At 41.0% G+C, this 62,685-nt stretch overlaps 1 protein-coding gene across 1 annotated transcript; it reads left to right on the top strand.

Annotated features, from left to right (window-relative positions):
* Positions 1-2,866: 2,866 nt before the first annotated feature.
* hgfb (hepatocyte growth factor b) lies at positions 2,867-23,605 on the top strand. The gene is made up of 18 exons (XM_085915183.1): positions 2,867-3,011; positions 5,382-5,541; positions 5,976-6,088; positions 6,408-6,522; positions 8,333-8,475; positions 9,596-9,716; positions 10,521-10,639; positions 12,905-13,070; positions 13,839-13,966; positions 14,758-14,851; positions 18,529-18,659; positions 19,213-19,242; positions 19,843-19,948; positions 20,162-20,236; positions 20,308-20,454; positions 20,527-20,633; positions 20,844-20,986; positions 21,632-23,605. Exons 1-18 carry the CDS (start codon positions 2,963-2,965, stop codon positions 21,815-21,817), a joined length of 2,133 nt encoding a protein of 710 aa, XP_085771309.1. The 5' UTR covers positions 2,867-2,962; the 3' UTR covers positions 21,818-23,605.
* Positions 23,606-62,685: the final 39,080 nt, after the last annotated feature.

Here is a 62,685-nt window from a genome sequence, read left to right as displayed (position 1 = left end):
CATATGTGGCCCTTGAACACAAAACATGTGCCCACCCATGTGTTATATTAATGGAAAATGCTTTGTTGAATAATAAAACAAGTCTGATAAGGAAATTTATTTGAGCACATCCAATCACGTTGCTGTCAGCGACTTACCGTTTGACCATCACTTATTCACCAGTACTATTGTCCTCAGGTCATTCATTCAGTTTTCAAATTCCCAGTCTGAGGCAATTTCAAGTTTACAAATGTGTTTCCAGCTCTTATTCTAAACAACCCCAAAGAGAAATGACGGAAGCTTTACGAGGAAAATAAACTAACAGCAAAACAATAGAGGCAAACATTTCCTTTTCTCTATACCATTCCATAAAATGCGCATGTAAACATGACCAATTTATTCGTTTATTTATTTCATAAATGATACTTCCAGTTCCCAGTGTAGTTTTGAGGGCAGCTGTACGCAGAGTGGGCATCACAATGACGATGCACGTGACGCCGTGCTGATGGTGCGGGGGCCAAAGGATGTGCTTTTTAAACAGTTATGGCTTTGCAGGGATACACAAAATCCACTAATTGTTCCTCCCACATTCTGCCCTCTCCGTTTACGTCGACGCCCATAAACACAAAAGCAAGGCGGACAAAAGGCTGAAATTTCGACGTCTTGGCCATGACTGAAAGTATAACATGAAAAAAAGTTATTCCCATGACAACATTGTTGAATTTTAAACGCTACCTAAGTGATGGATAGCTTTTTTTTTTCCTGCTGGTTATCTGTGATTGATGACGCAAGGATCACAAGTGACACTTTGACAATCGGTTCACAAAAGTGAGCTATAACCGGAATGAAAATCCATTTTTTGACAAATAGTTTAATTTTGAAATATTTTGCCTCTTGTAAAACAAAAGGAAATACAATGTGACACAAGTTATGTCCCAAAATACTTGTGGGGGAAGAGTGTGTGTGTATGTGTTTGATTCATCTTACCGTAACTGTCAGCAGACCTCAATTACGAGCAGCGGCCTCAATCTCGCGCCCGGACAACAGGAAGAGTGTGTTTGTTTTAAGCGACAGGATCTCTTAACACGGCGTATCTGTGTTTACTGCATCTGCGTCTACTGTCATCACGAACCTAAAACCAAACACACACACACACAATAAAGCACAAGAAAAGGTTCATTAGCAGGAGTCCTTTTATACTCTAACACTTACAATCAGTAAAAGGCCCCTGCTGTCCCAAAGTTACAAAATATAGGCTGCTACAGTAGATTCCTGTGATACTGCTGCCTGACTATATAGTACTGACCATTTTTTTAATTTTAGAAATCTTTGATTTGTCTCTTCGGGTAATGTGTATCCTTTTTTTTCCCCATAGGCGATAAACACAAAGAACTCAAAGTTACATTTTCTCGCTTGCTCAGGTCTGGTCTATAGCATGAAACGCAAAAGCATCTCCACAAAATCTGTAAACTCATCTGTTACTTTAAATATTGCTGACATAGATTGTGGGTCGCCTACTATGTCTCATTTATAAAGGTTTGTCAGGTGCAAAAAGCAATTTAAAGATTTATTTGATTCATCTTTCCTAAGTATTTTTAGAATTCAAACAATTGATCACATCAGGAGATGCACTGAGTGAAGAAATAGACTGTCATGTTAGCTTGTTGCCCTGCGATTGACTGGCAACCGGTTCAGGGTGTCCCCTGCCTACTGCCCAATGACCTAGGCTCCAGCATGCCCGCGACTCCCATGGGGACAAAGCGGTACAGAAAATCGATGGATGGATGTTAGCTTGTCGCATTAACCATTTGCCTGTGTGTTGCTGGAGTGTTTTTTTTTTACAGTCCGACATTACGTGATTAATTTCCTCCCACTCTTATTTGGCAGTGAGTTGATCGAGTAAGACTCAGTGAATTACTCCAAGGAATATGTATGATAACATTGCACCAAACCTGTTTTACTGTTTGTTCTTGTCCTGCATGGAATAAAAATTGAGACATAAGGAGACACTGTAGTGAAAGTGTGTGACTCATGCACACTTGTTTATTACGGCCAGCGACTACTTTCAGTAAGCAGCAGAAAATTAGTCACTTGAACAAGGAGGAACTTGCGCGAGAAGTCTCCACCTACATATCCATCCATCCATCCATCCATCCATCCATCCATCCATCCATCCATCCATCCATCCATCCATCCATCCATTCCATCCATTCCATCTATCCCTCACTTTGATATTGTAATTATATGATGGGCACTTAGCCTGTGAGTTCACAGAAGCTATGGAAACTCTGGGTGCAATGTCTGGGGGACATACTGAGGTCATTTCCTATCTCACACTGTCATCACTGGAGGTAGAGATGGCACTTATCAGGCATTAGGATGTTTTCATCCAGGATGCACCCCCCATCACCCCCACTATAACCACCTTACTTCTTATCAAGACCAACTGAAAGACAATCTGTAGTGTAAACACATTTGGGAAGTTGACAGTCCTTAACATGCTGATTTTATTCAATTGTGGCAAAAAATATTGTGCCCCACAAATTCCACCCATAAAATGTGAAATTGTGAGTCCTTATAGTGCTTATTTGTCATTGAGTTATTTTCATTTTGAGCAAGAATTTTTGTGTTACAGTAAATCAGTTAAGTATGTGGGAAAATTGTTGTTGCTTTCAAAAATAATTGTTATGTGATGATGGGGACTGGTGTTTTGTAACTGCAATATGACTTTTTCCAGTTATGGATTAAGAAGGTCGAAATAAGAAGTTAATGTGGTGGGCGCGAGAGATAGAGGGAGGGGTGATGATAAGGAGGAGGAGGGGGTGGAGGAGCCGAGGAAGAAATACTTGGGGGAGAGGAGACGCATCCTCTGCGCAGTGGTGGAAGCAACATCTTCCTGTGAGCGTCGGACTCCTCTTGTACTTTGAGCTCTTTTCTTTCTCATTGCTGAGTTTTTTGTTTGTTTCATGAAACGTGGATTGTGATGTGGATTTACAAGCTACTGCTGACTCTCTCCGTGCTGTCCTACTCAGGTAAGTTTGACCGTGGGTTGCTTTTTCTTGCAGTGGCGCACGACCAAGGGAAATTATTTAGTTATCCTCCAGCCGAGCTGATTTGAACAATTCCGATGCATTTGTGCAGATAGATTTTTTTTTTCCTTGCAGTAGTGGTCCACAAATGCCCCACGTGACTGCTTCAAGAGGAATGTCAATTTGTACCTTGCGCACGTTAAATGCGTCTCCGTAGACGCACAAGAAGCCACTTGCGTGCACGTTCGTGATTGCGTGAGTGGGTGAACCTAAGTTATGACTAGTCTTGACCGCTTTGTGTCATTGATTTGCATGCGTCATCATTACTATGCGCATGCACGCGCGCGTCCATGCATGTGTTCGTAGAAACCTCGGATTACATGAGTTACTCTGTTAGTTAAGGATTAATTGAGGACGGGTCTGTCACAATAAAAAGTTTGACAAGCAAACAACTCTTTCATGATTTAAAAAGTTTTTGTTCTTGTAATTTATGGTCATTGTATATTTTTTTTCCAACATTTTCAACATACTGCTACCAAATTGTTTGTCTGTTTTTTCCTGATTTATGCAAACATTCCAACATGACAAGCAACCATGTTGTTGGGCTAAAAATAGAATTCAAATAGATTTATGTTCCACAATGCTATTATATGTATACATACATATTGCCAAGTTAGTATTTTGCGCAAACCGCAGTTTTATTTTTATCAAGTTCATTTTGGTCTCTAAGGAGGACTTGAATTTCCCCAATGCAGCAAATATGATAAAACTTTCCTGCGTTTTGATGAGGTTATGTCAAATGGTCCCTTGGTTATTTGAGCTTAATCTGAGCTGCAGGTGGCAGTAGTGCTCATTGGTGGTCAAGGGGTTGCCGAGGTGGGATCAATCTTCTTTTAACCAGACAAAAAAAAAAAAGTGTTATCTTGAAATGAGTTTCATTAATTCCATGACCATGATCGTATCCCAAGACTCACATATTGCAAATCACATTCTTTAAAATGAATGGGAAAGCAATGAATCTGTTACATCCCCCTATACAAACCCACACATTTTTGCCTCTTTTGATGCATGCATTTTTAATATATAGAAAAAATACACTCAACAATATTGTACTGCATAAAACACACAGTACAAAAATGTGAGCCATAAATTATAGTTATACAAAAAAATACATGCACAAAAAACAACTCTACCTAATGCATTGTCCTCCCTAATTCATGAATGCATTATTGGCACCACTGATATTGTTCTTCAACTTAAAGGATACCATTGATTGATGTTTGCTCGATTTTGTGAACTTTGCTGCTGACATCAGCAGTAGGTGTCCGAAGAACAAGAAAAAAAACATCTGCTAAGCTTGTATCAGAAAAATCCATAAGCCAAGGCACTCGTATTTTAAGACACTGCTTTATATTATAGGCCCTCAGTGTGTGCAGCAATGACACATTGAGTAGTGACACACAAATGAGTTCATTTCAACATAAAAACTTAGTCATCAATGTGTATCTGAATACTTGTTTTTCAATATGTGTACTGAAACTGGCTGGTGACTACGACAGGGTGGATCCCTCTTCAGTTTGCGTCCCTGACATAATGACAAGTTCTTATGGATGAATGAATGAATGAATGAATGAATGGATGGATGAATAGATGAATAGATGAATGGATAATCGATTAATACATAAACAAACAAACAAACACACAAATAAATAAATAAATAAATAAATAAATAAATAACCAGATTGTGACTGTATGTCTACACAGATGTTTATGATTCATATCCACTCATCTATTACGTGAACTGCTTGTCCTCGTATTGGTTTAAAGCTGAGATCAATCGTTGCATTTCGCAAATATAAATCTGGTACGTACACTAAATTGCAACTTGCTACGACAGTTGGATGTGTCATCCACGTCCACTTTTGGTTCTACTGTCTCATCATAATAATATCTTAATGGTCCATTTTGAACACTTGCCGACCAAATATGATGTAAATTTGAGTGGCTTCAAATTAGGAACATTTCACTGTATGACCCTCATCAGTGCAATCTGTCACGACATTAAACATAAGACAACATTTTCCTGCACCTGCAGGATCTGTAACTCACTATCAATATTGACCTCAATTGCTCGTAGTCACGCCCTCCTCATCAAGTTATTCATCCACATCTGTCACCCGTTAATCAGCCTTCCCATTTAAACCCCGCTATCCCTACTGTCCCGAGATGCCGCTTGTTCGCTCACTGCTCCCGGTCTGCCTGACTCTCATTACTGACCCGGCCTGTGTTTTGACCCATCTAGCCCTGTTTGCTGCTTGTCCTGACCACTTGTCTGTTGTCCAATGCATATTTTATGTGGTGTCTTTGTATCAGAGGGCCGAAGAAATGCACTGCAGGACTACCAAAGAACTGATGGCGTGCGCCTGGTTGTCACATCCTCAAGCCCCTCCCTTCCGACCAAAAGCCGGAAGGTCGGCATGGCCAAGTGTGCTCGAACCTGCAGCCGCAACAGAAAACTCCCTTTCACCTGCAGGTAATGCCTACAATGAAATGTTGTTGTACTGAAAGTGCGAACGTTATGGAGAAGCCCTTCAACTTCATACCAAAACGTCAGCCATTTTGAGTCTTTTTGTGCAAGGGTTTGTCAGATATTTGAATACATCTTCTCATGATAGGCCAAATGCGTATGTTGCAAAGTCAAAGGATTTTTGGATTTGTAACCATATCGAAAGTTAATTTTCACACGTCTCCAAGACAGGCCTAAAATAATTTGGCCAGTTCTAAATGATGATAAAAGAACAAAACCATCTCAAGAGGGCCTTGTTTTTCAAATTTTCTCACTCAGGTATTTTTCAAGTTTAGCAGGCCCCTTTTATTGGGGTAATTGAGTCGAATGTCTCCTGTATGCTTCACTTTGCCACTTTTGTTTTCCCTTTCTCACTGTCTCGTTTGTTTTTCTGTGTCCAGAGCGTTCCTCTATGATTACCAAAACGGGAAATGCCAGTGGCTGTCTTTTGACCGCAACTCGCCCGCCGCCCAGATACAACACGACTTGAACGTCCAACTGTATCAAAAGAAAGGTGACGATCCCGCACAAATTTGCTATTGTTGGCTAAAATGGACAAAAACAACAACCCAGAGGTATTTTTAGCCTTGTAAAGACGTCTTCCCTTGAGAGGTAAACAAGGGAAGGGCAAGGACCGAGGTCGTTGTTTATTGTGTCGCAGCACATTATGCTTCATTTTGTGTTATTACGCGACCTTTTGTGTAAACGGTGGAAATTCCTCTCGCCCTACAAACAACTCTAAATACCCAACACATGTGGAAAGTCTTCATGCAAACACATTTGTCTCATTAAAGCAAGACTGTAAATATTCTGTTTCTTTTTTTTTTTTTCAGACTACGTTCGTGAGTGCATCACGGGTACCGGTGAGAGCTACAGGGGTCGAAGGTCGGCGACAGTTACTGGGATCCAGTGCCAGGCTTGGATTTCCCCTATTCCTCACGAACACAAGTAAGAACCATTTAATGTAGATTTATATAGTTGTGTTTGTTTCGGCTTGTTCCTGATGCAATTAGTCAGTAGCCGTAGGCCGCGATGCATTCTTGTGTACACAATATACAGTAAGAGTGTAGGAGCACCCGGGGTGCATTGCTTCATCAAAAGTGCAAACGTCAGTTCTTGCTGCAGGCTTTCTGTTTACCCAAATATGAGCGTCTGTAAACAGGATTATATCTACATAACAGCCTAGGGTGAAGCTGGAGGTTTCTCCCCACCGAGTTACATTTCCAGATAAAGCACCATTTTTCTAATCGGATGCCCTGTAAAAATATAACAAGCCCATTAAAGAAGCTTTTAGTCATGCAAGGAGTAAAACATTGTTTCTCCACTGTGCTATGGTGAAAATCTTTAAAACACAGGTGAGTCATTAAAAGGGATTCTATGCTTGTGTTCAGTATAAAAGCCTAGTTGCAGTGGAGGTAGGTGGTTTAGCCCAAGGGAAAATACCTAAAATAACAAAACCAGGTTCAAACGCATCATCAATTGAGACTGTTGGAGCATTGCATCCAGTGAGCGACTGATAAATAACAAAAATTGGCAATTGTTCCTGTTCGGATACAGAGGATAATAATAACTTTGACTTCAGCTTAACATGGGAGGGCGCTGGACACGCCTATTAGGAAACTAGTATGGCTATTATGAAGTGCATTTTCTGCTTTGAGACCAGAGATGTAGTGGCCATTGGGAAATTTGGGCGAAAATGGATGGATTTTTCTGAACGGCCGTTGTATTTCCAAGATGGTCGAACCACGAGATGGCCACCCCCTTGGGCAATCAACTATAATAGCTTGGTGCAATCGATGTTTATATTATGTCGTGACGGGTGGCGTCCAGACCTCACCAATTTACTTTGGTAGCTTGACAGCAGCCATACTGTTGGTGATGTTTTTGCGGGTGACAGGCGCTGTCGGCACCCTGCGTTGATGATTAAGTTTCGTAACGGGATGTCTAACAGGTGAATATTCGCAGTATGGCCATTCATGTGACTACGTACTCTTACGTCGCTGTATGAGGTAATTGATTGACTCAAACGTTCATGTCGGTACGGTACTAAAACAGTCAAGAAAGATATTTTACTGACCTATCCAGATGGCATTTGGATACGTTTTTCCAAAGAGCCACCAGTTCAGAGATGTCTTTCAGTCATCACTTGGAAAAACCCTACTTGGCTCACAGTGTGGGTCTCTGGAGGCTCAGGCCATGTGCGGTCCTGATGGAGAATGAGTCACAGTCATCATTGGCGATTGTTTACATTTCTCCTTGTTATGGCCTCATGGAACACTTAGAGTAGATTGTTTTCAGTGTTAGGAAGTAACCAATTACAAATACTGCACTTTGGTGCTGTGCTAAAACAGATTTTTTTAGGTATATGTGCTTTTCGCTGTTTTTGTTTTTTGTGTATTAAGCAATTTTAACCAACTAAAATTGTCCGTAAAATTATACGTTTTATGATCGTGTCCAGGCTAAATGGATGGATGGTGTTGGTACTTTATGGTTCTTCCTGTTTTAAGTGACTGTTTGCCACCTCTGATTTTTCAACATGTGATGCATTCTCATTAAGTCACGGCGATGACTGCATCAATTCCGCTCACACTGGGAGGACACTGACCGCTCGGGACTACAATCGCTGTGGTCATGAGTGTATTTGATTTTGTTTTTATTTTCCCAAAAACCACTCTCCACACGCTACCTGCAAAAAGCTTGCAGATGGTCTCTGCACATGTGGCGCGTGTTTGCATAACGGCTTCTCTGCTCCCAACAGATTCACGTCCAGCCGCTTCAACAAGAAGGACCTCAGGGAAAACTACTGTCGAAACCCGGATAACTCCACTGATGGACCGTGGTGCTTCACCACCGACCCGCGCCACAGACACCAGGAGTGTGGAATACCGCAATGCTCTCAGGGTAGGCCACATGCACAAGCACATGTTTAGGAGTGGATACGGTGATGTCAAGCACAATTGAAGTAGAGTTTGGGTTTGAATTACCGAATTTAAAACCCCAATCCTGGCCCTCGTTTGAAACTAATCCTGGTTTAATATGGTAAGCCAGTTTTCAAACGCTCATTTTATCCTGTAGCCATGCCTTAAAATCTTTATGTGGAACCCTGGCTGAACCCCCTCATTCAAAACTATAACCCCCGTCTTGAGACCCTACTTTGTAATTTTAAATCTTGGTTTTGAAATGTTATTGAAATGCTGACTCTTTTGTTGTAACCCTAATCCAAACTTGAAACCCTCATCTGAAACAATTACCCTTGATACCTTAACAAGGCTTGAAACTCACACTTCAAACACTACTTTGCTCTAACCATAACTTTATATATAATACTTAACCTTGTTTAAAACCCAAAACTTGAAACCCTAATTTGAAGCCCTACTTCTATTTTGAAACCCTACTTTGAGGGCAACCATAATTACCATGGCCGGCAATGAAAACAAGTTTGACACCCTTGTTTAATGGGAAACATGCTCGCCTCAGAACGCGCAGCTCGCTTGCGTAAGTATCGCACGCACGCAGTTGATTGTGTAAAAACTCCAACATCTGCCTCTAATGTGCACATGCCGTGTTGTTGATAGTAGACAGCATGTAGCAGTCAGTGTGCAACAAATGGGAGCTTTTCCTACATAAAAGGAATCGGCACCTTCATGCTTAGAAGTTCGTGTGTGTGTGTGTGGGGGGGGGGGGCAGTCAAATCTATGCCATAGAAACTAGAGGTGTTTTATTAAAAACAAGGTTGTGCAACCTAGAAAATACCATAGTGATCTAATATATATGCAATTAAATGTTATTTAGTTTTACTAGAGGCCATAAATTGAAAAAACCTTCGTGCTCAAGAGTCACATTTGAATTTTAAGACAGACAGATGGGCCATTAGCTGAGGTAAATGAGGTTAAAATTGATGGAAAATGATTAAATAAAACAGTTCATTTTAGTGATGAATTAACCGTTTCTCATTTTGTTTCAATTAGTTCTCTAAAGAGTGTTGATTTTTATTGTACGCGTATGTGTCACGCTTGTATAGTGGAGTGCATACATTGTAACGGGGAGGACTACAGAGGACCCATGGACCACACGGAGAGTGGAAAGGAATGTCAACGCTGGGATCTGGAGGAGCCACACAAGCATCTGTACCAACCTAACAGGTGACACACACACTAACACCGTTAATTAAGTTACATGACAAGATTGACTGCTCCTACTTCCGCTGGTTGGGAGCGTCAGATTCTCTGAAAGTCTCCAAAGAAAGAGTTTTGCTAAAGTGCTCTGTAAAGTCACTTAATGCATTGTTGAATTAAGCCAGTTTGCTTTGTACACCTGGGAACTGGTTCAATGTGTGAGTACAAATGCCTGCCACGTCTCCTTTTAGAGTCATGTCACGTGCATGTGCTGCACTCTGCTCAGTGTACTTACATCTCCCAGTTGGGACTCGCGTTGTGTTTTTAGCAGTGATTTGCTGGGAAAATTTTCATTCTGATTAATTGCTCTAACTTCCCGGTAAACCCAGTTCAGATTGTGAAACATAAAGTGTTTCTGAAGGGAGTTCTTAAATTTTACTTCCTGATTTTATGTCATGTTGTTTGTGGAGGCAGGAGGAATACATGAGTAACATCTAGACAGGAGACTAGACAGCAAAACAAATGAAATCATAGTGTTTGCGTAAACTAGGTCATTCCTCCAGTGGACTGATGAAGTTAGCAATGGGTCTTGCAATCGGCTCCCATCTGGCAGATTAATTGATTGATTGATTAAAAACTGATCCTGTAAGAAATCACAATACAGGTTTGATGGAAACACCTCCATGCAATCAAAAAATTTGATGTGAGTGCTTTCTCTCCCTTTTATTTTGTCTATCATTCTTTGACACAGTGTTCTCTATCAAGTCCAATCACTTGACCATTCAGCAATCCAATGATGTCATGCCTTTAGTGACGCATGTTTTGCATTAGGTATCCTGACAAGGGCCTTGATGATAACTACTGCAGGAATCCAGACGGACGCCAGAGGCCCTGGTGCTTCACCACCGACCCAAACACAAGCTGGGAGTACTGCGCTATCAAAGTTTGTGGTAATACAATAATTAGTATTTATTTTACTGAATGTATTGGAGCAGTGATTAAAGTGTGGGATGTGTACTGCTGGTGTTATATGGTCTCACCCACGTGGTACTTCGAAGAAAAAAAATCACCGAATTAAATGTTCAAACGCTGCATAATGATATAATGGCATGCTTTTTTTTTTATATGCGTGTGTATCCTGGTGAAAATGTATACGCATATGCATTTTAGGGGTCACAGCTCATTAGTCTGGAGAGTTAGTTTCAACAATTGATATTGAATTGGGTGGATGTGTCTTCCATAACAGAAAGTAGGAATGTGGGCATTTTGGTTTGAAGCAGCCATTTTGGCCATACCTCAGGGTTCACCCTTGGATCAACTCCCACACAGAATTCTGGAATTTGCCATAATGAGCCCTGAGGGTATTTGGTGAAGGTTTTTTTTTGTTTGTTTGTTTTTGTACCTCTGCCATCTAATATGGCATCAAAGTATGATGTTCATTTTGAGGATTCAACATGAAAGAGGGAATACTAGGGCCTCTTAATCATTTTGCCTCTTACTGCTCCATTTGTGATCTCATTGCGAGATGATAAAACACAATTATGGGAGCAAAAATATGAAAGCGAGACTGTCGTGGTGGAACGTGGTGGGAATATCAACTTGCCAAGCATTGCAGTGAAGTACAGCCATCCTTCTTTCAGCTGGTGATGTTCCTCAAAAGTCAACAAATAAGTCAAATGCACACACTTGGAGAAAAAAAAAACCTTATCGTATTAATAAAAAAGTCAGAAAAAAAATGCTATTATAACAACAAAACCATTCACTTGATTTGGTTTAGTGGGCCACAAATTATGTGGTTGACTTGATTGGAAACCTCTGCCTCATTTTTCACCTATGTTGATGTGTTCAAAAGTGACCCGTTAAACAGCGATGAGTCCTTTGTGAACTCAGTGTAGTGGTGCGCCGTCATCCGCCTTCTTGGCACCGTGTTTACTAGGATGGCACTCGTCCATGCAAAGTAACTCGTGGTTCAGCGTCCCTGGCCTCCCCCTTTTCTACCCCCTCATGTTTTTCCTGCCTTTAAAAAAAAAATCATCACCCGCCTCCTCGCTGTCTGTGATATGGAGGTTTGTTGTAAACGGAGCGAGTTTACGACCTAGTGAGTCTTAATGAAAACAAGGCAGCGAGAGTGAGGGAGCACAGTGTTCTTTTCTCTGTCAACATTTGAAATATATATATATACACGTTATTTTTTTTTTTCTACAAATAAAAGTTGCTTCGAATTAATTTTAAGGACCAATATAAATAACTACTTAATTAATTGGGGATTTATACCAACATGGGCTCACTATATGGAGTACACATTTTAACCTAAAAATGGCAGTACAGTTTATTATGTCAAAAAGCCATAGACAGAGTGCTGTGTATCGTAGTGTACGTGTCTTGGCTAGCTGGGCTATTATAATATAACAGAGATGAGCTTATTCTCCCGGTAAGCTGCAGTAATATTAATCATTCTTCCCAACGGATAAAGAATCTATGCCTCTGAGAATTGTCAAGTTATCTGTCTGTGTTTTGCTGAACAGTTTGTGCTCATTCTGCTTAGGGAGGGCAGAACACATGGAAATATGTCACATCTATCAATCTATCAATATCACACCTCAACATAAAAACGAATGCAAAATTTATGGAGCGTAAACTCGATTTTGCTGATCTCAATAGACAAGAATGTGAATCTCCTGTGATGGGGGAAATCCACAGATAAACTGCAGTTTTGTTTAAGTCGCACGGATGAAAAGTGGAGGAGAATTCATAGTTCCTGGACCCTAAACAATTGTGAGTTTCTGGGATTTTATGTTGATGCAGGTGCAGAATAGCAATAGGTGTTTGGGGATTTCCGGGTGGGCCTATTTTGGTGAATCGTGGACTCATTTAATAATTTGTCTGCACACTTTGCCGCACCCTGGGAACATTCTCTCCTCTTTAATTCTCACGCTCTCCCCCATCTTATCTCTCATCTCGACTTTTGTCAGATAAGCTTTTATTGCGACGCGTATCATTGCTTCTCTGTGCAAATTGCAGTACAATTAGTCACACAAATTCCTTTTTTATGATCTATATCTCTTTAGTGTCCAACATGAAAATATATATTTTTTAATTTGTATCATTTGTCATTTGTTGCGGCACGGTCGCATTCCCAGTTTCCTCCCACATTACAAAAACATGCTAAGATACAAAGTATGATTACTGAAGGCCATGGTGTTTTGCCTCTGCAGAATCGCCTCTAAAAAGAACTGTGGTGGAAACCAGTGAGTGCTACCAGGACAAAGGAGAAGCTTATAGGGGGACAGTGGACATGACCCCCACTGGGCTCACCTGCCAACGCTGGGATTCGCAGTACCCCCACAACCACTCTTTCATTCCGCAGGCGTACACTTGCAAGTGAGTCTCTTCGTCCGTCCGTTTGTTTGTCCGTCCATCCTTCCCTCACTCCTTCACGCACTCCTTCACGCACTCCCTCACGCACTCTGTCACACACTCACTCACTCACTCACTCACTCACTCACTCACTCACTCACTCACTCACTCACTCACTCACTCACTCACTCACTCACTCACTCACTCACTCACTCACTCACTCACTCACTCACTCAGTGCTAATGATAGCCTAAAAGGTCCACATACCCATGCTCGAAAGGCAGATCTTTGATATAAAAAAAGGAGACCACAATGAATCATTTCAAAACTTTTCCACCATTAATGTGATTAATAAACAAATGCAACCCAGGTTTTTTTGAGAGAAGTAAAAATAAACAACTGAGATGATGTGGTCGCACAAGTGTGCATGCTCTCTTATTAGTGGGAATGTGGCTGTGTTCAGAATTAACCAACCACATAGAAATTCATGCTGCATGAAATAACAAAACTGCCACAGTAATTTCTGGAGAGTACCGGCTGATTAGCACATGTGACGATCCCATCTTCATGGCTGGGTTATGGGTTAGGATGGAAAAACGGTAGCCCTAATTGGGTGTTCACACGTGCAACCATATCGTCTACAGGCTATGGGCCGCATTAATGTAGGAAAACATTCTCAAATGACTTTTCTTGGTAAACCTTCCCTTTATTTATGTCATCACAAAAATCTGGCACTCGAACAGGGGTGAGCAGACTTTTTTTATTCTCTGTACATTTCTTGTTGCTTTCCAGGGATTTGAGAGAAAATTATTGCCGGAATCCAGATGGCCAAGAATTCCCATGGTGCTTCACAACGGACCCGAGAGTCCGCACCATGTTCTGCACCAACATCCCTCAATGCGGCTCCCAAAACAAGCCTGGTGAGAGACTGGCTTTGCACTCTAAAATAGCAGCGGCTGGATTCCTTTTCTCACAATAAGAGTTGTGCTTCACCCAACTCAAAGTGCAAATCACATGCACACGATTGGAGATGTATTTTCGCCATGTCCCTGTGGGCAGCTATAGGAGTGTGGGAAGGCCTCGCCACCACGTCTCACATAAACAAAGACTGATGGTGTAAATGGATTAAAGCTGTCTGGTATGATTCTTGTGGATATAAAGTGCGTGCGGGGCTATACGGCCAGAAAATATTCCCGTGAGATCTTCCAGATACAGAAACTGAAATTACTATAGATATTCCAATTTTGTTGTGTACTAAAGTGAGGATGAAGGTTACTTTGAAGGTAGTTTGTGGTAGGATCTGCATTACAGAGTAATCAAGATTTGATGACTTATTAGAAGAAGTGAGAGGCAAAATATTGGGAACACCTCTCATTTTTAATGCCTCACTTTCCTGGTGCATGTTGCGTATGTGTCAATAAGATGTATAATTATTCACAAATAACAAGACACAAAAGAAAAAAAAAAGTTCTGAGTTCTCTTTTTCATTTCTTGGATTTTATCACAAGTCAGCTTTAACAAAAGGGTTCACAAAACCTCATACATAAATGCAATGAGACCATCTAGCATCATGAAGTATTTTAATGCAGACTCTTGATTTCCATTCCACCATTTTGAACAGAAAGGCAATATTTCAAAGTAAATTCACATTTATATAACCGTATTTGAGGCTCGCTGAGCTTCATCCTCTTTCTTTTGTCATTTAATTCAGATTGCTATGAAGGCTTCGGAGAGAAATATCGAGGGGAACGGTCAAGGACGAGATCCAATCTGCCTTGCTCTTCCTGGGAGGAGCACAGCAACAGGTCAGCTTACTGCATTCAACCCAAAAATCCATTTATACAAATCCTTTCACCATTTTGTCACATACTTCTTGGTAGCAAGACACAGACTGTACCATTATTGTTAATGACAGAGGATGTGCTGTTGAGAAAACATGTAAAACTGCTTAAATGTTGTTTTGAGCCTTCTTCTATTTCACCATAGTTTGAATGTGTGAAGTGTTCATAAAAAAATAAAAAAAATCTTATGTAAAGAAAACTGCTTTGAAGCAAGACACTGAGGATAATGGCAGTCTGTCCCCTGAGTAATATCAGCTAGAAATTTTCTTTAAAACTATTTTGGACACTCCACTTGACCTCCTTTCTAACAAATTCAGCTGGATTCATTTTCCTGTATTTATTTTTTCCATAATAAACGTACGACTTTTGGACATCTGGCAGTGCAACATCAAACACAGCATATTTTTGCCAGTTTTTTTTTTTTTTAACAATAGTCATTCCCTTTCTGACACTCCTTGGTACCCTGCTGCTTATTGTTTACAAACACAATGATAAAACTCCATAGCACTTGCATCGTTGCTTTACATAGACATCCGCAGCCAGTCTAGGAGATCATCAAAAAGGGCAGCGACCCAGGAAAAAAAAGCACACAAATCCTGGCTTTAACAGACTGTCTAAAATTAGTTGGCCCTCAGTCTTATTTCTTCATTGTGAGCAATTTAAGCTTCCAACTTTTGTGGTGAATAGTTTGGCAGGGTATATGCAGAAACCTACCAAGACTTAAATTTGATTTTCCAAAAATAAAGGCCTCAGTTGCAATGAAAAATGACACTTCTTCAACATCAAATCCGTAATGCCGAGGTCTTAAATTGCCATGGATCCTTTAATCAACATTGCTATTTTTTCTCAGAAAGACTAAAGAATTTGACGAATTTATAGTTCTGGATATAGAAAAATAATTCCACGGTTGCATCATTGAACTGGACTTTGTCCCAGCTGACTTTGAGGCATGATGTACACAAAGAACTGATCATTAGTCACACACAGAGCGCATATAGACAAGAAATAGATAAATAAATAAATAAATAAATAAATAAATAAATCCAAGCAACCTTAAAAACTGTTTTGGTTTAAGGGACGGAACATCTGTTCCATCCTGTCCCAGTGCACAAAACAAGGTCAATGCTCAGAGGAGTTTGGTGTGGAAGAACACATTTTGGATGAACTACAACATGCACAGTCCAACATGTTGTCAAAAAACGTTCCACATGAGTAGACTGAGTTAGACAACTCTAACGGTCTGATTTACAAAGATCCCAAATTGAGGTCACTAAATTACGATTTAGGGAGATGCCCGCAAATGTAAAGATAATTTAAGTGTTGAAATTGGAAGTGCTAGTGGGAGAGGCACTCTATCTTAGTAGCAATTGCATTGATGAATTGGAGGAAAGCAACCGCATGAAAGCCATGTTTTTTGGGATTTAATTAACCTCAAGCTCATGGAACCAGTTGCACTTGGTGTTTGCCAATCCTGTGTACATAAGCTTTGAAAACATGGGATGGTGCACCCAAAAACTGCTCTGGGAAACCCCGGCGCAAATTTTGACATAAGGCCTACTCTGAAATGACCCAGATGCATGGAAATGCAGAGTGGTAAGGAGTTATATCACTCACTGGTAAAATGGTAATATGGCCCAAACTGCATTGCAGACTAAAAAACATTCAGTGAAAATATTTTTGCTCGTTGCATTTAAAAAATGTTCACATGAGAAGAGCAGATTAGTTTTGCATTCCATATCTCATAATCTGCTTGATTTTTTTTTTTTCTTCAGAAAAAATAAATAAATATATATGTGTTTGAATTAATCTAACCAATGAGGTTGATGCGGTGCTGGGTGCACTCTGTTAATGGATCAGGTTCCTCATCATTTTGCATGAGCAATTAAGTTTTTCCCTTTTGTAATTCAGATCCTTCAGCCATGTTCACAACCAATAAGTGTAACCAGCTGAGTGTCCCAATACTTGAGTCCGTAGAGCACAAAGTGTTTCTTACACATCTTCCATGCAGTAAATATTCATTTGACTATAATACCTCCTTCAGAGCTTCTCAACACCTTTGGAGACGATTCCTCTAGAGATGACCTAAGTATAAATCCTGATAAGGGCAATCCACCTCACTCCTCACCTCTGACCCAGAGTCCCTCCTCCGGGCAGCACTTCAAAGTCATTCCGATGCACTACTTGGCTCCCGCCCAGAGGGGTTCAGAGGTCAAGGTTTAGGGAGTCACCCAAAGCCAATTGGCTGTTAAGCTCATACTTTGAGATACGTGATAAGAGCTCATTTGTCAAACCTTGCCGTGGTGTTCCTGTATGGACGAGCGTGGAGAAATTTTAGTGTGAGGCAGAATCATGTGTCAAAGAGTGTAGGTGGCTGTTTATGTGACTAATTTCTTTGTGCATCACCTCCTTATCTTGTCTCGCAGGACAGAGAGCCTACACAGCTGTGTACTTTCACTGGCCAGATCCTATCTGCATGCATTTGTTCAGCTTTTATAGGAACTCAATCGCCAGGAAGTCTCTCTTTATTACATATCCTCTTTTAGAGCCCGAGCAAAAGGGCGCAAAGGTTGTCTTGACATTCTTTTAATTGTCCTTATTTTTATTCAGGCCAACTAAATGGTCATCTAAGGGCTTTTCCATTCTTGAATACGTTTTTCCTTTTTTAATTTTTAGCAAGCGTATTTGAGAATTCAGCCTTTTTAAATCGTTTCCCTTCAACATGAACATCGATAGACCCGTCGAGTATGGGTAGATTCACAGAAAATATTGTAACAGAGCAATGTCTGGAAACACTTTTCTGTTTTGGTTATTTCAGGGTCGCTTTATTTAATTGGAGAGGTCCTTCAAAAACTAAACTTGTTTAAGAAAAAGTTTTATTGCAGTGTCTAAGTTTGATAAATCACCATAAAACATTTAACTCTAATAACTCCACAAGGTCGGAACAAAAAAAAATATTTCACCTAGCAACCCGACGGTTGGTAGGCATATCCATCAAGACATTCTTGACATTCTTTTAATTGTGTCCTTATTTTTATTCAGGGCAACTAAATGGTCATCTAAGGGCTTTTCCATTCTTGAATACGTTTTTCCTTTTTTAATTTTTAGCAAGCGTATTTGAGAATTCAGCCTTTTTAAATCGTTTCCCTTCAACATGAACATCGATAGACCCGTCGAGTATGGGTAGATTCACAGAAAATATTGTAACAGAGCAATGTCTGGAAACACTTTTCTGTTTTGGTTATTTCAGGGTCGCTTTATTTAATTGGAGAGGTCCTTCAAAAACTAAACTTGTTTAAGAAAAAGTTTTATTTGCAGTGTCTAAGTTTGATAACTCACCATAAAACATTTAACTCTAATAACTCCACAAGGTCGGAACAAAAAAAAATATTTCACCTAGCAACCCGACGGTTGGTAGGCATATCCATCAAGAATAGAGCTGCAAAAAAAGTATCAAGGAACCATGCCCGAAAAGACAAATGTAATTTGCCAAGTTGGGTTGTGATTATTATTTTGTGGCCATTTCCATGGGACTTTCAAAAAATGTATCTGACTGCTTGTTACCAAATGTGAAAAATTTATGAAATGTGTTTAGTTTTTGAGCTCACGATTGATTTGTTATAGAGTCCTTTGGTGTTTTATAGTGGCGAGAGGGGAGTGGCAGTCGCAGGCCTTGAAAAAAACTACTGCAGAAACCCTGATAATGACAAACATGGACCGTGGTGTTACACCAACAATTCTGCCATTCGTTGGGACTACTGCAACGTGAAACCATGTAAGTGTGCACTTGAGAACAATGGGCTCCTTTAACCAATATGTGGTAATTGTTTCCTAAAAGCTGTCATATTAGCACACATTTTAAATAAGCTTAGTCCACCATTGAGTGGTTCTTTTGAATGATACTGTTTGAGTTAAAAATCTACCTTTGGTCTGTTTTCCTATTACTTAACTAACAAGGCTATAAATGAATAACCCACAATAGAGGTGACAGCTAAGTGTGGTAACAATGTCAAGTAAGTAGGATTCATTGTTTGAAGATCTTTTTGCTTGGGTGGGAACTTGTTCTTGGTAGAAAGTAACGCAACTTGTCATGGCCGGCGTATGTACAGACACTGAATACAAACTAGCGATACAATTTTGCTGTGGAGTGGAAAATTCACACAGCCATTGTATGATCCTGTTCGCCACACATGACAAATTGAGGGTCGCTGTTGGCTGTGACATTTGACCCACAGTAAATGCAACCTTCTTGTGAATCCCTTCCCCTCTTATTGGTATTGGTTAATCCTGGCTGACCCCATTTTTTTTGTCTCCTGTGCTCTGTGCAGGTGATGCATCCCAGAACACCATTCCAGTAGGTGAGTGTCTAAAGCACCTCATCAATCTGCCTTTGCCTGATTCAGAGTTAATGACATACCAGAAAAAATGGTCATCCACTTGTTGCAGTTTGCAATATGAAAATGTATGTGTTTGTAAGTACATGTAGGTGTGTTAACCGAAAGTAGCGTAACATTTAACCGGTTTGTGGACCCCAGCTATTTGTGTGGTACAGGGATGGGGCCCAACAGAGAATAGAGAAAATCCATTAACAATCGACACTCGCTATAATTGCCATGTTTACAACTTTTTGTCATCCTACAAGGAAAATGACTACAGTTACAGACGTTGACAGTCACTTACAGTATTTGTGAAAGTCTTCTTCGATTGTGTCTTCATGATATCATTGTAATGACCCCGCTCCCCCAGAGATAAGTCTCATACACCGGGAGTTAGGATAGTAGCATCATTTAATTCTGAACATATGTAATTATTTTTTTTATAATGTTCTTAGTACAAAGTTTTAATGCGATATTCGTCATTTATTCATTTTTAATGTTAACCCCAGCCTTGAATAGCCCCACCAGTAATTGCATTAAAGTGTAACGTCTGCCTGTATTTTTATTTGCACGCGTGCACAGGTGAACTGTCCTCCGTGGGGTGTTTCATCCATAAAAGGGCTCGAATCGTCGGCGGAGGTCCGATGCACGTGTCAGCCGGCAGCTGGATGGTCAGCATACAAAAAGGGTACGGCCAACTCTTTAATAATCCACACATTTTTCCACACTCCTGAAGGGCACGCAGCTCTCCGGGAATTTATTAAACACCATCATTAATATTCCATGCAACTGCTTTGAAAACATCATTTGATGAAACTGTAAATATCACACGCATTAATCTGACGGATATGCTTTGATCAATGTAATTGATTTAATTGATTTCTTTGGGATTCTTTTGCAGATCGACGCACTGGTGTGGGGGTTCGCTGGTACGAGAGGAATGGGTGCTCACAGACAGACAGTGCTTCTCCTCGTGGTACCTTTGTAACTTCAGTTTTTGTTATTATGTTGGTATTTTGCCAATCTAACTCTTCCATTGTACCTCAGCGTTCCTGATCTGAACGAGTATCGGGTATGGCTGGGGGTGACCAATATCGCGGACGCAGCTGATTGGGCCACGAAACAAGAAGTGCGCATAGCACAGGTGATATGCGGTCCCGAAGGTTCCAGTTTGGCTCTGCTAAGACTCTCAAAGTGAGTGACACTTATAGATCATATTATAGGGGCGCACAAAACGCTGACTGTGCTTTTTCTATTTTGTTGCAGGCCTGCACGCCCCGCTGACAACGTGCACACCATTCAGCTGCCAGTGGACGGCTGCTCCATTCCTGAAGGAACACTTTGTAAAATGTACGGATGGGGAGAGACCAAAGGTATTTCTACATGATGGATCCTTTGTGTTTTTATTTTTTATATATATACATATATATGAATTTATAATTGTTTTAACAGTCTTGCTTTCCTTTATTTTTGTCTAACGTATCAAAATAATATCATATCAATTTGTTTCTTTGACAGGTCAACATTTCAGGGTCCACGCACACCTTCATTTGAGCACTAATTTGTGCTTTTGACTTCCTCAGGTACAGGCTATGACGACATCCTGAAGGCAGTCAACCTTCCCATCGTGAGCAACGAGCGATGCGGAGAGCTGCACCGGGGAAGCCTCCACATCACCAACAGCAAAATCTGCGCGGGAGGTCGCAGGAACGAGGGCGTGTGTGAGGTAAAGCCCCCGTTCATGCCCGCTCGGTTCTCTGAGATACGATAATTGTTCCCCGTGTGCATCGAAGCAAATCTTCCCGCTCTCGGTTCCTCGCTTTGCTTTCACAGATCTAAATCTTGAGCAAATATTTTGACTTAATGCTGGGAGTTTCAAATAAAGTAGAGCAGCTGTTCATTGCGCTACATTTCATCAGCGACCCTAAGCCCTAAGCTTTTGTGGTTTCGCGTGTTTTTCGGAGAGTTTTGCTACATCTCTAGCAACCACGACAACAGATTTCGCTTGCTTTCAATACGAGAAAAATAAACTTTGACATTTGGCATTTTAGTATGTCTGTGCAGTGGGAGAAAATCAAGAACACTATGCGCAAGTCAGAAAAGAGCCTCGCGCGTTAACCTTTCAATCAAGACCCAAGTTCCTGTCGCAAAAATCAAGTGGTGTTAAGTCTATCATGAAATGCACAACAATGAAATAATCTTCAATGAGATGGCAAAAGGTCCAAGGGCAAGATCATCATCATCATCTCAGTATTTATACTTTTTGAAACATACTATTAGTTTGTTGCAAGATTTTTGTAAAATCTCAAATGTTTGCCTTTGCTCACTAAAGCTCAGGAAACACATTGACATAATTCATCCACCCCCACAGAGGGATTACGGCGGCCCTTTGGTGTGTCAGGATGGTGAGATCAAGGTCGTGATCGGCGTGAGCGTCCACGGCCGAGGCTGCGCTCGCGCCAATCGGCCCGCCATTTTCATCAACGTGCCCTACTACACACAGTGGATCTACAAAGTATTTAAGTATTACCCTGAGCCGGAACTCAGTGCCGAATAACCTGGCCAGGTGGTTACGCCGGCAACTACTCAGGAGGACTCCTCGGCTTGTAAGTTGTACGCAGATGAGAGGAATGCTTAATGGTGGAGAAGAAATCAAATGGAAGATTTGAACACGCCAGGAACAGATGTCACACTCGCTCTGACAGTAAATGATGGTAATTAACAGGAAAAAATAGTCCATCTGTGATTCAGGTGTTTAGTAGGAAATAAAAACAGCTAATAGCAACGAGATGGCACCCAAATTGCAGCATAAAATGTCCTACTCTGTTTAAATTCTAAATGGAAATTAGAAAGAAATGATATGCTCCCCTTCTGCTGGTTATGAAGGGTCACCGCCCCTTGTGCATCGTCCACACTGGTACTGTAGTGAACACGATAAAGGTGTGTTAAATGTGTGAATACTTTGGATTCCTGGCATTACTTGAAACCTTTAAACACCAAAGTGTGGTGGCTCTACGCTCCCCCCCCCACCAAGTGCATTTGGCGGCCAGGATTGGCCAGCCACGCTAGTACTTTTGTGTACATAGTATTTAATGAGTGTGTTTGTGGCACTCCATGTTGGGTCTTACAGACCTATGGCAGAAAAAAATATATGAATTTCCAAGAAAGTAATCAGCTATTCATTCATATCATGGTGTGTGTCTGTGTGTCCCCATGTGTGTATGTACCTTGATTTCTGGACTATAAGCCTCACCTGATTATAAGCCGCACGAGCAAAACATTTCGTTTTTTTTCCATAAATAAGCCGCACCGTACTAAAAGCCGCATGTGCACGCTAGTTATTTACAAAGAAAGACGGTACACAGAAAGCCTTTTTAAAGTTTTAATAACATACCTTAACATTTCTTTCCAAACACCGCCTGTGATGCGGCAGCAATACCGCAGCAACACGGATGGAACACAGGACTAATAAGGCTGGAATAAAATAAACATAACAGTAAAAGTCACTGAGACGCAGCGGTAACAAAGCAGCAACATGGTAGCACAGCACTAACAGGGCCAGTTAAAAAATACATACCAGTAAACACACCACTCTTCTCCCTAGTGGCCGTGTCACATATCCCTCCGCCCAGCAAAGTGGTGCCGCACAACAGCGGTCTACAGCCTTTTTAAGAGTGTATAAATGATCAAGTCATCACAAAAATCACGAAAAATTCATAGATGCGCCGCACTGGACAACAAGCCGCAGGGTTCAAAACTTGAGTAAAAAGTAGCGGCTTATAGTACGGAAATTACGGTGTGTATATATGTAAATAAAATTGTGTTTGTGTGTCATGTCTAATCAAAGCCACTGACTTATGTCTATGTGCTTGTATAAATACTGTACAGTATACTAAATATTAAGTTTGTTCCTTTGTTCCTTGTTTTCTGCTCTGTTTTTACAATTTAACTTGTATGAGCTTTCAAATATTTTTTTCTGAGGTTATTAGCTTATGTTTTGCAATTGGGGTTGAGCACTTCCAAATGTTTTAGTGCAGAGTTCCTTAATTTTGGGTTTGCAAAACAAACATCCACTTATCCTTTAAAATATAGATTTACTGTAGGTCAGGGATGTCCAACTCCGGTCCTCGAGGGTCAGTTTCCTACATATTTTAGATGGGGCCCTCCTCTAACACGCTTGATTGAAATGATGAGCTCATTGGAAAGCTCTGTAGAAGCTTGAGCCTTCTTTTCTCTGTATAACCCATCCACAAAAATCAACCCTTCCCCCATGCAGTATATTTAATGTGTAATCCTTTTTTTGTGTTATGTGAGGTATTCTATCATGCGTCTCACTTAATAAATCTCTTTGTCATCTAATTCCCTGCAATGAATTTTGAGTGACAACTGAAAGTGGAGGCTATCGTATGCTCTTCCTGCAGTAGATGGCGCCATAGTAGCACAGCGTTTCTTCTGAAAGTCACATGCACGATTGTGATAAATGTTTTGGCCTTCATAAACTTTTTTATACAAATAATTACGTTATTAGGTTTTGAAAAATTAGATGCGACATGACTCTTGACATACTATCTTCACTTCGTGCGCGTGTGTGTGCGCGTCCGCATGTGTTTGTGCGTGGGTGTCTGAGTGGGCGTGGGTGTGGGTGTGTGAAGGTGATGTGCGAGGGGCAGACTAAATGTCAAAATCAATTGATGCTGTATTAAATAAATATTGCAGCTGGCAACAAAACACATTTGAATTTGACAGAGCACACAGACACGCGTTTTGTGTGTGTGCGCGCGTGCGTGTAGTGTGTGTACGCGCGTTGATGTGCGCGCGTGTGTGCGCGCTTGAGTGGGTGCGCATGAGTGTGCGTGCGTGCGTGCGTGCGTGCGTGCGTGCGTGCGTGCGTGCGTGCGTGGATACTTTAGGGGTCCCAAGGGTTGCAGGAAGTGTGGCATGCTTCTGCAGGTCAGCTGGAATGGATGGAGGGGGAACACACGCAGTCATAAAAAGAAGATAGCCAGAAGGACACACACACACGAACCTCACTTTACTCAGTGCACCATGAGATCTACGGTGTGCATGAGTCCAAATGATCCAGAGAACATGGCGGGTGTCAGTGCTGCTCATGTTGGTATGAAAGCACTTGAGAATCTCCTCTGACGCACACCGCAGTAATGTGTGCGTGCGTGCGTGCGCGCGCATGTGTATCAGTGAATGGAAGCATTAGACAGCAGACCAAAGAAATGCTCAGTTCCGCATGAGCTCCAAAGCCTCTAACCTGCTTCTCTATGCCTTATTATGACATACATACATACATACATACATACATACATACATACATACATACATACAGTGGTTTAAAAAAAATTTAAATAAAGTTTATATGCTTGAGTAGACTTTTCCTTAAGTTTTTCCCCACTTTGCTTTTGTTACCACGTTATCAAATTACAATTCCTGAGTTATGGTTATACGTATTTACTCAGCTATAGTTACTATAGGTACAACATCTTACTAGTTACATGTATTTAGTCGTGGTTAAGCTCGTTACATTTAGTCATTTGGTTAAGGTTAGTTGGCAAGTGTGTACAATACTGGCTCCCTTTTACCTTGAGATTAAATGTGATTTGTTAATTATGAACATAGCCACATCCGGTCATAATATGTGTTTGCACACTTGTATTTCAGTTGTCATGTCTCATAATTCCTATACAATTTTTTGTAATTCCACTTTTTGTAGATACACAGTGCACATGCTAGAAATCATCACTGATTGTGTTAATGGATCAGCGAGTCAGCTCGAGATGGAAAATTTGAGCGAGACACTTGAAACCCTTTCTAAAGCCACTGGACTGCTGTTAATGGCATCTGACTTTTGGCACAAGTTCACGGCAACTTTCCTAATCTGGTTAATGGGGCCTTCTAATGTCATTTACCTACTTCAGTCCACTTTCTAGCCGCTATTTAAACCAAGGTTTATTGAGTGCAGGTCTGGACAATAAGGTTGGCGTTTAAGATCTTTCTCATAGCGCCAGTGCATCCTGTAAGTTGATACATTCACATATTGTTTCAATGTAATATGGCATGGCCGCACTCGTAATGTTTTTTGTTGTTGTTGGTCTTGCTGACTTCACCAGCCGTCCTGTGGACCTTAAAGAAAAAAACTGTGCTGCACTCTGTTAACAATATCATCTCCATCACATTGCAATACATCTCATGGGACTTGACTTCATTTTCTCACTACTTTTAAAGTGTATTTGCTGACTATTGTTCCCCCGCTGTTCCAATCCCGGTCACAAAATATGATTTTATTGATGTTGACGTGACTCACCAATTCCGGTTGCTGTAAGCCTCACAATAATAAGGAAAAATAGTGAATGATCCGAGCATGTTTTTGGAATGTGGGACGATTACCCGGGGGAAACCTATGCAGGAACAGGGAGCACATGCAAACTCCACACAGGAAGGTCGAAGCCAAAATTGAACCCTGCACCTCTGGACACCGTGCCGCCAATTGCAAGTATTATATATAAAAAAAAAATTCTAATTGTATTCTCTCACATTTATGCATTTAAGTCGATTTTTTTTTCTTCTTCTAAGGTTATCTTTGTCATTGGGGTGAGTGCTCCAGGCAGAGGTCCCAGGTGTGACTAACACTCTGTTGGCCTCCAGCTCTCCCTCCCCGGCTGACGTTTGTCAAGCTGCAGGTGGTTGTCTCTGGCTGGCTGCATTGCACAGGTGTATTTAGCGTCACGCACAAGCCAAGAGGGGAAAATCAGTGAGCTGGAAAACAGAAGACAAAAAGATATTCACGTTCAATTTCAGACTGGAGCCACAAATGCATTCATGTGGCATGCAGAGGTGGGTCAATAAGATCGTCCATTCACTAGATGATGAATAAATAACTAAAGCTGCTACCCAAGCTCATAAACTATTCTCCACAGAAGGTGGATTAAATAAATATTTTATAAATAAAATATATCTTTCTAGTAGTACTAAGTTCATTTTGTTTTCACTTCTCAATCACTTCACTGCTTCTTTTATCACAAACAAGATATTTTAGGTTACATTACCTGACATGTTTCAGCTTGTACTTCCGCCGTCATCAGAGTGTGACCAGTGACACTCTGATGAAGGCGGAAGTACGAGCCGAAACATGTCAGGTAATCCAACCTAAAATATCTTGTTTGGGAGACTATGTTCCAAACTGCTGTAAATAAAGCCATTTCATGAATCTGCTGTGCATAAAATCAATCGATCCTTCTCCTCCAAAGGCAAGTCATAGATTCTTGTCTGATCATTCCAGAGATAGTATTGGGATAATTTACAAACACCTTTACTGCACTCTATAAAAAGTTTCCTCCAAATATTTTTTTGTCGATGACATTTTAAGTATTGCAACAGTAAAAAATGCGAGAGGAACCTTTTTGTTTTGCAATGAAAGAATTTCTATGAATTCTTCTCATCAGCACTCTCCCAGTTTCTCCAGAAATGTTAATCATATCTGTTTGCATCATGTGGTGAAAATGCTCAAATTTAAAAAAATAAGATGTCTGTCATTATACAAACAACCGTGTTATTAAAAACCTGCTTAGCCAACTGGAAGAAAAGGGGAGGAAGTGAACTACATGGCTCGGTAGAAATCATGAAACTAATTGCGCTGATGTTCAGCTTTAAGGGAGCGTGTTACTTAAAGCAACACAAAATGAAGCTGATATCATACATGATTATTGCATGTTACCTTTAAGTGTGTGGATGACCAGGTAGAATAGCAGCGAACACCGCTAACATGAACTCTTGAGTATCATTGATTAACCTGTTACGGCAGTTAGAGTAGTGCTAAAATAAAATTAGTATCTAAAGACAATACATTCTAATTTCATGGGAAAGTTTTCATTTAGTAATATTGTTTTAAATATGATTTTCAGGTGCCTACATGGTTGGACCAAATGTCTTAAAAAGTAAATTAAGTCAAATTAAACATTTTATTTTTTATTTTTATCAAAAACAGTGCCTGGAATCGTCTTCCAAAAATGCTAATATTGTCATGTGATCAATATTTAGATAAGGTTAATTGACACAAAATAATTCTTCATCTATGATAATCCCCAAAGGTGTTTTTTTTCTTAGAAGATATATCACCTTTCAGTTGACGAAAGCAGAAAGATAATAAAAGAAACTGTTTCCGGTGAGATGAGGCACACAGGCAAAATTGGAAAGGCAGAGTGAGATAAAGTCAATTACAGTGGCAAAGATTAAAGGTGCTCAATATTTTTTACCATGTCTGTGTGCACTCATATAAATTAGACCCCATCTCATTCGAGGAAGCCTGCATGATTTTCACTATGGCAAAGGATTATTTTTTTTTCCATCTAAATCTGTTAATGACACTCAATCTTGTTTTGTATTCATGCTGGAAATCATTTTGGTTGATTGATTTTGTAGCCACAGTCATCGGGCACAGTTATCGTAACATTTCGATTGTTTACTTTTTCATTAAAGTTATTTCTATATATATATATTGATTCAGGCTCCAGCCTTGGTAAAATCGAGTATGAATTTCCACTCAACACAATACTACTACAATAAATTCCCAAAAATAGTCAGTATTACTTGAAATTAAAAAGACTGTATTGTACATGAAAAGTAAAGCAATGTGACTGGTAAATATTATAAGATTTACCAAATAAAACTAAGAAACATATAGTATAAAGCTACCTAAATAACAAAAATAATGTTTCTTAATTACTATAAATGTATTGAACTTAAAAGTAGTACTAAACAACTAAATGGTTCTCGGAGGAGAGGCGGGTCGACTGGTTTCTTCTATATTGCTGTTTGGTTCTGATTTATTTTTTTATTTATTTTTTTTACCACGCAGCTTATTTAGAGCGAGAGGCGGGGTGCACCCTGAACTGGCCCCCAGTCAATCACAGAGCCCCTTTGTTATTAGGCAGGCAAAATCCATGACACTTGCAGTCACTTTGGCAAGCTTAAAACCATTATAAATGGGTTTTGAAGAGAGGCGCATAATGAAATTCTGAAGTGTCAAAAACATGCGTGTCCATGAATATATCAGGGGGAGCGTCATCACATCATTAGCAAAATGCATACAGGAAGAGGGGGGGGTGACCTGGAAACAAGAATGCGGGAAAACGGGGAGCTTGCTGACTAAATAAATCAAACAGGGTGAAGAGTTACATAAAGGAAGCAAGTAGGGTATTTGAAATGAGGAGAGGTGCACATATTAACAGGAAATGGGGTCAACTATTTGAAATCAACAAAATCAGACAACAGCATCGACTGAAAAATCGTCACTCTTTTTAATTATGGTTTTATTGTTGCAAGATTATGTTTTTTTTAACTATCACGGTTCTAATCTTGAAATATTTATGTTTTATTCAAGTAAGCTTATTCTATAAAGCAGGGATTTCAAACTCATTTTCATGAAGGGCTTCGGTTTCAGTAACAAGTATTCAAGCATGAAAACATTGTTGACAAATAACATCATCTAATTAATTTTTAATCGAATTGTACATGACATTCCAATTATGAAAAGCAGTTCTACCCTTTTGAGTGACGATTGCTGGCACATTTTCAAGGATCTTTCAATGCAAACAATTTAATAAAACATGTCCCTCTCTTACTAAACAATAACTACATAACTTCGGCATGAGCACAAAGAAACCAATAAGATTTAAAATGCAAAAGAAAATACTGTATATAAAAAATACTATACTAAATACTAATTGTAACGCCTGCAGACGTCAAGTAAACTGTGGCACTTCTGACTCGACCTGAAGTTCCCATGGCAACATGGAACACAGATTTGGTGCACTTATATAGACCTAGTCGCAACGGTTGGATGTGAGTTGCGCCCATTCGGGGCACTGGTAAGTATGCCCCGCCTTGGTTCCATCATCATCACATTAGGATGAATTACTATGCATGTCAACGTTTTAACAAAAGTCAACGGTCAATGATTTTTGCGCCCCAGACTGGAAAGGTGTCGCTCTTCATGTGAAAACATAAATTTAATCACTAGATTATTTGTCCAGCTCATTCTAAAGCAGATATTTATATTCTGAAATGTTTTTACTTTGCTACAAACGTTTTTATTGGGATGTTGGTGTCATCTACTGGCTAGTGAAGGAATATAAGAATTTGATCTTGAAATAGTTCATTAGACATCTTGTGCATGAGAGTATGAAACTGCTGAGTGTGTGACAGTGGGAACAAAACAAAATATGTGGTTGGTGCGAGGACGTCTGCGTTCCAGAACAAAAAGATCATCCAGGAGCAGCAACAAGGACGACCCACAGGGCCATCTGATCGATAACAACAATTGGTGACCCTATATGGAAAACTACAACCAGGAGGAGCGAGCAAGTTATTCGGCAGGAGAAGAAAGACCAATGAGAGCAAGCTAAAGTTAACTGCAGTTTACACATAGCCAATAGAATAATGATAGAATGCCTTTGCTGATGTGCCATTTGCATATTGTGTAGTATAACTAATGGCTGGGCAACTCGGATGTAGAGTACGTCTGCTGGTGGCAACAGAGGCGTACAGAGGTGTATTGAGAGGGACCCGAGACCCAGGTGATGTATTAGATTTGTGTGTTAGGAATAAATCCACTCGTGTGTGAAAATGCCGGCTTCCTGATACCTTTCTATTGCAGAACGAGCGCGCATATTGTTGGATGAGTGGCAGTTGGGTAAAGTCACAAATTGGAGTCAGATTAGTAACTCGAGTTCATGTTAAATTAGAAATAAATTCCAACAATTTATGGTGACCCCGACGTGATGCATGAGAGGTAAAAGAGTCTGGGACTCTAAAGAAGTCTGGGACTTCAGTAACCACAAGAGTCTGGGACTCTGGGTCTGGGACCCACGTCCACACCAGGTGACGACCTGACAAAGACGCCACACGTCCCACCGTCTTTCCTCTTGGGCCCACAGTGAGACAAGGTAAGCAGATTCCTTTTCAAATTCTGCACATTGACAACACTAAATTATAAGAGGAAGGATGATCGGACCAGTGAAAGTGTGTAGTAGGGTATAAAATCTGGGATTTACCTACTAGAATAGTTTGGAACTATTTGCGGTTACTATACGGTTTAAAATCTGGGATTTACGTATCAGTACAAGTGTGGACTTAGTAGGGTATAAAATCTGGGATTTACCTACTAGAATAGTTTGGAACTATTCGTGGTTACGATACGGTTTAAAATCTGGGATTTACGTATCAGTGTGAAAGCAGTGCGAGTGGGAGTGAGAGTGTGGAATCTAAAATTGTTCTGCGTAAAAAGTGGTTGGGAGACACACGAGTGGATTTAAAGATGGCGGATAAGAGGAAGTGGGATAATGGTCTCGGGTCCCTTCAAATTAAGGGTCCCTCCAAATTAAAGGTCCCTCAGGGTCCCTTCAAATTAAGGGTTCCCTTCAAATTAAGGGTCCCTTCAAATTAATGGAATAAAAAGTAAGAAAATTAAGAAGGAAAAAGAACGGTGTCAGAAGTTGTTTCTGAAATTAAAGAAGGATGAATTGTTTCATGGAGAAAGAGCAAAATTAATATCCGAGATAGTTTAAAATGTAAAGATTGGAAAATAAGTGAAAGGCAGGATCCTGATCGAAATAAAAATCTAGATAAACGGATCAAACCCATGTAACAGAGTGGGAACCTGGCTGAGGAAAAAAAAGAAACGGAAATTATCTTAAATGTACAGGAGATATTCGCGTTAAAGGAAAAGTAAGAGAGAAACACTGAAGTTAAAATTTGCAAAATAAAAGGAAAAGAATTACAAATAGCGTCTAAAAGTAAAATAGAGAATAAATCAGACAAGTAAGATGAGCAAAAAGGTGTTCTTAGTGTGCTCTTTGTGGTCTTTTATGTTGTGCGCCAAACGTGTGTGTAGCGTGTGTGTGCGTGCGTGTGTGCGCAGAGGATCCTCATGAATGAGTGTGTGTGTGTGTGTGTGTGTGTGTGTGTGTGTGTGTATACGTGTGTGTGAGTGAGATGTGTGTCCTATGGAAGAAATTAGTCATGGAGAATGTTCAGGAGCCTGTTGAGCGATAATAGGGAAGTTGAGAAGTAGACGATGAGTATGTTTAAGTTGGTTGGAGAAACTAAGATGATTGAGGTGTGGCAGTAGAGAAAATAAGGTGTGTGGCAGTAGAGACTATAAAGTGTGTGACAGAAAGTGACTAGAAAGGTGGCCTGATAGGATGAGAATAAGAGACAACAAAATGTTGTGTAGAAGACAGTGAAAGATGTTGAATGTGAACATGATGAAGGGGGAACAGTAAAGTAGGCCTGCCCTTTGAGAGGGTGAGATTGAGGAGCGTGCTGCGCTTGCGCGTAGTCATGGGTCTGTGCTATGCTCGTGTGTGTGGTGGGCCGGCATCATGATTGTTGCAGGAAATGGCCAGCCTGTGAGCAATCAACATTGATGCCGCGTCCCCCCTCGTGTTATGGCTGCAGGTGAGGCAGAGAAAGTGTGAGGTTTTCAGAGAATGTTTGAAGAAGAGTGATGCACATTTGCATGAAGGATAGAAGGCGCTGATGAAAAAAAGTATAACCAAAACGTCATCCTCTATGACGTTTGCGCAGCGTTATTTGTTGTTATTGTTTGTGAGCTGTGTCTCTGCTGTTTTTTGTGTTCTCTGTGTGCTGTCAGTGTTATGTGTTAAAAGGATGAAATTGGCTAAAATAGGTAAATAAAAAGAATTTATTAGACTGTAGTCTATCTGATTTGCACCGCAAAACAAAAGCAATTTTGAAAGATGTGTCATGTTAAATGATAATGTAATCGTATGTAGTAATATAACACCTTATATGGGTTCTCTAAGTTATATAAACATACATTTTGTAGAGCTTGTTTGACATGTGCTAAAGAGAATCCATAGGGTTATAATGCCTGATCATAATAGATGCATTCTCAAAATAGATTGAATTGTTTCAAAATTAACACTGAATGCCTTAACAGTGGCAAAAACGTTATGTAAAGAAACAATGACGTTATTGCATGTTAGGTGGCCATCTTGGTTGCTGTTTTGTTAACTTTAACAATATGGTATTTGTGGGAACTAAGAGTCATAATGAATAGGGGAGAGATGAGTTGGCAATTTATATAGAACACTCTCAAAATTATGCTGCATTGTGTTGATTTAAAAAAGATCAATTTGGCCTTTGCAGTGTGATCCGCTGTGTTGCATCTGGCCATGGAGAAAGTATGATGTTTATTTGTGTACTTTGTCAACAACCGATGTAGATGTTAACGAATGAAATTAATATCTTTAAAATGAATGTGGATTGAGACCACAGGTAAACACCCAGGCAGCTACCCTGAAGCTGAGATGATGTTCAGGACGGCGATGCTGAACGGCCTCCCAAATGAGGTGTAAGCGATTATGAGAAGTGATCCGGACATTTTGGTCTGTCCGGAACCGAGATTCAAGAGGCATTTGATACACCATTGCCGCATCTACATGGAAAAAGCAAATAAAGATCAAAAGGAAACTGACGCTCTGGCGACTAGTTTGGTTAAATTACAGTTGGCAAAGTTGCATGGTGAGGCAAAACAAGAAAAGGTTAAACAAAAACAGATGTATCAGACTCCAGTGGGGGCTGGACGGGGCCGAGGCCAAGGGTTCCGTGGTGGATACAGAGGGCGTGGTCGTGGCGCCCCCCTGGGACGAGGGCGGAATTGGTTCGCTCTAGGGACTTGCTTCAACTGTGTGTCCCCTGATCACTGGGCACGAGATTGTAATGGCAACCCACCACCACCAGGGGCGGAGCAGCAGAACCAGCAAGCAGGGCCACCACACCAAAGGGGATCGCAGCAGCCCCGCCCGTGGCCACAGCCGAATCCACAGGGGCAGTATTACCAAGCCGACCCGTGGTACGGCCCGGACGAATAGGGGGGCTTGGGAAGCTCGGGAAGCACTGGTCAGGCAGAGCCAATGCTTCGGTTGACAGTGGCAGACACTCCGGTCCAGATGTTGGTGGACACTGGAGCAACACATTCATCGATCAACATGCCACTGCCAAGTACAGCGTTGTCAAAACGACTTACAACGTTGGTCGGCTTCTCGGGACGTCCTCAGACTCTGCCCTTCACTCGACCATTGAAAACGGAAATCACAAACACCGGACAGAAACTATATCATTCATATGTTCATGCAATGGACACACCCATCAACTTGATGGGCAGAGACATGTCAGCATTGAGAGCCCAGATTCTGTGCGGCGAGAAGGGACTTACAGTGACATTTCCTGACGGACAGGTTCTGGAATGCTCCCAGCCTGTGACACCTCAGGGTCAGTGGTTGATGGCACCACTCCCCACAGTACCAGAAACGGCACGAATCTACTGGGCGAGATTGAAACCTGAGACTCCGTTTGGGGGAGGTGTCTACTCCACGTACCTCTTGTGGAAACCGTGGATCCAGGCATGGGCACCGTACCACCCCCCAGTGGATCCATTGCATTGCACTCTATATTATGATAGAGAATCAGATGAGATATATAGAGATGCGTTTGAAGAAATTGAGGGAGATGATTGGACATTACAATCACCATGCATCTTTGTGGGCCCCGAGGGGGTGGCAGCATATGTACAGTTGTCGCCGGAGCAAGAGCAATGGTATCGAATGAGTGAGGAAGGTTTGCCGCACGTGTCACTGGCTGTGTCGCCAGGCCATGAGCCCCGCCAATTGGGGCCCATGGTGAAACGATTAACACAACAACATGACTGGATGATGACTGAGATTCCAGATGTATGGCATTCGGCCGCAACCAAAAGTTACAGGATAATGGCAAAAATGGTAGATGAGGCAGACCTTGAATTGGTCTTTCTGGACCGCCATCATGGGCGGGAACAGACAGACCATGAGTCTGCACAGGCAATGCTGGATCAAATGCCACAGACCTTGTGGTCACAGGGTCCATTCGATGTTGGTTTTTGTCATACGGTTCAGCCGATCCAATTGGAAGTTGATTGCTCCAGTCCGGTCCGCCGTCCTCAATATCGATGGCCGAAGGAAGCAGACAAAGGTATGGAGGACACAGGGGCACAGTGTCTGCCAATGGTGGGCTTAAAGGTTGACCGCCTGGACAGGCAGGTCAAGAGAGGGAATGTGACAATGGCGGGAATTGGATCCAAGTCGGACTCGAAAGTGTCTGAACAACGACGACGACGATGCAAATGTTTAACTTTATTGACTATTTTCAGAAGTGATGGAGCGAAAGAAGAACGAGTGATGGTGTATCATTCCTGTAATGGAACGGTATGGTATGAAGCAGAGCAAGATGGTGGTAAGACGCTGACACAGACACAACAACTACTGCTAAATCTGAGGTATAAACAACCGATACAGGTGAAAGCTTGGGTGACAATTTTCAACTGGACTCAACAATGGCTTGATTTGTTAGATAAATTGGACAATTATCAACCACGGTACCAGGACTGGCCCTTGGTACGCCCACAGGAAAGAAAAAGCCAATTTTTTACGGCAATGTTGCACAACAAAATTTCACCTGCCTAAAGTTAAATGGGACTGGCCCTGGGATTGGAAATATCCAGGAGTCATGGTGTAATGAAAATGTGTCTTTGCCAGCAGGAATCCCTCTCGCTCGTGCTGATGTTTGGCTGTGGTGTGGAGCAAAAGTGTTGTACGATAGGCTTCCCTCCAATGCCTCAGGTAAGTGCGGCCTAGTAACGCTGATCATGCCAATTAGTGTGACAGCATTAGACGTGTCCAGAATAAATTGGGAAGGCGTTGGACGGTGGGGAAGAATCCCCTTCCTTGTGAGGAGGAAAAAGGACATGCAAGAATGGTTGAATGCAGGAGACCCCACGTACATAGATGCAATTGGAGTTCCGAGAGGGGTCCCTGATGAATACAAATTGGTGAATCAAGTGGCGGCAGGATGGGAGAGTATTTTCCTGCTCATTACAGTAAACAAAAATGTGGACCGGATTAATTATGTCCACTACAATGTCCAACGATTGGCGAACTTCACCACCTCGGCACTCCAGGCAGTGCATGAGCAATTAGCAGCCACATCTCTTATGGCATTCCAAAATAGAATAGGTTTAGATATGGTGTTAGCGGAAAGAGGAGGAGTCTGTGGTATTTTTGGGGATCAGTGCTGTACTCTGATTCCCAACAATACGTCTCCTGACGGTCGGCTCACTAAGGCATTGGAGGGTCTGCGCACGCTAAGTAACAAAATGAAGGAGCACTCAGGTGTGGACACCAGTTGGTACTCTGACTGGTTAAACGTCTTTGGCAAATATAAAAGCTTGATTGCATCAGTACTGATTTCTATCGCTGTGTTTGCTGCTATTATGGTGTTATGCGGATGTTGCTGTATTCCATGTATCAGATCATTAACTGTTAAGACAATTGAACGCACGTTGGGGCCACTCCCTCCGGGTGGCCAGTACATGATGATCCCTCAGAAGGACCCCCAGGAGGCGGAGACAGCTGTGGCCCTCCGGGATGTGAGTATGTGAAGGTGGCCTCAGGGACCTGAGGCCATGAGGAGGGTATGAAATTTTCTCCTGATTGTCTACTAGAATTAAATTGTTTGCTGATTTTTAGCTTACGGCTAGTGATTTTTAGCTTGTGTTTAACAAGAAAACAAGGTATTCGAGTGATGACCTCAGTGGTCTGAGGTCATGAGAGGGAATGAAGGAATATAAGAATTTGATCTTGAAATAGTTCATTAGACATCTTGTGCATGAGAGTATGAAACTGCTGAGTGTGTGACAGTGGGAACAAAACAAAATATGTGGTTGGTGCGAGGACGTCTGCGTTCCAGAACAAAAAGATCATCCAGGAGCAGCAACAAGGACGACCCACAGGGCCATCTGATCGATAACAACAATTGGTGACCCTATATGGAAAACTACAACCAGGAGGAGCGAGCAAGTTATTCGGCAGGAGAAGAAAGACCAATGAGAGCAAGCTAAAGTTAACTGCAGTTTACACATAGCCAATAGAATAATGATAGAATGCCTTTGCTGATGTGCCATTTGCATATTGTGTAGTATAACTAATGGCTGGGCAACTCGGATGTAGAGTACGTCTGCTGGTGGCAACAGAGGCGTACAGAGGTGTATTGAGAGGGACCCGAGACCCAGGTGATGTATTAGATTTGTGTGTTAGGAATAAATCCACTCGTGTGTGAAAATGCCGGCTTCCTGATACCTTTCTATTGCAGAACGAGCGCGCATATTGTTGGATGAGTGGCAGTTGGGTAAAGTCACAAATTGGAGTCAGATTAGTAACTCGAGTTCATGTTAAATTAGAAATAAATTCCAACACTAGCCACCCTGACTCCAGTGTCTTGATGACACTCAACGAGATAAGTGAAAGCATGTAAATTGAGTCCTGAATAAATGTCTACCAGACCCTTGCATAGGCCGGGGCTTAACCTCTGTGTGTTTTGACGATATCTCAAGGTCCACATCCACAATGGAGGGGCACCCACTTGATATGAATCTTTAGTTAGTTGATCAGTGCCTCAGGAGGCAGAACGACAGACAGACCAAAGCGTGCAAGCAGCCAGGCAGACACGCCGCAGTGTGAATCATCCATTCGGCTGCGTCGTCTGGGAAATCAGTCAAAGTGACGAGCGATGTGCGCATTTGTGCTCACATACCCATTGACAAAATGTCCTATCAAGTCAATGGTATTGGTTTGTGAAAAGCACCAGCCTCTGCATTATGCAACACAAAAAGCATTTTATAAAAGGGAGGTTATGGGAGTCTTCATGTTCTCCCAATAAATTAAATCAAATAGAATCTTTTGAAGGCATTTTGACATCTCTTGGATAAATATCTATTGAGAAATTCACATTGACATTGTCACTGAATCATTGAATAAATACTTATTCAAGTAAAGTAGTAATACATGAAAAATCTACGGTTGCTTGCTCTCCCTTCCTGTCCGTGTCCCTTTCACCTTGCCGCTATCTGTCTGAATCTGTCTATCAGAGATGCAGGGATGTTTTATAGCAGTAAAGTACACCGCTGTGCAGTAATACCTCCTGAGACAGCGAGGGAGCTGATAGGTATCGCCCTACAAACACAATGTTCCTCCAAGGACTTCGTACACTGAAATAATGTGCTGCTTTCTCGTTCTCCCTTTTCTCTCATGTCTGTCTCTGTCTTATATCTCTCCCCTCCCCATGTGGCTTTTTTAACATCTATCTTTCTCTGTCAGATGGACCTCCCAAGGGTTATAATACGTATAACCGTTACCCAACAGGAGATTGTGCAGATATCCTTGTTCCCGCCGAGTCACGGTTGAAATGGAAACAATACCTGCCCGGTGATGACAGGACCAGTGCTATATTCAGGCACAGTGCGGAGAGGATGAGCCGGCATGCTTTTGCATGAAGCGCCAGGTGTCCTGCAGCGTGTGCGTGTCTCGTGCGTCACCTTACTTTCGCCCGGGCCTTGGCTCCCTTTGGTGCTGGGCATATGGTGATTATTGGAATACGAGTGATGCTTTTAGAATATTGTGTGATAATGCAGGAAACTGTTTCAACATTGGTGGAACAGTGAAAAAATATATATGCGCTACTAGTGTTGGAGCCAATTTAGTGTCTTACATTTTAATTTGATTAAAATTGGCTGGCCTTGGGACTTATTTTTTGAACTTTGATAAAGATTTGCTGGCCTTGGGCCATGGACCTTTATTTTGACACAGCCTTTGGTCACCTGGTCAGTCACCTGATCAGGTGAAGATGGCTGCTCCCACATGGTAGTCATCCTCAATCAGTCTCAGTTAGGCAAAGGAAGATCATAATGATCCTTTGGAATTTAGGAACTTTGAACATGTCAAACAAACTTTTGTTTACTTCTTGGAACCCGCAACAACCTATTCATTGGCTGACTGCCCCCCACTCCTTGCCTGGCTGCTTTTGCCTACCACCTTTTCCTGCCTGTCATTGCCTACCACCTCCACCTGCTTGCCTTCATGTTGGATATTCTTCCTCGATCTTCACCAAGGTCGCCTGCTTGCCTCCATGTTGGATATTCTTCCTCAATCTTCAACAAGGTATGAGCAACAGCTTTACACAGTGTTTTAAGATAAACATGTGACAACAACTGTACAACATCTAATCTTTGGAAAAAATTGTCTTGTTTTGGGGCATATATCCAACGTGGTCGGGCTACTTTTGAGCTGTTGGCCAATGCATGCGTGTAAATTTGAAAGGTTCTACATGACAACCAGCATTACTTAAGACTGCTTTAAAGTGCCTTATTGTTGCGGCGTGGAATAGCCATGTGGAGACTTGGTGAGATATAGTCCAGCCACCTGAGGCTTTAGGTGGGTACACGTTATATATTTTTTACTGTAAAAGCTTAATCATGTTTCAAGCATGTTGGAGAGGTAAAATTATTAAGAAATAATAATTTCTCCACAGATTATTGTCTGTTGTGGGTTGGTCATATCAGCTGCAATGAATGGGTTGATGGATGGATGGATGGAGGGAGGGAGGGTAGTTAATAAATTGACATCACTCAGAGTAAGTTTTAGGATGGTAATTGGAACTGATTATTTCCATTTAATTTATTTCCATATTGGACATTGAGCGGTTGGACTCTACAATCATGAAAAAATGTGTGGTCACCAAAGAGCACATTAACTGAAAAGCAAATAAGATGAGGTATGATTTCAGCTGCTTGGAAGTCATTATCCATCTGGGGCAACTCAGCAAAAAAAAAAAAAGCCTGAATGATTTTTGCCGTTAATATGATAATCAATTATACACGTGTCAAAATTAATGGCCCCAACCAAGACGAAAAAAAAGCATCAATGTTGAGCGGAAAGACCAAAGGAATTATTAGACGAGGCATTATTTCCCAAGGATGCTGGATGGGATTAAACCGTGGGGCTGGTGGGAGGCCGGAATTGTTTTTCCTCTCCCTGGGGTTGTCTCAGGTAACAACTACTCCTGCGTTATTAAAAAGCTAAAAACAGTGTATACGGTTACAGCAACATGGATTCCGCTGCTGTCCTCCAAATAGGCCGTGATCATGCCTATTTGCTTATGTGTGCATACAGACAATCATTTTACAAACTGCAATGAGAATCCCCCATATAGGACCCCTTACTAACTGCCAACGGCTAGTAGGGAGCCTCGAAAAATGTTTGTCATTGGCTTATATTAATTACAAAACAATTACACTGTTTTAGATACTGTGATGCATTGGGTATCCCCTAATTGGGCCTCTTACCAGCTCTTGCTGGATGCTGAGTTATGGACCAGCAAACCCCCGTAGACACTAGACCAGGGGTGTCAAACTCATTTTTTTCGCGGGCCGCATTGTAGTCATAGCTTCTTTCGGAGAGCCATTATGACTGTCAACCCAAATAAATATATGAGCCCCTCATATTATATACAGTAAAAGCTACAAAAAAAAAACTGACAAAAAACTGGTCGATGGTATAAAAAAAAAAAAAAAGATATAAAAGTGAAGACAATTTGCAATTCTAGTAATGAAACACTGATTTGATGCACAAGACGATGAAGAATTAAATATGTGTTATGTATTCTACTGCAACATGAAGAAAGTCGAGTCACAGTCAATGATCAAACCTATTTTTGCCCCCGTGGACTGGTTAAAAGTTTTTGTTTTTTTATCAGAAGACATTAAAAGAAAACATTAAAATGCAATTCATCCTTATATATGTTTATAAATGGAGGTTGAAAGAAAAGTCAATTAGTCTTTTATTGAATATACCTGCTTATTCATTCTTCTTTTTCTTTTCTTTTTTAATGGGGTGAGGGTGGGGGGGTCATTATGTCCACGGTCCTTTTTTCAGGGGCCCTCCGGGTGTCTCGAAACACCAAGAAAGAAAGAAAGAAAGGAAGCTTTGATATCCATCTCAAGGTAAGGTAGAGGAGGAAAATGTAGAAAGAGCTTGTTAAATGTGCAGCGCTCTGCACAAGACAACTTTGGCATTTGTGCTGGAGCAGTGCAAATAAGCACCAGCTAAGCGATTGCAAACACCGCATAATCTTGACGTGTGCACTATTTCTCAACACTGTTTGGTTTGTTGTGCACACAATCTGCTTGGTGTGGAGTTTGTGTCTGTCACGGCAAACGCTGTCAGATTTTTTTTAACGGCGGTTTCGCTAATCGCATTATGTTTTACGGGCAGGACGGCTGACTGCGCACACACATGCAGACGCTGACCCGAGACGCACATTAGTGTAAGTTAATGGACATTTATATATGCTCCAAACGCATTTGTCCATGAGGATTGACCTTTTTCTTTTCTTCTCTATGTACACTACTTTGCTCTTTTATTATCCTTCACTGCCCGTATAGATCTTTTCGAACACATACACATTTTAATGTATCTTTGGACTGAGAAGAACATAAAAGGAATGAGGCCATATCGTCCACATACAGTACATGTGACTTATATGACTCCAATTGTCAGCATTTGTTCAACTGCAATAGGTCATCTCAAGCAGTAATTGGACATGTCCATAGAAAAGTTCAACTGAGCACAATTGAACAAGAGCTTTTAATTGTTTTAATCCACCAGATTTGTTTCACGAGATAAATCTCCCATTATATGACATGAATACTAACATTCGGGAATATGTAGAGTGCTCTTTTTGCATTAAACTTGATTCAAAACCATCCAAGGAAAGAGTAGTTCAATTTCAAAAAAATAAAAGACCGTTTTGTAAAGTTATAGATAACTGCCACCTTCAGAGAGAGTTCCAGAAGCCCCCCCAGTGGCAAAAACATAAGTACGGCGCTGTGCGTGATGGTCAGTTCTCATATTTTGTTCGCTTTGCTCTTCCACCATCTGAGCCTAGTCGGTGTGCATTGGTCCATGATCAGCACATGTTGGCCGTCAAGCGTGAGGGTCTCACACATGCCTTGCCATTCTTGTGGCCCCTCACTTATCTCATCCCTCATCATCTGATGGGGGGCTGAGGGCAGGTAAAGTCATACCAGCTTCCCGGCTTATCACTGAAAACTCGCTGCTTCCCTTGCAGACTGCCTTTTGTCAGGTCAGAAGCATGTTTGCCATCCAAGACATCAGCTACGGAAAGACTACCCAGAATAATTGACCAGTGTAAAGAAGGCTTAGATGGCTGAGGGGATATGATGGCCATCTAGCAATGGGTGGGTTTGTCTATCAAACGGCGATACGTGTCATGCAACAACAGGATGGCTGATTGGATTGTTTTTCGAGGATGCTCCACCATGGCTTGAGACAAACCGAGCAAGCTGGCGCTAGCACGATAATTTGTGTTGTTGTTTCCTCCTTGTGCCCTGTCGAGTTCAACACGAGTTCAGTACATACACACTGTGAAGTCTTGTCTGTCTGGTGTTCAGGTTACACTTTGCCTGCCAGGCTGAAGACGCGCAGGGCCTAAAGAGATTGACTGCATCCCTAATTAGCCTCTGCCACGATTGTGTTTACCCAATCCCACATTTATTTTCCATCTGTAAATTGTTGAGGAATGTTTCCCTTGCAAGAGGGTCTCGGTTCACCCACAGGACTGTCATTTTAGCTTGTTGCACTGATGAATTGGCAAGATATGAAGTCATTACTTCATTTGAGGAAGGAGAGTGAAGCAAAACTGTTTGGATTTTATCATTTGATGCACATGCGGCAGGAATTGAATGTTGAAGCAAACCAGGTGGGAAATATGTCAACTGTGTAGACCTCTTCCACACACTCGATGATGGAAATTTGTTTCCCCGTCTGTCAAGTGGCTGCTTTGCCTCTGGCTTTTAATCGCTAAGCACTTCTTGCTTTCATTGTTTAAAAATATTGTTTAAAAAAATCTATTGTATGAGTAAAAATGTGTATGAAAAATAATTTTGATAGAAAAATTATCTTACCCAAAGCCAAAAAATTGGTCTATGTTCATGTGTCACCTTACCTGTTAATATGATTTTTATGTTTTATAATGAAATATCTTAATTTGAGTAAATATTACTTCCGAATTCAGCATTTATTTTCAGTTCAGCACCCACAGTGAACGTTATCATTTAGATTTGTTCAGACAATTGCGATCTATTTATTGCACTTCTTTCAGATGTTTACTGAAGAATTGCTTCAAGAAATTACAGTTCCTCATTTATCCAACCATCCGCAAAACAAACACACACACGCACGCACGCACGCACACACACACACCCACACACACACACACACACACACACACACACACACACACACACACACACACACACACACACACACACACACACACACACACCAAATAAAGTTTGCATTGTAAATTACCCAACACCTGCAGAAATAATTACCATGCATGACCTTGAACATAATCAAGGAGATGGTCTTGCTGGATTCTGAGTGGTGGCGCCAGGCATTGTCAAAATGTGACATACCAGAGAGCTCATTGTGTGATTTTTAACTGTTTAAGTGCATGTGTGATGAAATTTGTTACAATTAACAGGTCTACCGTTACCTGACACGTATTTCTGGGGGTAAATCACAGCACTCTTATAAGTAAACCAAGCGCTGAATGTCATTTCTTTCACTTCCTGCCAACCTGGAAGTACTCCTGTTCCTTTTGCTTAGAAACAAGGCTGGTGTGAAAGAAAGCAGAATGCCTCAAGTTAACCTCATTCATTCATTAAGATATGATAACACTTAAGCACACACATTTTACTGTCATCTGTGTCAGCCCACAAGCACACACATTTTACTGTCATCCGTATCAGCCTTGGGGCCATGTGACTAGGATGGATGCAGGGTTTGGCTGTAGTGGTTGCCTGGTAACGGCAAATTTGCTCATTCCACGTGTGTGTGTGTGTGTGTCTGTGTGTGTGTGTGTGTGCATACGTACGTACGTACGGATGTGCGTGCGTGTGTGCGTGCGCAATACTGATGGGATGAGTCCATGTGGTCGAGCCAAACTGAGAGTCAGGTCGTTGAGATAATGAGTGTGCTCAATAGTCTTTAGTGTATCAGTCAATTTGTGTCAATGGACTCTTATCTGGGCCTCAGCATGCTGGGATGGAAATATTGACTCAAAGATATGTCATTGGAATTTTACCGAAATAGGTTTTTCTTTGTTTTTGCTCACACTGAAAAGAGAAAATTGAAATCTTAAAGCCATCATTTTTCTATACCATTTACCTGTTCATGTCCGTGGGAAGTTGGATCCTATCCCAGATGACTTTGGGTCATAAGTAGATGACACTTTGGAGTGGTCACCAGTTGCATTCAAGACAGAAGCAGCCAGGCCATCATGCCATGAGAACTTCAAGTCTTTAGAACTTTATGACATTAGAACATAAGTTGAGGCCGTCTTGTCATCAAGTCAGAACATCATGCCAGTTTCATATGAGAACATATCATGTCATGACACCATGAGAGCCTCCTCTGGTTATTATTGCGGGTGATTGGGAATGGGAAAATGTCATCAGAACATAATCAAAATAGCATGTCACGAGACCATTTGATGAACATTGTCATAAAAAGACATGTACACACCACCACGAGCGGAGCGTGATATGAAAATATCATATCACGAGATCAACCCTGATGAAAATACAATCTAAACAACATATTCTTATGCAACATATACATAATTAATATGATTGCTGCGGTGAAGACTCGAGACTGCAGCTACGTTCCAGCGTAAATCTGCCCTCTTCATTCTTCTGACACTGTGCAGTCTCTTGATGTCGCCCCCATGACCCACCTCAAAGCATTTCCTTCCGGCCAGCCCCAGTGCACACAAGAAGTGCTCAAAGAATTGGCTGCCACTTGCACAAATCTAAAACACTTTAGTCTGCAGTGCACACGGTGTGGAAAACTGCACCAGATTAAAGCGCAAGCCTGCAGGCAGAATTGTAGAAGAGCACACGAGTGCAACGGTTAATTGGGTGGAATGGAATTGGCGATGGATGTGTGGCCGTTCGGCATTCGGGGCAAGTATGTCAATAAAACATTCTCAAGACCATGACATCATGTCATTACAATACATTGGCATTGTACCAGACCATGAGGTTATACTCCATGGATGCCATTAGAACACAATTAAGACAAGACAAGACAGGACAAGACAAATGGAACTGCTTTTCCCTTAATAAAGTATTTATCTATCCAATACACGATAACATGATACATGCCATCACTCAACTCAGCTCAACTTTATTCAGAGCACTTTAAAAATGTATATATGTTGCAAAGTGTCAGTAAAAATCAGATTTATAAAAAAATAATTAAAACAATAAATTAATAACATAAAAAAGTAAACACTGTAAAACATTCAAACAATGCTGAGTCTAAAGCCAAATAATAAAAATGTGTTCTCTGACACGTTTTACAGATAGACGGAGGGATCTTATTGCTTTATTATTCAATAAAGCACAGGAATATGAGGTGTAATTTGAACAAGACAACATATATTATGAGTACATCGTTTCATAACGTCAGATTCAATACTCTTTTAAATGTCACAATTTGTACAATTGTCTTCACTGTAAACATATCATTTCTAAATGTCTTGATTGAGTTGGACTTGATCCACAATAATCTCTCCATTATCAGTGTATAATGTTATTGAGTTTCATAGAATTGAATTGTTAGAATGCGAGAATGTCAGCCGTCCGTATTGATGCACTTCATTTTCCATCAGCTGCAACCCAAGTCAATACATCACTCTGGCGGCTCTCCAACAACTCACAACGGCTACTCGTAGAGCGCCACCAATGAATCAGCCGTGAAAAAAGACAAAGAGAGAGTCAATCAATCAATAGTTTAAAAAGCATGAAAACATTCAGGAGATGACGGTAGATCTCAATCTGTATTGGGAAAAATAGTTTGGGTGTATTTAGTTTACCCAAAACGCCACAAACACACACACACAAAAGCTTGGACTAAATCTTTAATAATAATGATAATAATGCATCATATTTATAGAGCTCTTTTCCGGACACTCAAAGACACTTTACGGTGGATACATTATTCATGCGCTTACACATTCACACCCTAGTGGTGATAAACTATGAAAGTAGCCACAGCTGCCCTGGGGCAGGCTGACAGAGGTGAGGCTGCCAGTACGTGCCCACCATCCATCCAACCACCACCAAACATTCACACCCGGCGTGAGTGGCACTGGAGGCAAGGCGTGTGAAGTGTTTTGCCCATGGAGACAACGACATACTTTGTTTTATTTACCGCCGCTTACAAAAGTCAATTTGGCCACTTCTTTGAATGGCTCCATTCCAGTCATGTTCACAGAGTCAATGACTCCTGGAAGTGTCAGTTGTCCTCACACAGATGTTTGATTGAAAATATCAACTCTAAAGACCCGATCTTGTGAAACTTAGGGTAGGTAGGCCTTTGACGTTCTTGGTAGGGGGATGGCAAAAATAAGACAATTGTCGTTGAATGTATGAATGCAGTATCCTGGCTTTTTGTCCGTATCAAATGTTACCTGTGCTATGCAGCAAATCCACACTTGACTGTGACACGCGCCTCTGCACCGTCATATGCTCCAAGTCGGACTGCGACTGTGAAGGAGATAAGAAGAGAAGTCGCTTCCACGCGCCGCTAAACACAAAGTCTCCTGTGAATTTTTTGCTGCATTTATCTCGCTTTACCACTGCCAGAGGCTGGAGTGTTGCGAACCAGCGCGGCTTTGGCATCATATCCTCTGCACCCCCCCTTCCCCCTCCCCGTGCACAATAGCTCAGGGCCTCCTCCACCACCCTCCCTGGACACTAATATAATCAAATCATAAGGCATGACTGAAGAGGCAAGGGAAGCGGAGCCGCCTGTATTTGGATATGTTAAATCCATAACACCAGGGGTGATGAATTTTACAGAGAGGAGGCTGTGCAGTACCTCATTTACGTGGACATATTTCAAATGTTTCATAACACATGGGCTGCTATAAAGCTCTAGGATCATTTTTTTTTCATTTATAAAAGCAAATAATGCTGAGTTTTAAGGGACTATTACATTAATGGCTGAGTCTTTCAAGGTTGTACAAGTGTGCTGCATCACACTTAGAGGTATTTCCCCACTCTGTTGTGAATTAATACAATCAGTTAGAGATATTGCCTTTTTTTTTTTTTTAGCATTTTGATTAATCTTTCAAGACCAACAGAGTATTGTGGTTTTGCAACAACATGCGCCAAACCTCCCAAAAGAGTAGCATTTCAATTCATAACATTTTCCATCCTTTAGTAATCAGCAGTAGAAGACGGCAGTTTTACTAAAAACACTGTTTTCTGACAAAAAAAGCAGCAAAAATAAGCTTTTTTTTTTTTAACTAAACGTGTAAACTCAGTGACTTTAACACTAACATTTTTTTTTGCTTTTCTGACACCACAAATTATAAAACAGCTGCATACAAAATTAATAAATGGCTTTTAATTGCAAAAATTATTTAATATCACTCAAAATTATGTAACATTGCTATCACTGTGGAGGAACAGCTGGCAGTGGACTGGGTTTGCTTTGGAATTGCTTATTCTCTTTAGAGTCATGAGTCAGCTAGAAAAAAAAATGTTACAGCCCACATCAGTGTCTGTATAGCAGAGAGTAACATGCTATTGTAATTATTAAAATAAGACACTTGAGTTACCCTGCCCTGACTCAAAACAGAGTTGTCAGATTCTGTCATCTTATTAGGGCGTAGCTTGCAAGCAAACAAATAAATGCTTTTGTTTGCCGTTCAACCTTGATGGAGTGAATTATGAAGACTGACAAAAGCCTTACTTTTGTTTTATGAGACAGCCCAAAGGATGTCCTCTGTCATGAACGTCTACCAAACGAGAAGCTTTGAGGTTATTTCTAGTCTGTGTCGCTCCCCCTTCTTTGATGCTGCGTCATTTATAGACCAGATCCATATTCATACCAATCAGTTTGAAACCACGTTATCTTGAATGACAAAAGCCAAGCCGCGGGCTTGGTGAAACTCGTTGGAGAGACCATCGCCAACATTTTCTCAATGCAGGAAAGCAACAGCGAGTTCGCCAGGCCCAAGTGTCCGCACAACATCATTTCTTATCGGTTTGTTAGCTCTAATGAAGAGTTATGAGAGGCAATAATGACGGGCCTACAAATACGGACACGCTATTAGAGCAGTAAATGATTCAATTTAATATGAATACAAATGCTGGTCGCCAGCCGCCACCCCCACGGTAGTGATAGTAATCACGTCACCAGTTTGTGACAAAAGACAGCGGAGTTTGCATCGAGTGGATGCGATCACAATGTCTGAAGCGTGAGGGGGGGGAAACACTCACTATTGTATGGCGGGAAAAAAAGAGGACCAGCTGCGTTATTGAATTGCGGCGGTGGGGAGTGGGCGGAGGGGAAGAGAGGTAGAACGTTGTGAATGAAAAAGCCTACAAGTCTGGTGAGTCACACGTGGAGACAAATAGAGCATTGAGCAGGAGGGTTGTTGGGGGTGGAAAGTGGAGCAGGAATTTTCAGAGGTACAGGTACATCCATGCTGCCTCGGGCTGCGTGGGTCTGCCTTTTTTTTTTTTTTTTAGATACACACATCACACAAATGTGGAGGAGACATAAATAAATTAGCAAAAAATAGCTCCAACTGATGTGTTCTTCAGAAAATTTGTTAGCTCGTAGGACAGACTTCTCCCACAATCCACAAACCTCTTTCAGACTTTCACGTCTGAATCTTCACCATGTCCATTTTTTAATCCACTTACTTGTTGAAATTTAAATTACAGCTGGATATCTGTCTCTTTGACTCAATATACTTCACATATTTAAAATCCTATTTTTGACTCCCAATTAGCAGAGGTTAAAATCTTCATTTAAGCCATTTTGCCTGTCTTCATTGGCCATGTATGGATTTGTTACAACATCCAAAAGCTTTGCTATGAATATATCTTTTGTTAATCGTTATCTAATGTGACTCACTGCTATCAACAAGTTTGGAGTAATAAAATAATTACTAACAATATACTGTACTGTATATGCCATTTTTTTGTACTTAATAATGAAAGTAGATTTTTGTTATTTTTGTTTACCTGATATTGTTCCTAGTATTGAACACTCTTTACTGATTTACGTTCAAAGTGACATCAGACCAAAGTGACCATGGAATGGCATTAGATAACCCGCTATTGGCACTGCAAGTGTTTGTTGTTTTGGAAAGGCAGAATTATTTATTATTGTCTAACAAACAAGCTATTTACAACAAATTCAGATAGTCTGTCCGTGTTTGTTTGATTTCTATACAAAGTAAATCAGCAAAGCTCATATTTGTATTTTTGCTGCATCCCTAGTTTTAAATGCAAGTCCATTCATCCATGAGGTGAATTTGTCGCATGTAGCTTGTATAATGCAGCTTATTTTAGTAATGGATAAGGACTTTATTTTACATTTATGTAACAACAAACGGACTGCAGTTAGAGAAGCTCTTGCACCAAACGCTGCACTCACTACCTGTTGGGATGACTTTGCTGCTTTAATGCCCCCATTTTTATTATCTGCTGGAAGCACAGTAAAGAATGGCAGGGCTGTATATTACCGAGCTTTCCACAAAGTTGTACACTTTTCAAAATACTTATGTACAAAAAGGTGACACGTGGCACATGTTAGAGAGAAAACTATGCGTCGCCGGTGTGACTCTTGAAGCCTTGGTCACTTGTTTGAACAGAAGCAATTTACGGCTCTCCAAGATATATAAGTGATAAATGGGTTAGAATTACTTTGTGCTCAACCATCTCTCTCTCTCAAACACACTCTCTCTCCTTCCTTGTGATCGTGACTGCACTGACAAAAGCTCTCATCTGAGGAAGTAGCTCGCTCTCCATGTGCAGACACCCCAGTTGCCGGGGAAACCGGTTTAAAGTTGCGAGCAAGAGGTAGCGGCGGCGCAGCCCTCTGCAGTGCAGCAGAAGAAAAAAGAAATGCCAGCACGAGCTTCGTCGTTACGGTGGCATGCAGAGAGGAACTGGACAAGATGCACATGAGGATCTCGCTCACCTGGAGGAGAGAAACACACGCACACACTCCACCGCACTGTGCTGTGTGTGTAGGCGGCCTACTGTTCCTCGTCAACAAGTTGCTCGCAAGTCTGAGTGAGAGAAACTCCTCCGCTAAATGCTTGATGTCCAACTAGTTGCTGGAGTGGAGAGATTGTCCTATTTTTGATACCCGTGACAAAACAGGGTGCAAAGAAGGATCCAAGACCTGAAGAATAGAAAAACACTGAGAAACTGAAAAGAAAGCAGAATTGTTTTTTCTACACTTTCACTTCCAGGTTTAATTTGTTCCTTGACCAAGCTTGACGAGCATCAAAGTAACTTCCCTGCTTGGCACATATTTTTTCAAAGTTTGTTTTATCTGCTTTTAGGTCAAAAACCAATATTTTGGGTGAAACCAATCCCAGTTTTACACCTGATTACTGATGAAAAGAAAAGGCTAGAATTATTTTCTGGTAAAAGAAGAGAGTCGACTATGATGGTAGATATGGTACTTTGAACACTATATTCTGTGGATGTGAAAAGTTGATCAAAATGCTAAAAAACATTGCTGGCAAGAGGAATAATTTTGCTTCTAACACAGCCAGCAGTGAATGATGGCTGGCGTCACAAAAGAAAAATTTGAAAAAAGAAATCCCCCTCAGAGAACAAAGAAATGTGTCTGCTATGTCCCCTGATACTCTTGGAAAGGTTAAATATTCATCATTAGTAATAATTCCAGATCCAAGCAGATGACAGACTTGTAAAAAGTGTTTAAAAAAAAAAAAAAAAAAAAACATCAACACACATGGGCCCACTGTCCCTAGTAAGGGCCAGTCACAAACAATAATATGCAGTCTAACACACCTTATCATTTTTATGTTATAGGAAGGTTTCCACAATATGACCACGTTCCAGGAAGTGTCAGAGAGACAAAGAGACACAATGTTTAATTGTCAGCAAATTTAGTCGGCCGGTCCTTGAATTTCGCTGAAACACAACTTTCAAGCAAATTCCACCAACTGTCGTACTAATGTGCTGCAGCACTGTGGTTGTGAATTACTGCTCTACATGAGCAATCATATAAAAACAATTGAGAGGTGGAAATATGACCCTATATTTACTGTATGTTACACGAAAAGAAATATCACACAAAGTACTTGTAATATCAACTAATTGGCACTTGCATTTCGACAGGTGGATTTTGGGTCGCAGATGAGATTTAATCAAATCTTGAGGTGAACTCAGCACACACCAACCTGGGCTGCATTGTGCTGAATAAATGAATGAGCAACTAAAAGAGTCTGCCAGATTGCCACTTATTATTAGCGTTATTGTGCTGCCGCGCAATTCTCGTCAGGCATTGCAGGCTTTGATGAATTTATCGCTACGAGACTTGCAAATTGCCAACGCACAAATCTTGCTTGTCTTGCTTTAACGGGCTCTATAAAAAGCGTCACCGTTTCTCAATTTGACGGCAGAATCTCGTCATAGAATCCTATTTGATTGGTCGTGTACAGCAGCCACACGTGTGTGCGCACACAGTGTGCTTCTGCTGAAGTGAAAGCCATCTGAGTGTTACAGTCCTTTGTAACCATGAAGAATCTAAATGTCCTACTTAGCAATTCCACGGGTTTGAATGTTCCTCTTACTCTCTCCCACTTTGAAAGAAAAATGCCAAACACAATCCATCGAGAGAAGCTGGCTCATTTTAGAGAATTTCTATAATGTTGAAATATATATATATATATTGACATAGTATTACCACACAGTCCATTGTCAGTCATAAACATTGTGTGTCTGTTACATTGAATTTGAAACCGTTAGAGTTTTTGTATATGTACATATATAGTACGTACATATCGAGGTTAAAGTAACAATTTAGTTGTGAGCTATCTGTGGCATGTCAAAGTTAGGCTACTTGTGACATGTAAAGATAATCCAAGGCATATTTAGGTTATCCATCTTGTATACCATTTATTAAATCATAGTCTCAGGGAGGTGGACCCCATCCTGACGGAGACTCTAAACAGATTGGTCGCCAGGCAAGGCACATACTGAGACAGACAAACTATTCACTTAAATGTGAATCATCATCAGTGAGTGCGAACACATGCGGCCTGCAGGGAAGTCAGATGAATTTTTCACGACACCATTGGTGACCTTCAGTGATTCATATAGAGGCTATGCAAAGTTTTGCGTGTCATAACACACTTGTGTCTTCGGCCTTGGCAACATCGACAAAAGAGCACAAAAATGTTGGTTACTTCCATTTGATTGTAGGAATTGAACTTGAAGATTGTGTGAATGGCAATTTTGCAACCCTAACTCCCGCCTCTCCCTTGCACGTTTCACTTGTTGCTTGTCATTGGGTAGCGGTAAATGACGTTCTTGTTTGGCTGGCCTTAGTGTTGCAATCAAGGCCAAGCGCTTTAAGCTAGAAAATCTCTTGTGGACTCAAAGTGATTAATACCACAATTGGCATATCTAACACCAAATTTGGAGGTTCCGCTGTACAGAGTTAATTTATAGAGCTTCTCTTGTCTGGGGATGCAAAATATGAATCTTTCATCGATCATTTTCTCATAGCGCATGCTCTAATTTGTGTTGTTGGTGAATTGGGGCCTATCTTAGCTGACTTTAGCTAGAAAGTACATGGCCAATTGCATTGCATATACAGACAAGGAAGCATTCACATTTGTATCTATGGAAATTTTGGAGTCTTCAATGAACCTAACATTTTATGTTTTTGGAATGTGAGAGACAACACGAGATCAGACAGTAGTTGCCAATTCCACTCAGAAAACCAGAACCAGATTCCAATTCCGAATCTCGTGCGAACCACGATTCTACCGTGCTGCTCCGAAATGAATCATAGCTGTTACTATTCACATCCTTGCCCTGCTTTTTGCAATAACCAATGTCAGCAATGGTTTCATATGGGAAGAAACATTTGGGAGTTACTGTAAGCCCTACGGGTAAAAGGAGAAGGAAAAATAGTCATAAACGGAGGAGTCATCATTCCTGGTGTCAGCAGTGTCTCCACAGCAGTCGGTGCACAAGAGCCTATTACAAAGCAGTGGGGGGAAAAGAAATGCATAAGTTAGAGCGGCTATAGAGCGGTTTTAGACTCCTTTCCTCATCAACTCCTCATCTTCTCCCTCTCTCCTCATGAGGCTGTATAATGCTGACAGGCAGAATGAGAGCAGAAGGAAGCTTGGAAAATGAGAGGAGGGAGAGGGAGGGAGAGTGAAGGGAAGGAGGGGAGGCTGGCTCGCCTGCCAATCACAAGCAAAGACCCATCATCATTTACAGTGAGACAAAAAAAAGAGATGTGTGGCGGGGGAAGCGTGACATGGAAGTAAGGGGAGATTTAATAATATGAAAACCAACTTATGTGTAAATTCAGAGGGTCTCTGTCAGCAACAACTATTTAGCGCCCTGTGGACCCTCCGTCACTGTCACTGACACGAGCGCCGTCTTGAATATTTTAGCCAAAAGATTAATACTCTGTTAGGCGAGCGTCTGACGTGTGCCTCCCACTTTTTTTTGGTCTTTCCTTCAGTTAACCTAACACACATGGTTGTGAAACGTTTCATACACTAGAAAACACACACAAGCGCTGGGAGAACACGCAAACCAAAAGTTGAACCCACATTCTCAGAAGTGTTATTTCTGCCATGTTATGTAAGCATCTGCTAAAAATATTTATTTTAATACTGTCCAATCCAAAACATTGTAAGAATGTTACACAGAAGGGAGGATGAGGAGGAACAAACATTTAGAAGATGAAACTGCAAAGCCAGTTGTTGCAAGATAAGCTGGCGTTAAGAAGATGGGTGCTCTGATCATACCTGTAAGACATGTATCAGAACTTCTTCTGAGGCATCAGAGCTTGATAAAGTCCGCATATGATTTTTGTGTCTGTCTGGACATAAGGCAAGAAGAAAAGGTCGCCATTCATTACGAGAGGAAGAATATTTAATGCACTTTTTGGGGGAAAGTTTCTTCATGAATTTGTTATTGGTGGTGTTTAAGGGTGGTTGAGCTCAGCGTTCAGTGCAGTTCTATGAATGCATTGTGAAAAAAAAGTTCTTTGAACGTCTCCGCTGCACATTACTGGCCACTGCACCAACACTACAAAAACAAAAGTCAAAATGTGGGATGTTTGCATCTGCTAATGTTACAATGACAGGCTCCTTTATTGACTTATCATAAGAAGACAGTCTTATCCAAGAGGAGACTGAGTACAGCAAGAAAACGGACTGCTGCGGCAAAGTGGAGACTAGGGAGCAAAATGCTTCAGAATGAGGGTCACTTATATTTGCCTCCCAATGTTAGATTTTATTCTTGCTTTAAGAACAGTCCATTACAGCAAAGTGAAAAGTGTGGAGTATAAAGCTGATGCACCCAGAGCTACAGGGAAAGCTAATATTAGCAACCCTTGTTATACTGCATCATCTAGTTTTCTATTTTAAATTTAACAATAAACATGAGGGTCTCCTATATACTGCTTCTGGAGACTGAGGATAGGAATACAACACCAATGAGTAGAGGAGAACAATTTCAATAAGCATTTCTTGTAATGATACCAATTTATGGTTTATTATAGAGGAGACTGTGGAGTACAGTAATACTGCAGTGTCCCGAGCACACGCCACCAAGCCGTCTGTTTGACTAGTGTGAACAACTTTTAGCAGCTGCAGTTTCCCTGCCAAAGGCGAGGAGTCGACCTTGACCTTTTCCTGCCTATTAACATCTGCTCCTCCCTCCATTAATGAGGGGGAACAAGGTAGTTTGGGGGGAAATTGAGATGTGTGTGTGGGTGGAACTGAGTACAAGGGAAGGGAATTGGTCTGCTTCAGTGTGTGTGTGTGTGTGTGTGTGTGTGTGTGTGTGTGTGTGTGTGTGTGTGTGTGTGTGTGTGTGTGTGTGTGTGTGTGTGTGTGTGTGTGTGTGTGTGTGTGTGTGTGTGTGTGTGTGTGTGTGTGTGTGTGTGTGTGTGTGTGTGTGTGTGTGTGTGTGTGTGTGTGTGTGTGTGTGTGTGTGTGTGTGTGTGTGTGTGTGTGTGTGTGTGTGTGTGTGTGTGTCTGTCCTCCTCCTGCTAATCGGTGGTGTTCACTCTGTTGGAGTCCTAAGTGAACAACGTTGCCTTCAGGGGCAGACTCATCTATTCAAGCTGATGAGCTATGCATTGTTCCCGCAGCGTACGATCTGCAGTTCATCCCCTGGACAGACTACACGGACTACACTAACGTGTCGGCACATTTGCACAATCTGGCAGCAATTATTCAGAATCTCAATAACATTTTATTTCTCGTCGCTATGACAGTGGAAAATATAAAATTTTATTTGGACTTCATAAAGCTTGCAGAGACTATATGGACAGGCTGCCGGCCGTACTTTGGCCAAATGTACTGGAGGTCTTTAAGTTCATCCATGAAGTTAGGAAAAATGAGCATCCAACAATAACCTCTGGTGCTTATTTGAGAATGACACTAAAATATTTATCTACGCGTTTGTTTGTTCGATAAGTGTAGAAGTAAACGTGTATTTGTGTGTTGTATGCATTGAGCTATTCAGCTCTTGCCTGAAGGCACTGCCAAGCTGGAGCTTAATGGCAACACACCAGTGTTCAGTTATTGCACACATACACACACGTTTGAAAGAACTGAGTGGTATCAGGCTTCTAAATTGGATTGAGGCGACAAAAAGATCCATTTGCTTTGTAGCAGGATTGATACCAGCGGGAGTGCTAACACGCTTACAAGTAAGCGATCCAAAGCCCCCTGAGATGGCTGACAAAATAGGGAGGGGGGGAAACCTTAGAAATATGATAAGGCCATGTACACTCAAAGAAATACTCTTAACCTTCTTACTCTTACATGCTGCTCATTTTCCATATCATTTCCTCATATGATAGCGAAGAATATCATGGTAATTATTTATATATATATATTATTTTATTTATTTGTTTTATTAAATTATCAATTTCGATTTTTTTTATACATTTATATATATTTTCAGCTGCCTTTATGAGAATTCGCATTTGTGAACTGCGTAACGTTTCGCCTCCATACTGGTATTAAATGGTTGACTTCTCTGTCTATCCATCTAGTGGAGCTCATGGTCTTGCTTTGTTTTTTTAATCAGTGCCTTTGGTCACACAAAAGTGACTTCTTAAAATAAGGTTTTAGAGCTACAAAAATGAACATCACTGTATAACACCGCATTTTCCACTTGTTTAAACTGGTTACCTCATTGTGCGGCTGAACGCGGCACTCATGCCAGAAACCGCCATTGGGTGTAAAATGCAGGCAGAGCAGAGTGTAAAGCATAGATGCATAAAAAAATAATTCCTTGGCATAGCTACACAACAAAAAAAAATCCGTTACTCTATGATTAATACCGCCTTCCGTTTGTTTTTTTCCTTATCGAGCCAGCATGCAATTCCGAACTAATCCACAATGTTGTCAGATAAAATAATGAAAGTTATCAGGGGCGGTTCGGGCTCGTGCCTGGTTCAATAACCACCCTCTATTTCACTGTTGATTTTATGCCAGTGGAAATTTCCTATTCCTTTATCCAAATGAGCAATATTTGACAGCAGGGGCTGCGGAGGGTGCCAACCTGAGATGACGCTGATATCCTCCACGACGAATGAGCAGGGCCTCATCTAATTTGTTTTGGTTCTGCCGCATAAAAGCCTTAATTTACAATAAACTCTTCCCCGCATCTTCTCCCGTGAGTGATTTTGTGTCGAGGGGTACAAAAAGAGGGAGTTTGGGAGGTTTTCATCAGCAATAACTCAACATGCCTCCTATAAAGCTGGGGGCGAAGAAGAGACAGTAAAATAAACCGGCAAACAAGGCAAAAGGGCACTTGAGATTCTCTTGGTAGCTTCAGAAGTACTTAGAGAGCATACATGGAATTTTTAATACTTGCTTCGAAGAAACAAGCCAACCCAAACCACATTTAATCCACCATCTGGAGATCCGATATCTAAAGCCTTCCATATATGTTCTTGCACACCAAACAACCTTTTCTTGACGTTGTGGAAGAATAATTTATCCACGATCTGATGAAAGGGGAGCACACGCAGAGCGCAAGAGTAGGTTGGCGAGGCAGGGGGCCATTACTGCACATCTAGACAAGCTGGTGTTACGTGTGTTTGGTATATGTGTGTGCGTATGCTGCCAATATTGGTATTTGTATGGCAGGAATGTCTGATCTTTACTGTATTCAAAGATTTGTCATTGTTCGCCTCTTCCTGTCTTTTGAATCTTCTGCTCTACGAATAGCTACAGTCTCCCTCACCCCATCCACAAATATCCTCTTTGGTTTTCTTTACCCCATCTGTGTCTTTTACCAGCATTGTCCTCCACTAATTTTGTCCTCGACTATTTTTTCCTTTCTTCTAATTTGTTCCTGCACTCATTTTATTAAAATTTGCAAGTATTCTTCTCACGCAGCTCCTTGACTAATTCTATCCTCCAGTCGCTTTGTCTTTTATAAGTTTTGTCCCCAACTAACTTGGTCCTCTACTATTTTTTTCTTCGACCAGCTTCATCCTCTAATAGTCTTGGGCTCCGCTAGCTTTGTCATTTTACTACATTTGTCCTCTAAAAGTCTCGTCATGTACTAGCTTTGTGCCAATGTCTTCTATTCGTTTTTCTCTCTCTCCCAGTTTTGTCTTCCACTACATTTGCTCCAGTCTGTGCTGTCCCTCTGATGAGCTAATTCTTCTTCACGTCCATCCTCGTCCCTCTCAAAAAGAATCTCTGTACCTCCAACTCCGTTAATTCCGATTCTGTCTCCTGCATTCTTGTCATTTCTACGATATCCAAATCATAAAAGATGTTTGCTCTCATTGCTTTTCTAAAAGCTTTTACTTATATAATATATTTAGCTATTGCTTCTGTCATACGTTGCTCAACCTCTTAGCCCCATCGGGCTTATACTTGCTTCTTCATCCCTTTATCATACTCTCCATTACTTTGAGTATGCACCCCAAATTTACCATGAAAACTTGTGCACAGGTTGAAACCACATAAACCCATATAATCTGCCTTTCCTTCATTAAATGACCTCCAGCACCCAAGTGTTATTACCATGGCGATGAAAAGTCTTATCTCTGTCTGCCCACTCAGGCAAAGTCTTTTTTTCCCTGTCTCTCGTCAAGTAATAAATGGCCGTTTGGACGATTCTGGAGAACATTGCTCTTAAACTCACTTTCGACATTACAATATCGACACAGAATGCAGAATATGTATGGAAAATAAATTTGTCTCTGAAGCGGTGCCATCGGCCTGGTTTTCCAGACTGATTCGAAAAGAAACGAGCCGTCTGGTTTCCTGATAGAGCATGAATGACAGAGTTAGCCTCCGTTACACTCTGTGCCACATTACTCACTGCTAAAGACGCCTGCTCTCTTCCACATTGTACATTGCCAATATTTAGCTCATCAACGATTAGGCCCATGAAGGTGTTGGTTGAAATTGCAAGCATGGCCATGTCCTGACTCCAATTCCAGTGTCAAGGGGGCAGGTTCAAAATAAAGAGGTGTCAGGTCTGCCCATCTGTGGTGGACTGAGAAAACTCAGCAGCTTGTGCTTTCTGTGCCAAAGACCAATATGCCCGGATCACAGCGACAAGCTGCTACTTTGCTCTGAATGTGTGCACTGAGGAACACGAGTGGATGTAGACAACGAGTGTTTGCCCAGTCAACAGTTGGCGACTCCTGTGTCGACTCACTATATGGATGATAGTGCCCCACACACATTTATATAATAATCTAAACAATGGATACCAAGGTACACCCAGCAGGTGAGTGAATACTGAGAACTGGGGTCGCACTATCCCCGCCCCCCCAAAAAAGGTTTAATTCTTTTTTTTAAATATCCTTCAAATGAATCTGAATGAATCAATCTTAACTTGTGGCCAAGGAAAATAAATCAAGTGGATGTTGTGCATGTATTTTTGTGCCCTTTTTTCTCTTGTGATCATAAACCAATGAGACTATTAACAAACAAAGAAATACTAACCTTGGTGTCTATTGTGCTGATAAAATACTGTAGAACATAATTGCGGAAAGATGGAGCGTCAGTGGAATTATAATGCAGTGCAGAGTCACATGAGTGATGCTTGAGCTCGGTATTCCCAAATCCCCATCCACTGCACCGTTCGCTCTTTTCATGGTATTATCCATCTTCACTCCCTGAGAAGCTCGAGAGGGGATTCACGGGTATTTTACAGAACTAAGGCAAAAAAAAAAAAAGGAAAGAGAAAAATGAAGAGGTCTTGGTTTTGACAGAGAGACAAGAAATCAATTCAGATTCAGCAAATGCCTGAGCTGAAATTTAAAACTGTTGAATTAGAAGGAAGATAATGTTGTGTGTGCAGATAGATGAAAAAAAAAAAAAAAAAGAACATTTTAATAGATGATGGTGACCAGGAGCACTGATTTAGCAGCAAGGAAAACTAGTTGGCTGCTCCTTGGTGCCTACGTTTTAGTGCAGCTAGCTTGGAATTGATTCCCACTCAGTACAAACAGAAGTGTCAATCATTGTCTGTCTGTGTCCTGTGATTGAATTGAGACCAATCCAGGGTGTACTCCATCAGGTTAGGCTCCAGTGACACCTCATCGTCAAGCGCTGGTTGGTCCTCAGAAAAGTGGACAAGTGGTTCAGAGAGTTTTATGCGCCATTAAGAATCAAAGAAAAATGAATCAAACTTGTGTTCTTTTTCAATTCACGGATATGATTATCACAATGTGTAGTCATATATACACAAAATAGCTGAAGATGATAACCAAGGGTTTTAGTGTTAGGAAACTTACAAAGTCTCTGACTATCACTCAAGGACCAGATGATTGACCCTAACCCTATCCAAATCAGTCCACGAGAATGGACAGACGGACGTATGGATGGATGGATGGAAAACTGGTAGCACAGTGGATTTGTAATTATAACGTCTGTTCTACAGTTCTGAGGTTTGAGGTGTGACCTTCATCTCGTCCTGACAGATTTTCTCCTATTGTGGGTGGGTCTAAAAAATATATAAACAAATTCAATGTACCGTAATTTCTGGAATATAAGCTTCACCTCACAAACATTTTTGTTTATTTCATGAATAAGCCGCACCGTACTAAAAGTTGCATGTACACGCAAGTTATTTACAAAGAAAGATGGTACACAGAAAGCAGCAAACTCAACTAGCGAGCTACACGTATAGCTCCCGAGTAGACGTGACCAGGAAATAAAAAAAAGAAAAGGGTGAAGCAACAATAGCCCAGTGCCCCCTAGTGACCGGAAGAAACCTCTACACTGCATGTCAAGAGCGAAATCGACCGCCTGTGACTTAAAAGCGGCATCATATCCATTTCTTTTGTTCCCCATAATGAGGGTTTGTGTATAAAAGCTTCCTTTCTTCAGTAATGTCTGTCTTAATCTCGTTCTGTCTCTTCTTTGTGTCAATTACACGGCACTATTTGCCTGGCAGATGGACATGACACCACTCTTCTCCCCAGTGATCGTGTCACATATCCCTCTGCCCAGCAAAGCGGTGCCGCACAACAGCGGTCCACAGCCGTTTTACAAGTGTAAGTGATTAAGTCATCACCAAATCACGAAAAATCCATAGATACGTCGCACCAGATGACAAGCTGCAGCATTCAAAACTTGAGCAAAAAGTAGCGTCTTATAGTCCGGAAATTACGGTACTAGAGTGGAATACAAGTTCAAAATTAGGTAAAGTACAAACTTCACCTTTGAGAAATATCTGAAAATATGATTGCAAGTGGAAATAGGAATGCACAGAATGGGGTTAAAATGAATCATCAAAGAGGTGGCAGGGGACCTTTGCCAGTGGATAAAGGCTGACACCTATGTGGTCTTGGCTTTGTGTGATGCTACGGTTAACATTTGAGTATAAAAAGAACAGAAGGCTGGAGCAATTAGTTCTCTCGAGTTGACAGGATTACAAAAGAGTGTTGGGGAGTGATAAGGTTTACAGCTTGGGCAAAAGCTTCAACAACTAGCAACATCATGGTATAGCAGTGGTATGAAGTAAAAACTACATTTACTTCATGACAATACTTGTGATTTTTCATAATATACTTGTGTTTTTATTAGTTTGACAACTTCTATATGTGAAAAAAGATACATATCTGTAATTTCTGCTCATGAAGAGTAGTTTTTTATTATGTCAGGTCCACAAATTATTTGTGGCATAAAACAAATCAGCATCAGTCACTTAATAGTTCTTCACTTAATATGGAAAAGACAAACAAGTGAAGTATGTGGTGAGATTGAGGGGTCATACAGTACCATTTCAGAAACCTGGAAAATTAAAATGGTGGAAAACACGTCCACAATTTAGTACTACAGACTTCTCAGTCATTGCACATTTTCATTAATTCATTTCAATCTTGAGAAAATAACAAATCTCGGAATTCACTTCCAAGCGTTTATGAAATGAAACTTTTACTTTTTCTTTTGTATTCATGTGTCATGTAGTAAACTCAAGCCTGCATTCCCATAGCATGATACCGTTTGTAGGGCACCCAACCAAACGATTTTATCGATGGTTGTCAACGGCTTCATTTTGGCAAAATCCTTTGTATTGGATTGAATTATTGTTTAATAACAGAACAAACTCAAATGCTCAGTTAACATTGTTAGTTTCGCTGAACTGCAAACGAGCCTTAATGAGAACTGTGCTATTATTAGACTCAAGTCTGTACTGTGCTTTCTACCTCTTCTACCCAGGCATGTGATCACGTTTGAGTAAAATGCTTGCACATCTCACATCTGCTCCCTTTTGCTGTGCCAATTTGTTTGCTAAAGGAAATCCGTCACTGCTGAATATTAGAAAATATTTCAGCGCCTCCAGGTTATGATCCGCTGTCTATGACACTTACTTTCAAATACAGCAAGTGCAGAGTGGTGTTGTTGTTGTTTTTTCTTAGCTTTCCAACTCATCAAATACGGATGCTTGATATTTTTTGGAGTGAGTCTTCACAGACTAGGAGATAAAAAATAAAATAAAAAAAGAACAAAAATATTCAAACTCTACGATGCTTCAAAAGTATCTTACAGTCTTAACTTCTATTTTGAATTGAAAAATATGAAAAGGTAGGACAAGAGAAGGGATGTTTTTTTAAAAAAAAATTATCAGTGGCCTTGTATCAATAATATTATTATTAGGTGATGCTGAATCCACAACCTAGTGGAGCCTTGATTTAACTCTGCAATTCCTAGTGCCCAAATCCAATTCAGTGCCAATGAAGTGTGCTGGACATATTTTAAACACAAATCACAAGATTGTTTCCCTTTAATTGTATTAGTATGAAATACATATATTACCTTGGATCTCTATATCCAGGCACTAAACCTTTTTCCACATGATTTTACATACATTACCTCTGTGTTACGTTGTCAAGTGATGAATAGACAGAGTCGGCAGCGGTGATGGGTCATGAACTTGTGAGTACCACCCAGTGACCAAATACCAATGTTGAAGGCCAAGATCCTGTGGTTTTAAGTCTTCAGTTAATTTTTCATTTATTTATCTGTTTCATCCTTTAACTAGAAAGAAATGAAATGAGGCAGAGAAAAAAATATATCTGCCACTCAAACACAAAATGAACAGCTGTGGTCAAGGGACACTCACAAAAAATAATTTTACAAAAATGATTCAATCTATTTTCTTGGGGAGTAGAGGAATCATGACATGCTATACTGACATGCTAGTTGTTGACATGATGCTTTTCATCCTTCTTAATTAAAGTTATTGAAACCACAGCACAACACTGCATGAATGAGCAATTCTTTTACTTGCCAGTGGCTTTCAAAATCAAGGACCTGCACGTAAATATGAATGCAGAACATTCTGTCAGGGTCACAGTAGGCTCCCTATTCCCACAGTTCTGTGTCTACCACTATGCCCTCAACAGCCAATCACTACTGCGCTGGAATCCGGGGAAACCATGGCAACCCTGGGGCCTTGGATGTTATTGGCAGGGTCAAAGGCATTACAGGAAAATGGAGACGGAAGTCAAGTCTAAAAAAGACGAATAAGAAGATGATAAAATGAGCTGAGTGATTTCGTACAACTGCCAAGCTGTTGACATTTTACAGTTTGGCCAGGTTGTTACTGGAAGAGCCTTTCATGACTTTATGGTTTTAACCTGCCAACAAAGTTGTTGTGCCATGCTGAGGTAGGCATGTGTCTTCTCCAGCTTTTGTTAACATCTTAGTTATATTATATAATATAATAATAATCATTTTCAAAATCCAAATTGGAGGGGAACACCATAAACCATGGTCATGCAAACAAGAGCTTATGGGCATATATATACATATGTATATATGTATGTATGTATGTACGTATAGTGCATTTTAGGTTGATCTTGACCAAGAAAATGATGAAAATGAACAAACACCTCAGCCATGACA

The sequence above is a fragment of the Syngnathus leptorhynchus genome, chromosome 6 (assembly GCF_054491065.1).
Source record: "Syngnathus leptorhynchus isolate UIUO chromosome 6, UIUO_Slep, whole genome shotgun sequence".
Taxonomy (NCBI): domain Eukaryota; kingdom Metazoa; phylum Chordata; class Actinopteri; order Syngnathiformes; family Syngnathidae; genus Syngnathus; species Syngnathus leptorhynchus.
This window is presented reverse-complemented; position numbering and strand designations above follow the sequence as displayed.

What these genes read in the sequence shown, in the direction of transcription:
- hgfb (XM_085915183.1), top strand. Translation starts at nt 2,963, where the DNA reads ATGTGGATTTACAAGCTACTGCTGACTCTCTCCGTGCTGTCCTACTCA. An exon ending in CGGCTCCCAAAACAAGCCTG is followed by an intron (nt 13,967 to 14,757) that starts GTGAGAGACTGG and finishes CATTTAATTCAG; the next exon opens with ATTGCTATGAAGGCTTCGGA. An exon ending in CTACTGCAACGTGAAACCAT is followed by an intron (nt 18,660 to 19,212) that starts GTAAGTGTGCAC and finishes TGCTCTGTGCAG; the next exon opens with GTGATGCATCCCAGAACACC.